We start from the raw sequence: 57,145 nt of genomic DNA, 5'->3' as shown, positions 1-57,145 counted from the left end.
CACCCTCATTATTCTGATGAATAGCAAATAAAGGTGTCTTTTGTGTTTATGTTTATTAGGTTAAATGTGTGTTATAAATGGAGCACAACCTCCCGTATCTCTGAAAAGAGACATAATGGTGCACAGATGCAAAGATAACTGTTGTCTGGCATAGTCCATTCATGAAACAAGATACACTCTTAAAAATAAAAGTTCCAAAAATATTTTTTTGCAGTGTAGAACCATTTTGGGTTCCCCCACAAAAAAGCATTCCGTAAACGGTTCTTAAAAGAATTACCCTTTTTTTTTCCTTAGTAGAATATTTTAATAATCTTTAGAACCTCAACCTTTGTCTACTATAAAGAACCTTTTGTCCAATGAAAAGTTTCTATAGATGTAAAAGATTCTTGGAAACATCAATGCCAAAAAAAAGAAACTTTATATTTAAGGGAGTAGCTTAAAACTCACACAAACTGCAAATTGTACAATTAGAGAAATATAGACAAAATAAGTAACTCTATCTCTAATGGATGCAGTTGATAAATGATTGAAACATTCATCAAGAATGTCAAGAACTAACATGGTAACTGAATGAGTCACAAATTGAATTTATTAAAGATGCTATTCAGTAGCATTATTCAAGACATATAGGCAGAGAGAGGGATGCTTGCCATTAATTATCTGACTCAGTATCAGAGTAAGAGTAATTTATCACTTTTTTTGAAAATCCTTAGAACCCTAGAACCCTAGAAAACTACAACAGTGTGAGATCAGATTTGATAAGAAACCTGTCTCAACGAATGCAGATCTAATGCGGGAAAAAAAAACTTGTTCAGATAAAAGATTAAACTGTCACTCTTAGAAAAGGTTCTATAAGAGTTCTTTCAGGTGCTTCATAGAACATTCTAGGGGACCTTTTTTTTAAATGAATTAAACAGCTTGTAAACATACTTTATCACAAACAAACATAAACCCCATTAAACATCAAAGTATTTTGCCATCATTTAAGACATTTCTCCTTATATAGAACCTTTTTTGGTATAAGGGTTCGTTAAAATTGAGTATATGTGTGTGTGCGCGTGTGTGTGTGTGTGTGTTCATGTATGTCTGTGTCTTATGACAACATGTCAACCCACATCACACTTCACAATGGCACAAAGGTAAAGGAATGCTCAGCTGCCTGGGAAAATGTGTAGAAGCATGAAATTACCTTGATCCAAAGATTCCTGTTGCATGCCGGTTCTGCTGCCAGTAGACCACAGAGAGAGACAGACTGTTTGTCTCTTGTCTGAGACAGGTTAAATGTAATGTAGATCTTACTTTTATTATGGTCTTATTGCATCAGCAGTTGGCAAATTCGGACTGATGTGCTGTATGTTTATGTTTTAAAGGAAGATACCTAAGACAGAAACAATGCAGCAGCAGCTAGAAACAGTGAAATACACAGTTCAGTGAAGACATCTAGCTATTCAATTAACCTAATTCAATAGGCTGCAGTACTGCAGTGTTGGGTATATTACTCTAAAAAAGTTATTAATTACTAGCTACTAATTACATCTTCAACAGTGTAATTACTAATTACGCTCTCTAAAAAGTGTTACTTATTACTAGTTACTTTCTAAATCCCATATCAACCTCGATCAGTTGAACAATACAAGGATAGACATGAAACTTTTAATTCTTTCAAATAAATCATATAAAATTGCATAAATTATTCTTAAACTGACCAAAGTATTTAAAGGGAGAAGGTTACATTAAAACTTTAGACGTTAAATCCACTATTGTTTTATATAGAATCGTTCTATAGTCTTCTATAGTATAGTATTTTATATGCTCTTAATGCAATTATATGAGAAATAACTGTATTAAATTACAGAAAAAAATAAAAGTAATCCCTTTCTTTAAGATTTCAAGGGAAAAGTAATGAAATTACAGTATCTAATTAATCAGTAGCAGGTACTGATTGGTTGTGTATTGGGTTAAGTTATTAATCTTTTACATAAAACTCACCCTTCATTCAGGTGTAGACCAGGCTTCCTACAAGAATATCTCAAACATGACATGACATGTAGCTGTGCAAAGCATGGATTGAATGCATTTTTCTGCAACTGTAAGTATTTTTATTTTTTTATTTTTTTTATTTAACCGATTATTTCAAATGCACAATCAGGTTCGAGACAGGTGACTGTGGTTATGAGTGAGTGAGTCATTGAATAATTCACTCAACAGATTCATTTAAAGACACTGATTAAATCAGACTGTTATTTATACATCGTTCATGGTATGTTTTGTCCGAAACGTTTTAGTTGGACGTTCGTCTAATGTTTTTTTTTAAATGTTACTATTCATACTACATTATAACTTAATGGGAACGTTAGCAAAACGTTCTTAGAACATGTTTTTGTTTGCTGGGTATCTTTTATTTAACATTATTTATTTTTGATTTGCAAAATAAAAATATAACCATAATATTAATACATTTTATTGACATTTGGTCTAAATGTATATTGGTCTAGTGTATGAATAAAATCATTTAGTTTTAGGTGAACAAAGAAAGCAATATACGCCTCTATTGGTTTCTCCTTCTTGATGAGAGAGAGAGAGAGAGAGAGAGAGAGAGAGAGAGAGAGAGAACAACAGGGTGGGGTGTCCATACAGTATAAAGGGAAGCCTGGCTTCAGTCATAAGCAAAGAGTCACATAGGCTGGATTTCTGAAGAATGAGATCACATCCTGAATCTCCAAACAGAGGAAGATCAGTAGAAACTCACACGTGTTATGAGGAAACACTACAATGTGAACTAGATCGCACTTGTGTGTGTGTGTATTTTAACAGTTTGGCTTAAGCCTAGCCCCAGACTAAAATGCATGTTTGAGCTGTCTTAACTGAAAGTAACTTGCACTGATGTATCTTAAAATATCTTAAAATATGTCAGTGCTTTTGTTTTGTCTCAAGATGCACACCAGTAATGTTTTCTTCTAAGGCACATTTATAAAAGGTACTTAAATGTCCTAGGCCTAATCCTAGCTTAATAAGCCTTGTCTATGAAACTGGGCCATTATGTCTTTTAGACAACATAATAAGTGTTCAATCTCCATCCAGACCAAACCAATTTAAAACGAACTAAACTAGAGTGTCTGGTTTGCACTCATGTAAGTTCACTTTCTAAGCAGAGGCCCCACTCGTGTCTGGAACATGAAGGATACAGTACAGCTGGAAAGATTTGATTAGTCACAGACTTCTTTGTGGGTGTGGTCCCATTGTAGCAAGCAAGCTGATTGGTTATAAACACCACTTTGGAATTTAGTCTCACAATAAACAGCACTTGACTCAAGGACAAAAAGGAAATGACCAGGAAGAAACTGACATTCAAACACCAAGACAAAAATCACCAGTTGTTTTCTAAACTGCGCTCAGATCAAAGCAAACCTCTGATTAGTCACAGATATCTCAATGCAAAACAGCAGAGGTTGATACAGAGGGTACATGTTTCTCAGCCCAGCGCTGTGTGTGATGGTGAGGAGGTCCTCCAGCCTTCCTCCACATAAAGGGCCCTCTGTGAGCCCGCTAGAGCTTTAGCTTCTAATTCTCCTGATTGGCTTATTGCTTTATTGAATTCTACTGCAGAATCCTTGAACTTTGCTGACGGCATGCGGCCACAAACCAAGAGGCCTGTCACCACTCCCGGATTCAAGAGAGCATTTTACATGAAGGCATAGCAGAGCGAATTCTGACTTATGTGCTGTTTCATCCAAATAAGGAAGAAGACAGTGTTACTTTTGAACATCTTCACATTGACACTGACTGTATACACTCTTACAAATAAAGGCTTTTTTATTGGCATTAATGGTTATATGAAGAACCTTTAGAATCCATAGAAGCTTTCCATTACACAAAAGGTTCTTTATACGCTAGTGGGAAAAGGTTCTTTAGATCAACTTTTTAGACAATTATTTGAATTATTTTTTGTTATACAAAGAAACAACACAAAATACAGAACAATTAAAACTTTCCCCAATCAAACTTTTTCCTTTAAAAAATGAGAGATAAATTGGGAAATTTGATGTGGGATTGAGAACACTCACAAACACCTTTTGTTTATTTATAATACCTGCCCACATTCCAATTCATATCTCTGTATGGGGTTTGTCATGATGATTACATAATCTCTCATTCTATTTAAACATTCCAGCGTTATCAGCAGGAAATGGCATTACAAGACCAAGATCAAGATGAGAAGTTGATGACCATATCCTCAGCCTGTGATCTTCACAGGGGATTGGTCTTTATTATGTAAATGGATGGAGGATTCATGTTTTTCCATGGTGAAGATTAAAAATGGACACGTATGCACTAGTCCAGCCTCCAAGTTAAAACTGGAAAGTAAGTTTGTTGGGACAAACTTTTATGTTGGCTTGACAAAGCCTTTTCTGAATGTTGTATAAGCTTCCTAGCATATTTTATCATGTTGCTAACAAGTTTTAGTATTATTTTGCTAACATGTTTGTAGCATGTTTTACTACATTGCTAGCATGAATGTTGCAAGCATTTTTATTGTGTTGCTAGCAAGAATTAGAATGCTAACATGTCTTACCAATTGTTAATGTGTTGCTAGCATGTTTTAACACATTGTATGTTTTAACTGTTGCTGTTTTAACATGTTGTTAACATGATTTAGCATGTTTTAGCACATTGCTAGCATGAATTAGCACATTGCTCTCATGATTTTGCATGCTTCTAGCATGTTTTAGGACAAAAGTGTTGACCTCCTCAATGAAAGTCAATGGGATTCTTCGTGTTTTTGATCGTTTGTTTAACGAAAACCTTAAGTCCGATCTATTAGAAAAGGTATAAGCTAGCAACTCGAGTCAGATCAGTCTGAAGGTCTGATCCAAGTTTGGTGGTTGTAGATTTAAAACTCTAGGATACTGACTAAATATTGTCTCATCAGAAGAAGAAAAAGAAGCTTAAATAGTAGGTCCGTATTTTGGCTTTGTATCAAGCCAACATAAGAAATGAAAACAAGAAATCTTGTCCTTTAGTTAACTAAAACCCTGTCTGGAACAAGGTCTCTGAGTGTGTGCAAAAACATCCAAAAGTCTCACTTCAAAAACTCATAAAACCAGAAAAATAATGTTATGTTCAAATTGGGTTCCACAGTGCCCATCCTACTCTCCAAGAATAGAATTCCCATTCCAGCATGGGCAGATCTGATTTTCCCATGATTCAGTGAAAAAATACTGCAGTGTTTTTGGCATAGAGCTATGAGTTATTCTGCATGTGTTATTCCTCCACAACATATTCATATTACAGCACCACTCTCTGATTGCTGAAGAAAATCAGCATTAATGGAGAGCTGATGAGAATGACTGTTTCCTAAGACTCAAATAATTCATTCCCACATAGATCGCTTGAGTTTATCTTCACAGATAGTCTAATAATAACTGATGCCCCTTGGAAAATCTCTTTTGACCTTCTCCGCAGGGTCAAGTCAGAGGAGGTTCTTGACCCTTCCCAGCAGCGACTGATTTTGTGAGGAGCAACAGAGATGTTCTTCCATTGTTAATACTTGAATGTCTGTGAAAACTGGCCTGCACTGACCTACTCATACTGTATATGAGAGGGAGAGAGGGAAGAATAGCAAAGAAGAGAGATTTCCCTGATCTTGAGACGGCTCTTCCCAGGACTGTGGTGACCTCTCCTGGGATCAAATTCTCCAGCCGGTTCCGGACACAAGTTCCATATCTGGAAATATATAATTGCTTCCTCAACAGATATATTCATCGCTTTCTATAGTGATGATGCCACTTTGTAAAGAAATATAGGCTATAGGCTGAACACATAATACGCATGACGTCACCATTTTCACAAATTTGCGTTTTTGTAGTTGAAACGAATAAGATAACGGTGTCGTTTTTTTAAAAACGAGCTCTTTGAAATCTGTTTTCAAAAGTTTGCATTTTCAGGCCCTCAAAACGCCAAATGAGCGGTTAAAACACATAAAAAAGTTTTCAGTTTTTAGTTGAAAACGGTGTAAACGGCCCCTTAGCTTCTGTTGTCTGGATTATCTTGTTCTTTGCCTGGATTTACTTCTGTTATTTTGTTTATATAAACTTTATTAGGTCCCGAGCACCGATGGTGTGAGGACCCTATTGGAATTGCTTCGTTTATATTGCATTTGGATCCCAAGTCCTGTATTTACTAAAACAGCCACGTCACAATTTCCTACTATACAAAATCCTTTTTTGAAAGTTGAAGGTAATGTGTTTCATTATATTTGTTATGAAGAAGAGATGGAATTTTATTTCAGTAGTTTAAAAAATATTTAAACAAATTAAACTGAAAGTTATATGCATTACTTTAAAAAAAACGAACGTGTAAATTTAAATTTAAAGTAATGTGTTACTTTATCGTTACATCAAAAAAGTAATCTAACGTATTGCACGTTACTTGTAACACTCCCAACACTTATTAACAGGTAGATCTGACTTGCTTATTAGAAATCATTTAAATGTATAGGTTGGCAAGTTCTTTGTGCCTCGTTATATCGATTAAGTTTGAACAATGATGATTCAGCATATTTTAAAAAAGAACTGTGTGAATCACGTCAAGAAGTTTAATGTATAAACACATGTTCATTATTTAGCTGACAACCCTGCCACAGATATTTGGGTAAACAACACAATATGCATGTTTGCATTATATTTTAGACGTGTCAGCATATTCAGTCCCATTCAGAATTTGTCAGTCAGACAACTTTTCGTATGATAAGGGTTAATGGTATGCTCATTTAGATTAGAATCTAATTTTGACTGCATATTCCACAATGGAATTGCATTCACCACATCATCAGTTTCACAGCCAGGATGCCCTGCATGGAATTCTGGGATATGGTTAAAGGGCAAGTTAGTAGCAAAGAACAAGAGTGTTTAGAATTTATGAGCAAATTTGCAAAGCTTACACTGCTCTTTCCCATGGTAAGCTGAATGACATCACAGGCCAATACATTGTCCATCTGCTGAACAAACCCACAGATGCAGATAAAGACACTGGCAAATGTTGCTACAGTGAGGTAATGTGGTGTTCTGCGATTGCACATTGATTCAGGACAGTGCTGCAGTCAAATCAACGTGAAACATTAACAGCTCTGTGTTACACACGACTCTTTTGGCACAAGTCAGCAATAGTTAGACTGGATTCATCACAGTGTTGGCATGCAAGACTAATCTTGAGGAAAAAGCACACAGATGCCTTTCAATTAGGCAGTGATGCAGCCAGCCATGGTTATTATAGTTAGAAAACTTAAACTAAACAAACATTACGGTCTACTTTAGACATTCTACTAACTATAAGTAACTTTGTAACTACATGCCAGCAAGCAGTCATAAAAGTATTATTAGAATGCCTGCTTAATATCTGCTAACACTTTATTCTGATGCTCCCCAACAGACATTCTACTAAGCAACTACATGTCAACTTATTCTACTAACCCTAACCTAACAGAAATAAAATAAAAACTAAAATAACACTGGTGACAGCTCTATAAAGACAAATGATCATTGAAATAGTTTAGACCTCAGTGTTCCATCATGCAAATCATTATAGTCTGCAAAAGACGTCCCTTGAAAGGCTCCAGATTGTCATGCCAAATATCTTAAGGGTGTACTATATATTAACTTAAAAAGGCCCATTTTAAAAGCATTGGCTTCTGTTGAGAAATTAGCATTAGGCTGCTGATTAATTGGATCATCATGTCAGGAAGCGCCAGCACGACCTTCAAAACACACACACACACATGCAAACAAAACAGAGCAGCTCTTAACATAATGTGAAAATAGTTCTGATAATGTCAGAACATGGAGATGGTGTAACGTTTGTTGTCTTGGCTGTTGGAGGTGGAATGTGAAGCAGATCAAACGGCTCTGCAGGGGCGCACTGGATCAGATTGCATTTTGGGTTGAGGCCCTTCATTCATTTGTGACATTTACAGTCGTTTTCAGCCCTAGCTCCACAGCATCCCTAAAACTGGGCCCCTCGTCTTTCTGGAAAATCCCTGTGAGCATGTGTCTGGCTCCACTTGTGTGTTCCACGCTGGTGGAGGAAACGGGCCAATTACGGAGGCAAGAACTCAGACGTATATGATGTCATCGCTCACACACACACACACACACACACACACACACACCCTTCTAACTGTGCTGTAACAAATTGTTTTTTTTTATTGGCATGGTTCCATGAAAGAGCTTTAACATCCATAGAACCTTTCCTTTGCACAAAAGTTTCTTTAGAATGGAAAAAGTTATTTAGATTATTAAAATGTGCTTTACATTAAGAAAAACACACAAATGATAAAATGAGAGATGTCAGCTCTCCTTTACTCCAGGTAAAGCCTAATGGTCTCCATCTTTATCACAGCTGTGGTATGAAGCAAGACTGAAAGTTGTACCCATTTTCATAAGGGCAAAATGGTTTGCACAGTGTCTTGCTGACCTCTGGTGTTTAAAACCGGATTTGCAGGGAGTTTGTTGCATAATATCGGGCAGATTTGCTTTTAAAGGGATAGTTCACCCAAAAATGTACTTATATGAGTTTATTTCTTCTGTTGAACACAAAAGAAGATATTTTAAATGTTGGTAACCAGACAGTTGACGGCACCCTTTGACTTCCATAGTAGGAAAAAAAATAAAAAAATACCATGAAAGTCAACGGGTGCCGTCAACTGTCTGGTTACTAATATTCTTTAAAATATCTTCTTTTGTGTTCAACAGAGGAAAGAAACTCATACGGGTTTGGAACAACATGAGGGTGAGTAAATGATGGCAAAATTGTCATTTTGGGTGAACTATGCCTTTAACGTCTGAATTTATATCATATTGTAAATAATTAAAATAGATACAAATACACTTTCATTATTTAGAACAGCATATGATTTTTTATAATTATGTAAATAAAATCAGTTGCTCCTTTCTGACAAATAAATAATAATAAAATAATGTTTTTCAATCATCATATCAATTAACACGAAATTTAAGAAAATCCTCATGTAGATAAATATATTAAAGATAATATATTCACACCATTTTGAGCATATCTGGTTTATCTGATGTCCATATAAAATCCTGGAATTTACAAACTGGTTTGGAGCTGCAACAGCCTGAGTCAATTTTCTCACGTTAAGAGACTTTTATTTTGAAAGGTTATTCAAAAGTAATTTATTTGCTGCTGTTTTCACTCTTTCTACTTTACCGCGTTCATGCAGGACTGATTTAGAGGAAGTATGTATCAGACACATTTAAACAAAGTTTAGATGCAGTTTACCCCTGAAACCTATATATTCTTTCGTGTTTTGTTTATTGTCGCCTGAGTTCTCCAGTGTAGAGTTTGCTAGGGAAGTATTTTACAAGTGCACATTGCCTAAAAGGCGCATAATGTAACTCAACATTACAGCTCGTTAACATAGACTGTGGTGTCACATTCACAATTGTATACTGCTAGTTTTATTTTCCTTCAGACACAAAACAGTGCAGTCTTATTTGAGTCGTTCAGATGCCTTGATATTCATTATGTGCCTTTTGTTATAGTCTGTTTATATTTTCTGTTTTATTACAAGAACTTATGGTGTAGTGGAGGATCTGGTGCAGATATGACCCCATCAAAGGAAGGCATGATCTCCCTCATCGACAAGACCATAAAGCTTAGGAGGGAGGAACAGGCACGGCAGGTTGTCTTGGCATGGGCTGTGCTAAATATGTCTCTGGCTGGGATGATCTATACAGAGATGTGAGTTCATAGTCATACATGTTAAAAATTATTGTCCCTAATCTGATAAGTCTTCTGAACCACATGTAACCAAGTCACCTTGTCTTTTAGGTCTGGAAAGCTTCTTAGCAGATACTACAACATAACTTACTGGCCCATCTGGTATATTGGTAAGTATATAATAATATCTCAAAGGGTGTCAGTGATCTAGTACAAGAGTTTTCAATCCTTTAGATGCCACAGACACCCAAATATGATCATCCTCATTGATAGACCATCATTTAGTATAATCTAACTATGGTTTTCTTGGACAGAACTTGCCATGGCTTCCCTGTTCAGTCTCAATGCGCTTTTTGACTTTTGGAAGTATTTCAAGTACACTATGGCCCCAACCACGATCGCCGTTAGTCCAGAACAGCATCAACTTCTTGGACTCTGGGGCTCAGGTGAGTTTTTTGGCATCTGTAAGAACATGTTTTGGGTAAAAACAATCATGCATAATGCTTATTTCTCATATCAATGCAGAGACAACAGATATAGTTAATTCTTGCATACGTTTATAATGGATTGAATTAAAGTCGAGATGGAACGGAAGTTGCAATAGTCTTTTCTTTCCTATCGTGACACATGTGACCGAGTGAAACGGCTTCTCGAAGAAGAATAAATGTTGGACGGGACTTGATTTTGTTCATCGGTAATTGATTAGATGGTTGTGGTTTGCTATTGGTCGAGTGACAGGTTGTCCCACCCTCACGCCAGTAAACACATCATCAAAAAAGAGATGTCGCTGCATAAGGGAGGGGGAGGTTATTTTGATTACAGACTATTAGAGCACATGGAAATTACAAAAAATGGGATAAATCACAGATACAAATGACAATAACAGTGCTTTAAGTTTTGCAAGTACAGTTGGTCTATTTAACAGTATTATTCAAGTAAGAAATACAATGTTCAAATGCATAATGAAAATTATTTTAATAGGGATTCAAGCCTCTCCACCTCAGAAACAAGAGAAAAAAGAAGCTCCTGTGTCAGTCCAGTCGTCACCCCTGCAGGGACAGAATGTACTCAGTTTTAGTCCTGCACGACCCTCAAGCACCAGCCCCAAGTTTTCCCCCAGCTGTGTCTCTGGGTTCAGTCCACCTCTGAGCAGCCCTTCTTCAGCAGGAGGACCCTTTTCACCCTCCATGGCATTTGGCAAGGTTGAGTACTCTGAAATGCTTCTTTAAAATTGTGTTGTCAATGTTTTATTCTGTTCACGTACCCACTGCATTTCCCTTTTTACTTTTTATGTCTGTAGGTGCTGAACTATAGTCCGAGTTCTTCTCCGTACCCAAGCAACCTCGGGCCGGCAGAAGGCACCAGTCTCCGTGCTCGTTACCGCACATCCCCATCCGTCTTTAATTCACCCGGAGGTAAGGAGGACTACATTGATGACCTAAAGACTTTGGAGAAGTTTTTGCGTACAGAGGAGGAGAAAAGCCACCGCAGTCAATTGGGTAAGAGGCCTGGATGCACATAAAGGTGTTGAATCAAACTTTGGCTGTGCTAAGACTTCGGCATTGCAATCTTTTCTTATTTAGGAAGTCCAGAGTCAACATCTCCAAGACACAGTCCATCATTCTGGAACTACAGTCGTTCAGTGGGGGATTACGCACAGAGCCTGAGGAAGTTTCAATACCAGCCGGCCTGCCGTTCACAGGCACCATCTGCCAATAAAGACGACACAGAGCTGGGCTCCAAACAAGCTGCTGAAGAGGTGAGGTGAAAGGAACAGCACAATTTCAGAGCATCTTTGTTTAATGCTTTTGTTTATATTCATTTCAAAAACAATTTCTTTAGTGTTTTAAAGTAAAGAGATTTATTACAGGTCTGGGCAAGAATCACAACAAGTCGTGTGGTGACGGATAATATTGACAGCTGGACTGCTAAGCTGAGAAATGTGAGTCCATCCATCCTAAATTGTCCAAAAATGTTCCTCCATCCATCCTTAATGGTCCAAAATTTTTCCTCCATCCATCCTAAATTGTCCAAAAATTTTCCTCCATCCATCCTAAATTGTCCAAAAATTTTCCTCCATCCATCCTAAATTGTCCAAAATTTCCTTTCATCTATCTGTCCATCCAAAGATTTCCATCCATCCATCCTAAATTGTCTAAAATTTCCATCCGTCCATCCTAAATTGTCCAAAATTTTCATCAATCCGTCCATCGTAAATTTTTCAAATTTCCATTCATCTGTCCATCATAAATTTAGCAAACTTTCCATCCATCTGTCCATCATAAATTGTCCAAAATATCTACCCATCCTAAATTGTCCAAAATTTCCATCAATCAGTCCATCTTAAATTGTCCAAATTTTCATCCAGCCGTTCATCATAAATTGTCCAAAATATCCATCCATCCTAAATTGTCCAAAATTTCCATCAATCTATCATAAGTTGTCCAAATTTTTTATCCATCCATTCATCATAAATTGTCTAAAATTTCCATCCATCCATCCTGAATTGTCAAAAAATTCCATCAATCCGCCATCATAAATTGTCCAAATTTCCATCCATCCGTCTATTATAAATCATCCAAAATTTTCATCCATCATCAATTGTCCAAAATTTTCATCCATAAATTGTCAATCTTTTTCTCTATCGACTTATTATTGCAGTGGATAAATGACACCATTCTAGTTCATCTGGTCAGAGAGATGGACTCTGTCAACAGTCAGCTCAGGAGGATAGGCTGCCCTGAGCTACAGATCGGAGGTAATCATCTTTTCTTCCAAAGATATTGAATTGTAAAGGTTTGAGTTTACTTCATTATGTCTCACTTCTGTTTTCCTTGTTTCGTGAAGAGGCCAGTATCAGCAGTCTCAAACAAGCTGCTGTGGTCAAAGCCTCTGCAATTCCCACCCTCAATGCCATCGTACAGTATCTGGACGTCACACCAAACCAGGAGTATCTTGTGGAGAGAATCAAGGGTGAGCAGAATACACAATTCACTGATATTATCAACTGCGCTTAAACATTATAAATATTTCGACTTGGCGTAGTCCAATATTATGAACCGGGATGATGCCCCTGTGTGTTCATTTGTATCACTGCTCTTGTCTTGCAGAACTAGCCCACAGTGGCTGCATGAGCTCTTTCCGCTGGAACGGAGGAGGAGATCTGAAAAACCGCAAATGGGACACGGACCTTCCGACAGACTCTGCTGTGTGTTCTTGCAAACATTTGCAGCATTTCATTGTTGCATTACCAATGTATTACAGTTTAGAGGAGTTTCAATTTATTTTCACTCTACACTTACACAAACACTTCTGTGCTCATCAGATCCTGATGCATGTGCTGTGTACATACCTGGACTCACGGCTCCCGCCACATCCTAAGTATCCTGACGGAAAAACCTTTACGTCCCAGCATTTTATACAGACACCAGATAAACCAGGTATGCTCAGACAATGTGTTGCATTGAGTTTTATACAGCATTTTTAAAGAGTTAAAGTTTTATTATACTTGCTTTAGTGTGTAATGTTGCTGTTTGAACATGAAAAGGTCTGCAAGTTCAAGGTCAAGCACAATGTCCCTCCAAAGGGAGTTCTTCTCTATATCAGTGTGCACTGAACTCCCTGAAACGCCTCTGTTGTAGTTTTGAGTTTTATTCCAGGAACAAACAGTCACAATATATTAAATATTATATTATATATTAAATCATTCCTGCCCAAGGCATACACAAAAAAAGGTGTGAGGCCAGGTTAAGTTAGTTGGGAGTTGAAACTCGCAGTTATGTGAGAGGTGGGACATTTCTCAAACATACTCAATCACAACACATTGGTCCAGCCGACCAATCAGAGCACATTGCACTTTTCAGAAGGAGGGGCTTCACAGAGACAGAAACTAAACAGAGCTGTACTGACAGACTGGGAAGAGGTGTTGCAACAATGTCAAATATGACATTTTATGTGTGAATTTCTAACAGACGTGTCCAATGAGAACCTGTTCTGCATCCATCAAAGTAGCACAAACCCTCCTCATTTTCAGCTTGTCTACCAGGGACACGTCTACAGCTTGCCCAAGGTGAGTTGATACTCTCCAACCATATTTACAGTGAATGAACTCTTCTGTTCTTGTGACTTATGCTTTCTTCCCCCCTTCTCTCACAGGGCAGAAATAACTTGTTCCATACTATCCTCATGTTCCTCTACATTATCAAAACCAAGGAGTCTGGCATGCTGGGGTGAGTTTAGATCCATCATGTTATTTGTGATCTGCTTGGTTTTAAGGAATTTTATGGCTAAAATAGCTGTTTTTACTTTGATGCTCTCAAATGTTGTTACATTGAAGTGCGAAATGGATGAAACCTTTTCCACACTTTTTTTGCAACAGGAGAGTGAATCTCGGTCTTTCAGGAGTGAATGTACTCTGGATCTTTGGGGACTGAGATGGTCATGTTTGCCGCTTGGAGGAAAACACTGCACAAGCCTTGAGATGTGATAGACTTTTTTACCTTTACATTCTTGTGATGTTGAATGTTTTTGAGATGCATTGTACTTGCAAACTTGATGCAAATACAGATTAAGCACAGAAAGTCGTTTTAGCTGAAGAAAATGTTTTTTAACTTCAACGCTGAGATATTTATGGCTTGAAACAGAGTCAAAATACACCATTGTTCCACTGGATTTTGTATAAATATTTTTTTGTATTTTGTTCATCATACAAGAAAAACAATGTAGTTATACATGAATGTAAATTCTTCCAGGCTAGTCAGAGTGGTTGGCCACTGCAGGAGTTATATAATTTTTAAGAATCAGTTACTGGTAGTTTTTCTTCACCCTTTCTTTTCTGTATGATTGAACACCTGTTACAACCATACATCCATGAACAAGCATAAGACAAATTTACTTTTGGTGTAATGATGTTCATTAACTTGCTCTCAATGAAGGGCTTTCCTTATTTCTCCTCACTATAACTTTTACAATGTACAGAAGAGCTTGGAGGATAGGAGATCCTGATCTTTAGTGCCAAATTACATAAACAAGAAGTGTTTATGTTGTTTGTATTTTGTATCGTGTCTGAAGTGAAACTTGAAATGAAATGAGCTTCCACCTTTGTCTTTGGTTTTCAATTTAATAAATGCCCAGCATTGTTCTTATATTTATCACTCCGTAGCCTTGAACTCTATTCCTTCGGTTAACCACTGGATGGTAGTGCTGCACTCCAATGGGTGATTATAAATGATAGGAACACAAGTATGTGCTATTTTTATAGTATTTGCAGCTTCACCAGTTCTATAACTGGAGTTTCCTAGAATACCAATGTGAAATTGCTTTATAATGTTCATGCATAAAGTGTGAGAGAATATAAAAAGTATTTTAAGAAGCCTCCCAACAGTGGTCGAACTGTTACAAACCTAGTACCATGCTATTCTTTGAAATTAGTATCATATGGTAATCACCATGGGTGCTTAATAATTACCATGTAAATACCATGGTATTACCATGTTACTTCAACAGTACTTTTGTATGTGCAAAGTAATGTTTGCCACAGTTTTGTATAAATCTTATAGATAGTATAATAATAAAAATCTATAATAAAATAAAATGTTCATGGTAAAAAGGTATCATAAGTTTTAAAAGTATAATAATTATAGTTATTTTATTATAAGATGATTATATAATGTCGTTTTTGAAAGACGTCTGTTACGAAGTTTTAAAAAGTCTATCTCCTGGAAAAGTTATTACTATTCGTTCACTAGTATTATTAACCATGCGTAAGATGATGCGTAGTAGACGCTATGGTAACATGAACTGCATGTCCCATGGTGCTTAGCGCCGACGTCATTCCCACCGTGCGTATCCGTTCGTGTGTCGCTTCACTCTGTATTGGAAAAAGCAGCACCGTGCGGTTCGCAGCGATGTCAGTCCAGGCTGTGGCAGCGAAAATGGCCGAGGTCGAATTAAAAGACGTGACCGGTAAAGACTCTCTCCCCGCAATATCTCCACTGACACCCAAGGCAGAGGAGAAGAAGAGTGAAAATAACTCTACTTCGTCACCAGCGGCAGCGGCCGCGGCGGGGGAGTCGAGCCCGATGACCGCCGCTCCGAACCCCGTGAAGATGCCGCAGGCGTCCGCGATGAAGCGGCCGGACCAGCAACAGAACGGCGGCGAGGCGTTTATAAACTGCGATGGAACCGTGGCCGAGGCACCGCGAATGAAAAAGGTAAGTTAACGTGAACGGTGATGGAGCTCGTTTTGTACCGTTCATCCGCTGCCGTGTGTCATTGTGCGGCGATAATTCTGGCCTATCAGACCTATACTAACACCGTAACAGCTGTAAATTCACGTCAATTTACCTCCCAGCTGTCAGAGGATGATCGATGACAGATCTACTGAGTACTTTCCCTTGGTTTTTGATCTGATCACGTTGATTTTGAGCGCGTGAGTGATTGTTTCTAGTGATTGAAAGAGACCCGCAGTGCGCGTGTCGTGGCGCTGCATGCGTTTTATCCAGGGCAAAACATTCAGTTCCCAAACATAGTGTATTCAACACTTTTATAACTTAAATAAAAATTAGGTCAATTCGCAAACATTGCGTAATGCTTATGTAGCCATTTAATTTTCCATTGCTCTTAAATTGTATTGTTTGATTGTACACGATTGAAGCCATATTTAATGTAATGATGATTGTTATGAGTGATTATGAAGTGTTACCCAAGTTTCTTTATTTAAGTATACTGTAGTCCCATTTGTGCCATGATCATTTTCTTTGGATAAAAACACTGTGAGAAACCTACAGATTGATCTTGTATTTGTAGGTTGTGATTAGTTATGAATTGATTTTGCTGTTGGTTATAATGATCAACTTTCTTTCGTTTCAGTTGCTTTGACATTTTTCTCTTATGCTACATTAGCCAGTGCTTTTCCATGTCGGTGTTTGGCATGTAAACATTAATATCTAGTTTTGCTTTTCACTTTCAAAGAGGAGAAAGGTATTGTTTGAGTGCATCCAAGTCAGTTTTGTGGCATTTGTTGAAGTTAAGAATACTGGAGAAAGGCCATTCAAATGGTTGATGTTTGATTTTTCTGTTATGATTAGGTTGCTTTGTCCATGTGTCCTCATTGACGATGTGTCATCATGCCCTGCCATTTGACTTTCTGAAATAAAAAATGCAATTTCTGTTCCCTGTTTAAAAGCAATGTCATGTTATGTGAAGGATACAGACTTTCTCTCTTCAAACATGATGTACTTTTGCTTCTCTGTAATTGCATTTTGTTTTAGAAAAAAGTGTGGTATAACTTCAGAAATGTCAGTCTTCTATTTTGTGTCAGTGGGAATAACACCCTGCCAAGACTGTGACACCTCTGTCTATCCTAAGCTTTGTGTTGCCAAGGATTGTTATTTGGGGAATTTGCCGGTTCTCTTAGATTTGACTCTTATCTGCCTTGGCGTTCCTTGGAAGGACTTAAAGCAGACTGTTCTCTCAATGAATCTCTTATCAATAAAAGAATATCTTTATTATCTTAGCTTAGCTGACAAACAGAAGATGGTGTACAGTTCAAGGATACAAGATTTTGATGATAAAATTATTAGCCAAGGATTTGATGCAGAACGAGACGAGTCATAACATGACATAGTAATGGCAAAATCGGGATGTGGTCTTATATATTCATTCTCAACCCCAAGTACTAATACACTGCCCGGCCAAAATAAATCCCAAAACCTTTCAATGAATTTAAGGTGTAGACTCCGTTCTTTCACAATTTGAGCCTGATGAATCTCGACATTGTCATCCTGAAATACGGTCATGATGTGTCTTCCTTCATGGTTGTTTAAGAAATGAAAAGCTACACACTCCAGAAGAAACAAAAATAATCACTGCAATAATGATCCAGTTATAGACTCTTAAGTATTCGCCTATTTAAATCCAAACAGCGACTTTTTGCTATTGGCCAGGCAGTGTATATATAACGTGCCCACTATGTCTGCTGAATATCAACTGAGTTCTTAGAAGTGTAACTTTTCTGTGGACAGTGACAGATGATGAACCATAGTGGATTTAGATGATCTGAAGAGAGACTCTTATGCCACTCATTTATCCTAAAGGCGCTGGCGTGATGCTTTCAGTGTACTGATTTTATCTGCCCTGTTTCTAAGAAAAAAAACGTCTAGTCAGTTTAACCACCCATAAAGCTTGCTACATGCACCACTGTAGCCTGTGTAAAGTGGCGAGAGGAGGGGGAGGGCAGTGACGTGTCTCTCTAATCCATGCCTGTCTGTCTCCACATCATGTAGGTGCAAATGGCCTGTAGTTTGACTCAGGATTGTTGTGATCTCAGTATAAATTCACACGACTGGATTTGAGGGTGTAGCGGGGAAACGGGGTGCTAATAGCTGGTGTTATTCTGGCATCAGGCGTGAGCTTTGTGCATTCCTTGGCTTGCAATGTGACGTTATGTCACTAAGCTATAGTTCCCAGGATGCTTAGACCTAACAAGCTGCAGATATGGGGGAAGCCCTGTATGTGACTTTAACGTGTGGTACAAACTGGGGGAATGTTCCAGTAAGTTATATATAGGTGATTTATTTATAGTAGAGGATTAGTTACAGTTAATAATATGCAATAGTGTAGCCTAAATAAGGTTTGTGATGAGATTCAGACTGATGAGATCAGGAAAAGTTGTTTTTAGAGCAATATAAATGTGGACTATTTCCCAGAAAGTAGGTCTCATGTGTATCATATATAGCCTAGCGGTCAAGATGGGGCTTGTGGAGACCAGCTGCTGTTACTTTCTTCAGCTAAGCAGTGTTACTATTGTTAACCAAAACTATTCAAATAGTTTTTGTTCATTGAAATAAAGCTAAAATAAAATATAAGGGGTTATTCTTTATTTTTAGGTATCCTTGTAACATTTAAGTTCTGAGTAATATTTATTTACAACATGTACACTATAGCGTTTCGTGTCACAACAGACTGGGTCGTGTGACTAATCAGAGCAGAGTAGGCTCGTGGAAAGAAGGGGTTTAAAGAATCTTCAAATGAAGATTTCACTTTGAGAAATGAGGTGATGTGCAGTGTATATTATGAGAAAATTAAAGTGTTTTTTGACCTTGTATGCATGCAAACCAACTGCATTGGTGATATCTTGCTGATATTTGTGAAATAAACAGATGAAGGTCAGACATGCAGACACCACTCGAACAAAATTATTATTATTTTTAAACTATAATAGGGCTGGGCGATATGGCCAAAAATGCATATCGCGGTATTTTTTGGTTAAATGGCTATATATATATATATATATATATATATATATATATAAAATACATGCATACATTATATATATATATATATATATATATATATATATATATATATATATATATATATATATATATATATATATATATATAAAAGGTAGAAAGTACCAAGATATATATATCTTGGTACTTTCTACATTTTTCTATTTGGATAAAGAAAATCTGTATTTATTTAAAAAAAAAAATATATATATATATATTTCACATCCTGCCCAATGACTGATATTGAAGGATATGGGAACAAATATAGAGAATGTAATATATTGCAGTATATGCAATATATTATTTCCAAAAAGGTGGTTAAAATCACATTACATTCTAACATTGTAACATTACAATCTAAAAACAAAAATAATGCTTTTGTTTTTAAATTGACTAAAGGCTTTAACTAAAAATTAAAACAAAAGCAAAAACTAATGATATTAGCCTGCATTTGATTACTCCATTATAATGGTCACTTTCATAAAAATACACTCGTAGTTTTAAAATTCCACATATAGCACATTTATTGTCACCAACAACAACATTTTCAGCAATATGTATATTTTAGTCAGAATTATTGCGACACTATTCTATTGTGCTCCATCTGTTTGGCGCTCATTCACGGAAGCTTAAATTTTAGCAGAGATACAATTGCAGAAGGCTCGTCCTCTCCTGACAGTGAAATGGACATATTTTTTTTTACTTTCTAACATTTACAGATGGATAATATACCTGTGAAATGTAAGTTAAGCATCAAGGAAAGCACCACATCTCAAACGCATTCAACAGCGCCAGTATGTATCTGTCAGTCAGCAACAGTATCTGTCAGAGCATCTGACAGGGCAAGCTGCTTTAAACTTGTTAACTATATCTTACCAGTTATTTTGAAGCCCTTAATATAACATGTTTAGGACAAATTGTACTATGTACTTTCACTGCAGCAGCTGCAGAATATATATATATACATTTCAAAAAAATATATTGATATATCGTACAAACTCGATATACCGCCCAGCCCTAAACTGTAATCATGTTTACTCCTCCACTTTTCTTTCAGAAGGGTTTGGAACATTTTGCTTTGAAATCAGGGTCAAGGAGACCTGCAGCAGATACTGTGATTTGGTCCGTGTCTCTGTTCCAGTTTGCTCTGTACCAAGTTCCTCATCGCTCACATGGCGTGTGCTGAGATTTCAGCGAGCAGTTGACAGGAAAATATTTCTCACTATGGTGTGAAGTTTGGAGACTGATTAATGGTGGAATGGAACCAGGGAGACTGACCTATACGTTGAACCTGCTTGTGTTTATCTGCACTTGTAACTTAGATTCATGTGGGAATGATAGCATGCCTCCAGGAAGGCCTGTGTCACCATATTCTGTTATGCTATTTATTGTCTTAAGAGCTTAAGAAAAAGCACAACACGAGTGATTAAACAGAACTAGACGCGCTCTTAGGTAAGTGGCGTTTACATTGTGGTCATTGAGGCTGAAGCTTTGAACGAGGGAGGGATACATTGAACTGCATGTTTTGTACTGAAAACTGATAACAGTGCACTCACTGAATCATCTTCTCTTGCTCTCAAACACTCATCCATGGCTTGGTGTCCTTGGTGGCAACCCTAATGGTGCACTTCAACTGGGACCAGCTAACACTTTAAAGGGCACAGCTGAGAGTTCTTTCCCTCAGGCTGCCCTAACCACACTGCAGCAGGATTCGTTCACCTGAAATCACCCAGAGTCTTCTCAAGTGCCTTAATGACACTGTGTATTGCGGAGGCAACGGTGAGAGCGAGCCAGCCAAACAAACACAACTGTGCCAGCTCTCTGCTGTTTCTGTCAGGAGGATGTGTGACAGACTTCTCTCTCCCGCTCTTACCTTCTGTCTCTCCTGTTCTTTTTTGTGCATATGCTTGATGCTTGCCTTATTCCTGAGGAGCACATGTGTTCCAGAGTTGAAAAATTTAGGAGCACAAATAACAATGAAAATAGATCAAATAATGTGTTTTGCGCACATGACGATATTGATGCTAAAACGATATATTGTGCAGTCCTAGTCTACTTTAAACTGTGTGTGTGCTAGGGTTGGGCGATGTCTACCAATTTGGCATCAGGCGATGTGTACAGTGAAACATCGCGATGGACGATGACATCGTCCGGGGGGGTGGGGGTAACGTAACATTCTCATTTTCCACTAGATATCTTCCTCTACATCTCATCAGCAATTTTGATTTTGGCACACTCTGCAGCAGCTGACCCCTAAGGAGCGAATGTACAGTGACGTGACATAACTGCCAGATTCAAACTGTGCTTTTGCGCTATGGCTGCTGGCGCTGAGCCAAAGACGGACACGCTCAGCGCTTGTCATATATCACAACTATTTAGTGTTTTTAATCACATAATGTTTATTTTAGGTTTCACCGTGAAATCAAAATTGACTTCCTATTTTTTGTAGAATATTGCCATACTTATTATAGGCCTAAATGAGTTATCCATGCACATTATTATTTTTTTTAAATTCATGTGCCTCATCATTTTTCTTTTAAAATAACTTCCCTCTTGCAGCAACATCTCTTCTCTGATGAAGTGTTTACTGGCGTGAGGGCGGGGCAACCTGTCACTCGCATGAGATCCACCAGTGGCAAACCACAACCATCCAATCAATTTCCCATGCACAAAATCAAGTCCCGCCCCACATTTTTTCTTGTTCAAGAATCCGTTTTACTCAAATATAGCCTACATCACAATATTACAATGTAAACACCATATATTAAACATTGTCATAATTCATCAACAGTTGATCATAAGCAATCTATTGGCGTGAATGTGCAGTATTCATTGATTGTGAACTTTTTTTTTTCCATCCCCAAATTTTAGACCTCTTAAAATGAAAATTCAGACATTTGTTATACCATTTAAGATATTTAAAACTTTTAATGACCTTAAATTTCATACAAATTAAGCACATTTGCAGGACCCGCTGGGACTTTAAATTCAGGTGCTCCTACAGACATTTTACAGTTTGCACACATTTTTATTCACAAATGCGAGTGAAACACTGTCAAGCCCTGCATAAAAACATTTTGTTTTACTTCCTCAGATTGTGCATTTGGAGATATGCTGCCATATGTCGCTTCCATTTCCCAGCAAACCTGCGTAAGAGTGAACAGTTTCTGGCTTAAGCCGATGGAGTACAATCTGTGATGTTTGTTGATGTCACGAGTAAGCCAATAGCAGGGCTAGAAAAGTCAAAATGGGCATCATGGAAGCAAATCTGTTAGAGACAGCCAGCTGTTGTCTGATTGTACGGCTGGCCGTATGAAGCAGGAACACCAGGTCCAAGCTGCGTGCATAGCAGTTGGTTATTTATTCTTGCTCTTTGCTCAACAGTATACGGTAAGCTTTATTTTAGAGAGATTCATTGTGAAATAAAATCCTGTAAAAACGTTTTAATCCCACTGGTTTATACATTTGCTCACTGAATGAATTCAGATTTGTGACATTGTTGAACGAAGGAGTGAATTTGCATCAATTGTGCAAGTGAAACATTAAGCCACCAGTCAGGCGTTAGCCAGGAATGGGAATGAATGAACAAAAGCTTCTCCTTTGACAAAATTGGCCTTCCGTTCACAAGTGACGAGGCGACTCAATTGATTTATACTGCTGAAAGTTAAGTAGATGATTTCTGATGGTGTCCGTATTGGCCTGCTGTGCAAAGAGCCTCAGGTTTTTCAATTAGTTGACCATGGAATGGACACACATGCAGGATCCACGGCTAAGGAATGCACCCTAGACCCTTGCACCAGCCCCTCACAAAGAACCTTCATTGTGTTCAAAAACTGCTGCATCACAAAAGACTCTCACAAAAGGGTAAGAAAGGCCACCCTCATCTCTCTTCCTTTTTCTTTCTACCAGCTTAAAAAATAATACAAACCTCAGACCACAGCTGTTGAAATGCATGGCTTGATTTTGACTGTTACCTTGATTTTTAGTGGTCTGGTTTGCCTTACAACATTGTGTTGCGTTTTTGAGAAGATAACTTGTCAAGTTAACCATCAACACCTGTGCTGTTCTGACGTCAGTTTTTGAGTTTAAACATTGAGTTTATTCGTCCATTCATACACTAGAGCAGGGGTTCTCAACTCTGGCCCTCAAGGTCCACTTTCCTGCAGAGTTTAGCTTCAACCCTAATCAAACACACCCGAACAAGCTAATCAAGGTCTTCAGGATTACTAGGAAGAGTAGGAACTAGAAACTCTGCTGAAAAATGGACTTCAAGGGCCAGAGTTGAGAACCCCTGCTCTAGAGAATGCAAAAGTTCTTCGGACCCATGCAAGTTTTACATTTTTGTGCATTCTTGAAATTGGCCAAGAGGTCAATCAGTGACGTTTACATCCTCTGTTGGTCAAATGTCGTGCGCCGTGCAGGTCAGAGTTTATTTGAATGTTGATATGCAGCTGAAAACTTCTTTCAATAAACTTGAGTCTTCCACATTTGTGTGTATAAATTGAAGTTAATGGATTGCAAAGCCTTTGACAACTTTAGCACAGACAAATGGTTCCCTTTCTTAATATTTTACAAGTGAGCCAGAAATGAGACAAACCTAAAAATGACCTTTATTGTGGAATAGCGTAGTGTTCTTAATTACATATTTGGTTGAGTGAAGTATCTATTTGCATCAGTCTGTCCACACAAACCTACAATTTCAGCATACCCTAGACTTTCTTTGTAGTGGGTAAGTATTCCTAAATTGCAGTCCATCGTTTTTCTTTCGGACCACAGCCATCTCTGCAGATCAAAGCAGTGAAAGGCCAGTTAATGCCTCTGATCTTGTACTGGGTTGAACATTCTTTGTTGCTATGGCTTGCTACTCCTCTCTAAGGAGGTTGCACATTTGTTACCGTACATCTCTGAACAGAAAGTTCTGGACGTTGTGGTCAGTCTGATTGCACGGTGTTTTGAGCAGAGAGTGTCATTATTAGAAGAGTGTGTGGCTTCATTGACATCAATCAGCCAATGACCCAGAGCTGACATTACCTCTGAGCTGAATTTGTGGGTCGATTGAGTAGTTCATTGTTGATTTGCTTTCAATGAACGTCAAAGCACACGATGCCATCCTTTCCCATGCCCCCTCCCTATTCGCTAGGAAATGTGTCAGAGGTGCAGTGCATCATGGGAAAAACTGCAATGAGATTTCCAGACTCAGCATACAGGTAACAAGCTTAATGCTAAACCATGACATTTGGTTCTCTTCATGCCAATAACTGCATCAGGCCCATTTGTTCTGCATGCTAAATGCTAGCAGTTGCAGTTAGCCAAGACCCATAATTGTTGCATGTACTACTCATATGCCAGAGTCGATAAATCAGTGCAGCAGGACATCGCTTTCCGAGTATTTCTGCTCGAGGGTTTTGTTGCGCTTTCACACTCGTCTTGGACCCCAGTAGCTCCATTGGCCAACATAACTGTATGAGGTTCTTCCTCTTCTGCATCACTGCAGATTAGATGCTTTCTTCCTCTTCTAAGAGGATGAGATTAGATAATACCGTGGATAGATCTGAATGAAATTCAGGCTTTTGTAAACATTTATGCCGAATCTAAGCAAGCCTGTTGCTATATTTGGCTTGTCTTGCTGTCTTATGAATTATGAATCAGTAACTGGTTTGAGTAATTCATTTTGAGTAATTTCCTCATTTTCTTCTCTCGCTCTCTATGCTGAACTGCTGTTTGTTCCTAACGTGGAGCAGCAGGAATGATTGAGCTCCAGACACATTGATGATCCTAAAAAGGCCGCCGCCATCTGCTCTCAAGCCAAAATTAGCGAGGCGGAGGCCCTGATACACTGAGAGCTTTAGCTGAATATATTTAATAGAGGCTGTAGCATTGGCTACTAGTCACCATTAGGCTGCAGTTATTACTTGTTTCATCCTAAAATTACTAGTGGATGTGATTTTAAAATGGCCCCTAAATGTATCCTGATCATAAGTTTAGCCTTCGTACGTTCCCTTTTTTCTTGTACAGTTTTATCTCCATTATCATGTGTCATGCCTATTATTCCATTTCCTCATGGAAAAATTTGCTCTGTGCAATTTGGTCCTAGCTATAACATTGTCTCTTTTGATAAAAGCAATTGCCATATAAGGGTTTCTTGTATCTTATATTGCAGTGTTGACGGCATAGATTCCATAAATCATTTTAGTTTCTTATAATATTGCTAAATAATGCATGGCAAGTAAGTCTTGAAACAGTGTTTTTCCTGCAACTGCTGTAGTTAATGATGCACTCGTTTAAAGATAAGTTTAACAGGATAAGTGGAATATCTAACAAGCTCAGAATGGATTTGTGCATCTGTGTACGTGTTCACCAAACTCAAACTGTTTTCCTTTATTGGTCAGAGTGAAGTCAGATGGGTGGTGCTGTTTGCTAGGGGACCTTTATTTATTGAATTCATGGTTGTTGGTGAACAGTACAGACAGGCAGATGTTATCTCATCAGTAAATTGCTTGTTTCTTTGTCTTGCTCTTTATCAATGCATAACAGATGACAATAAGATAATGGTGTGTATGGTTAAATATCATGTTATACATTATCAGACCACTGCTGCAACATTATTAAATTCAGTGATAAAAGATAAATTTGTGCCATTGAAAACCCATTACTCAGCTTGTAGCAAGCAGGTCTACAATGGCTGGAGAAAGGTAGCATTCCCATTAATTTCAGTGGCAGCCGCTTGGCTAGTGGATGACCCTCCTGGAAATATTTGATTTGAAATCTGCCATTCTTGCTCTTGGGATCAGAAAACTTTTATACTATAGTATAGAGAATTAAGTTGCTTTTGAACTATTTTATCAGAATACATGACAGACTTTTTTATTATTATTATAAATTACCAGCTGAATCTAGACATCCAGTTTCCAGATGTTTTGAAGGACTCTTATAGAGCCTTGGAGATTACATGTTTTCATTGCAGTAAATAACAGCTGCTCAACTTTTAGATTTTTTTTAGGATTTAGATTTCTTCTACAGCTAAACATGATTTAAGGCTGGCTAATAAACTGGATGCAACAATTACTTTGTAAATTAAACTTAATTTTACATCTGCCCCTTTCCTTGCCTCTAGAGCCTTTTTTTGTCATTTCAGAATATTATGCAGGATGATTTTCTATTTTCTTCTTTTGCCTCATCTTTTCAAAATAAGCACACTGTGAAAGAACATGTTGACAGTCTGCGTTTAACCCAAATACGAAGAGAACGGAGAGAACATCGCACTCACTCTCTCTGTTTGTGCTTGAGTCAGAACACCACCATCTGGCACATAAATAGAAGCCTTTTATCCAAGGACCTCTAGACAATCATTGCCGCTCGTCACTGCTCGTGAAACAGGGAAATTTCCAGAGTGGGCTTGCGGGAACAGGTTCATACTGGTGGGAGAACACTCAGAGAGAGCGACTGCTTCAATTAAAGTCCAAAGGATCATCTATGTCGGCTGTGCCTGAATACGAGCCCTTCAAGTGGACAACCTGTGCTTTTGATATGATCTCCTTTCATGATCTACTTTGGTGTTCCTGTAGACAGTCTAATTTACACATCAGGTTGTAATACCATAGCATATACATTAGGGAATGTTCATAAATTGTTTTATAAAAAAAAAAAAAAAAAAAAAAATAATATATATATATATATATATATATATATATATATATATATATATATATATATATATATATATATATATATATATATATATATATATACACACACATATACACACACATATACATATACATTTGGGTAATTATTAAATGTGCTGGAGACTTTCGAAATGCTTTATTCGTAGTTCATTATATTTATTTTATGAAAGTTCATTACGTTTATTTCATGGCTTAAATTACACTTAATCAGAGACGCACATGTTTGGTTTGTCAAAAATGTTTGGCCTACATTCAGCTGTCGAAAATCCGTTTTTTCTTTTTTTACCAGGAAAGGAGTGGTTTTGATGCACAAAGTTGTTTTTATTTTCTCTTATATGTGTGCCTACACCATTCCCAGTTCCTATATATATATATATATATATATATATATATATATATATATATATATATATATATATATATATATATATATATATATATATATATATATATATATATTTTAAAGGAGTTGAGAGAATGTTCTGTTTAAAAAAAATCTGTTTTTGGTCCACACGTTATAGGGTTTTTATTACCCTAGCATGTCTGTGAGGGTGTGTTCACTGCAGCCACATTTTTGGGTTCATAATTACAACCACAACTTTCACTCTTGGTCTTTTAAGAACCTACTATATAGTAGAGGGCATGAGAACAACACATCATGTAGGCTGGGATTGACATTTCTGCATTTCCTATTTTTCCTCCTCTAGTACAGTTGAATCTCCATATCCAGAGGCACTTGTCTCAGAAATCTTTTTTTAATAGCAGGACGTGGTATCGAATGGCTCCTCCAGAAAGCATCTGAATTTGGCCATGGGGTATCTGACCACCCCCTAACCTTTTGCAGCTGAGCTCCTTGCGTAGGTGGATTGCTTTTATGCATTCACAGAACAAGAGTATAGAGACATTTATTAGACCCCTCTTCATTGTTTTGATGTGATGAAACTAGGGGTGGGAATCTCTAGGCACCTCACGATTCGATTCGATTACGATTCAGAGGGTAACGATTATCGATTATTAATGATTTTTTCTTTTTTTTTTTACTTACTTGGTACTTTTAAAGCAAAGTATTTATGATAACCCATAACAAACTTACTTCCATCTTCCTATATTAATTTTATTAATAAAACAAATGGAAGTGATTTGAACATTGCTGAGAACCAACAGGAAAATAAATGTGTGCCTGTACTAGCAGCATACTTGTAGTAAATTAATACAAACTTCAGCATATTCTGAATATGCATTTAATAATAGACTTCTAACCAACATCCTCTTGTTCTTTCCAATGAGCAATATAATCCTTCAGACAAAAAAAAACATTTTGCTATAGCAAGTTTTCGTTCAAAAATATAGAATTATGTACCAGCAGCTCTCATACAATGCTTGTGGACTTACGCATATTCTGAATAATTAGTAACATACAAAGCCGCTCTTATACACAGCTAAATAATAAAGAGTTATGACTTGAAATGTTTGCTGTATACCACAATCAAAAACAGCTTATACAAAAAAAGTGAATGAACATCTGCAGAGAGCACAGTCAAAATTTAACTTTTTGACTGGCACTGCACATATTGCAGGGCAGTATAACGTACGTATAACAGATCGGTTTACAGTATATTGATGTGAAAACTAAATACTGAAAGCAGCTTTCATACAAAAAATACTAAATAGGTAACAATGAAATTGCCAATTTTCCATACGTTAGCTTTTAACGAAGAGGATGCCGTTCGAATTGCGTCATGCGTCTCTGTTATGTGCGCGCCACAGACTGCACGCGCACTGCACGTCCGCTTTAGAGTTCCGCCTTTTACGTTCCGTCAATATTACGTTATTAGAAAAAAAAAAAAAATATATATATATATATTTTTTTTTTTTTTAGAGAATCGATTTTTTGACATTTGTGAATCGATTCAGAATCGTCCACGTCCGCATCGCGATGCATCTAAGAATCGATTTTTTCCCCCACCCCTAGATGAAACCATGTTTTGTTTATTAGCTATTAACTTTACAGGAGGTAGAGAGCAAGAAACAACTTTATGAATAGAAGTAACTCTGTGGAGTTCCATTGCAATCCTTTAGAATGACTTTTGTTTACCAATACTGGCAAAGTTCGAACAGACCCTCTCACTAAGGCTAACCTCTGTTCTTCAGAGCGGAAAAATCCACATAAAGTTTAGATGGTTTACACTGCTTGAGTGCTTTTCAACACTTCATTGTAAGAAAAGGTCAAACTCCTTGCCAAGCCCAGTGATATATTGCCCTTGTAAGAATACAATCCTATTATTTTGTGGCTGAAGGATACGAAGAAAAAAGGAAGGGCTGAATTTCAAGAAATGGTAATCAAATCTGTCAGGTACATTACGTGTTGGACGCCGAACACTTGAGTGCACATGTCCCACAATGTGGTTCGTCATCCGAGCAGGAAGCAAATTACCTGTCAGTCTTCTTTGCCACATGATTGCTAGTGTTTGATCAACTCTTTGAAAAGTGTTCTCGAATTATGGATGGTCTCTGTGTACCTTCTGTAAAAACAAACAGAAAACACCTTGTTTTTCAGGTTTTACATTGTTGCAGCACCTCTCTTCCCAGTCTGTGTTTCTCAAAATAGTGCTTAAATAGATTGTAGAACCATTTGCACCAATGGTCTCTACAATCAACTTTGCTCACAGTGCTTTTGAGAAATGCTGCCCTGTTTAGTTCCTGTCTCTATGAAGCCCCTCCTTCTGAAAAGCTTAATGTGCTATGATTGGTCAGCTGGACCAGTGTGTTGTGATTGGTCAAGTCCTTTGAGCGTGTTTGGGAAATGTACCGCCCCTTACCATAACCGTGAGTTTCAACACACTACTAAGGGGCCGTTAACACAGAACGCATTTTTCCATTCTAATTCACTACTTTTCCACTGTTTTTCAATTTAAACACATGCTAGATGGACGTATTTAACTGTTGCGCTTGCATCTCACGTCTTTTGCAGTGTCTAGCGCATGACACGGCATTCTATAAACACTGCAGTCAAGTTAAAAGTTCAACTTTAAAAAAAAACACAATTCTAGACATGCTCTTTTTTCGTTCCATTGACCGGCATCTCGAGTTTTTAACAGCAAAAACAAGCTCTATGTGAACCGGCCCTAACTTAACCAGGCCCCAAGACATTTGTATGTGTCTTGGGCGGGAATTATTTAAATAAAGAATAATGTGACATGTTCGTTCCTGGACAGTGCACTTCAGAAACAGTGTGCAATGATATAGAGAATAACTCTCTTTGGAGTGACTTTGTGCTTTGTAACTTTTACAGACCTTTTTCATGCTCAAACAGTAACATTACACACTAAAGAAAGTTGAACATGTAAACAATGCATAATAGGTCCTCTTTACATTAAAACATTTAGTTGGAAGAACATTCCCAAGTGGCCGTACTTATCAATTTAGACTTTTGCCTGAAGCTAATTTGTCTGATTTACTATTTGAGTCATGTGAATGGTCGTCGCAAAAGCTCTTCTCAGGTTAAGTGCCCTGAGATGATCCTCGGTGTCTGTTGCATCAGGCTCTCTCATTTCTGGTGGCGTCATTAGTCAGAGCGGGCTGCCGTGTTGTATCACATTACCCACGATATCCTTCATACTCCAATCCCTGTCTGTTATGACTGTGAAGTGTAGTTGCTATGGGAGTCACTTAAATGGCTTGTAAAGTTTGTGGCTTAGGAGTGAACGTGAGGATGAAGACTGTATGAAGTGAGAAAGCAGTCGCAGATCAGTGTTTGTCACAGCAAAGGTATTAAACTTTAAACAATTGAAGCATATGCAAAGAACGAGTGGCTTAAGTTCTTAAGATCTTAATTTTTATGATGCAGTAGTGCATGACAGCAACAAATGTTAGTTAACAACACATTTATTGACATGTTTGTACTAAAATAAATTAATAAAATTACTTTTTGAAACTTTTTTTTTTTTTTTTTTAAATAGCCAAAAATCACTTGTGCAGTGTGATATATTTCCTGCAGTTGTGTACTTACAATATCCCAAAAGTTCCCAAGGATTTTTAATTTCAGAGAAATTCCAATTTTAAATAATGGCTCGTCCCTGTCGCCCTGTCCCACTTGTCGCCTGTCAATATCCGCGTTATCCCTGGTTTCCGCTCGTACTGCCATAATAACCATGGCGACAGACAGACATGGACAACTGCTTTCCGTCTAGAGGCAGGCTCACGCTGTTGTTGTTTAGTTCAAACATTATGGACCATGGCAAGCAGACTTTGGGACAAAAGGAGAAATAAAACGAGGATCAATATCAGTGTGGCGTTTTTGAGATGCCGAGAGCTCAACGTCCGCAACTAACTCCGACTTGACGGAGACGCTGCTCTTGCATGCACTTTATTAGACAGGTGAGCAAATGTACATAAAACTAATCAATGTTATATAGCTCAACATGATGAAATGTTAGATTATGATCTGTATGTTATTCTAATGTTGATCTAGTTTACAGCTAGTCTCATACAGCCAACAAACTAACACATAGAATAACATTTAACTTTCAACTCACTCAAATGCTGTTTAGTGGGATAGTGTAGACCAAGTGAAACAGCGCTGTGTTACCTCACAAGTTTCATTCGTCTAATAAACTGACCTGTGTGAGTATTTATTCAGCACTTGTGGGTAGTTCGGTAGAATGAAATGTCCTCATTCCTTTATATCTGTGGGACTCACGCGTGGCGCTGATATCTGTCTCTCATTAGCAATCGCACCCTGCTTCATACCTCAGTCATGTTAAAAACATCAATGTAGTCACTCATCCATAAACATTATTAGATCCTTCGGCATGACAACAAGTTCTGCTTATGTGTCATCAACCTATGCCTTTGTTATTGTAAGAGGTTAGCGACCCCTAGCGGTGAAAAAAATTACATATTGTAGCTTTAACCAAACAGAAATGCAATTTTTGCTACTCATCTAAAGAGATGCTGGAGTAGGCCTATATAGCGCTTGTAAAGCGCTTTGGGTGTACAGTAGTACATATAAAGCGCTATATAAATGCCTCATTCATTCATTCATTCATTCATTCATTCATATAATGTTGCCAAAATAAATGTTGCTGATATAAAATTATATATAAAAAACAAAAAACATACTTTTTATTATTACATTTATGCATTTGGCAGACTTTAAAATGCATTCAGCCAGGTACACATCTTTCAGTTCATGCATGTTATGTTATTATGTTTTAAAATGTATATTGTTACATTTTCCAGTTCATGCATGTTAAAGGGGTCATATAATGGTACATGCACTTTTACAAGCTGATTGTACTGAAATGTGTGTTGGCAGTGCCTGTACACAACCATCATAAAATGATAAAAATCCATCCAGTCGTTTTTTTTAAATCTCCTTATACGTTTCCTCCTGTCTCAAATCAAGCTGTTCGATATTGTGACGTCACAAAATCGACGCCCCTCCCATGATGGGTGATTGACAGCAGCGTTTCAAACACAGACCCGCCCTCGCTCGTGAGCAAGCTGTCTGTCATCATAGTGCATTGATATGCTGGAGCAGAATGGCGTTGTCTAAGCGATTGTGGTGTTCTGTTCTTGGGTGTAATAAGGAACACAGCAGTCATTTTGATGTTCCTAAATCCGAACTGCTGAAGACACAGTGGCTGAGTTTTGTTTTTGAAGGGAATATGCCAAAGCATTGACGCGGGGATTCCCCACGATCAACATCCATGCTTTCATGTTTGCGCGAATCATTTCACACCAGACAGCTTTACAAACGAGGGTCAGTAAAGCTGGTTTTGAAAAAAATAATCGGTACTTACGTGTTCCTGATGAACCTCCAGAAGAAGTAAGTGTAACGTTTTATTAACCTTTATTAATATATTAATCTTTGCAAATCGCTTGCACGCTGGGCGGGGTGAGCAAAGCTCATTATCATTTAAAGACACATGCACTGAAACGGCGTGCTGAAAACAGAGCTGTTTTTGACCAGGTAAAATGAGTGTTTTCTTACAATACTAATGAGAATTTTTAATTAAAGTATATTACAAACTTTTAATTTAGACCCTAAATAATCATATTAGCTTACAAAAATGGCATTATATGACCCCTTTAAATTATGTTAACTATTATGTTATTATTAGCTATTATGTTCTGTTTTGTTATGAGTTCTATTCTTCAGGCTTCAGCACTCGACAAAACAAATGACAAAAAAATTACTTGTGAATTTCTGTACGCACATCTTTCCACAGAGAACAAAGTTAATGATTCTCCAGAGATGTTCCGGACCACAGGCTGACGTTGCTGTCGCCCTGTAATTAATGAAAAGCTCAGGGGGTGGGAAAAAAGACGATTTTTCCCCCTCCAGAGAGCTATAACTCATTGCTCTCTTCTGCTGGAAAAGCTTTCAATCAATTTTCGATTTTTGACACTCAAGTGACACCATTATTGTGTGCTCAGGAGCAAAGTATGTCTGATTGGCTACAAGTATGTGTTACATTTTTCTGCCGTTTGGCCTAGTCAGAGAGCACTACAGTTTTGGATGGTTCATGTGTTATGGTTTTGTATGGTTCGTCGGTTGTCTTTATTCTTTATTATAAAATTATTCTCCACTCAACAGGATTACTGGTTTCTTCTGTCCTGTTGGAATGCGTTCTGCACAGAACAAGTCCATCGGTTCTGACATCCCTGGTGATAAACGTCCTTGTTCCGTACTGTGATTATGTAAGAATGTGTGTGCATGTGCAACCTTTCGTCCTGGAGTGAATTCTAGACTATCATATCTCATGAAATTTCCATTACAAGTGTCCTTGTTTATTGTCTCTGAACTCGGCATGACTATAGGGTTTTTGAACCGTTGTTTGCAGCTCTACCCTGCAGAGAGTTCTGTGTTCAAAGTCTAGGAGATCTACTACACTAATGTAGGCCTAAACTCAAGTCTTATTCTCCTCTCAATAGTTGTGCCTGTAACAATACCGTCTATGTTACTAAGTGAATGAAAGCATTGCAAAATTATTCTTTTCAGTGCCAAGTACCACCATTATGCCAATGCAATTACCAACTTGTACCACAGCAGTCTAAATAAACAATTCCCCTGGCACACCAGCCATGACTTTCATCATTGAGACTGGAATCTAAAAGAGTCACTGCAGGGTCATGGATGAGCCGGCTTCTATTTTGGCTCCTTTTCTGCGTCCACACTTATTCAAGGACTGGAACCGAAAATTTAAGCCGTGACTGCATATCGCATTGCATTCATTATTCAGTTTTTATTTGCTTCAAAGTTAGCACACATCTATAATGTATAGAGCAGTAAGATAAAGCGGATGTTGGGGAGACGATTAGACCGTTAGTGTTTGGTATCTGCTACATGCTGTAGATTTTTTACTTTGTGAAGCATAGTAAATTTTAATTTGTATAGTGCCACAGAGTCAGTCGATTTGGGGTCAGTAAGTATATATGTATTTATTTATTTATTTATTTGAAAGAATTTAATAGTTTTATTAATCAAGGGTGCATTAAATAAATTGATCAAACATGACAGTAGTCATTTATAATGTCATTTATTTAAAATAATTCCATTACAATTAAATGCTGTTCTTTTGAACTTTGTATTCATCAAGTACATATTTTTTCATGGTTTTCACAAAAAATAATAAGCAGCACAACTGTCAGCATTGATAAGAAGAAATTATTCTTGAGCAGCAAATCAGCATATTTGAATGATTTCTGAAGGATCATGTGACACTGAAGACTGGAGTAATGATGCTGAAAATTCAGCTTTGCATCACAGGAATCAGGTACATTTTAAAATTATATTAAAAAAAGAAAACAGTTCTTTTAAATTGTACACAATAATTCACAATGTTTTTACTGTAATATAAGAGAGCATTTTAAAGTCCTACTGGCCACACACATGTATTCAGTAGTGTACCAAACTTTCAACAGTAATGAAATAGTCTAGAATGTAATGTTAGCATTAAAAAATTAATTAGGCTCTGTTTACACCTGGTATTAAGGTGCATCTTATTCCCCGCGTTTTGTCGGCTGAAGACCTAAGTATGGTTTGAAGACGAAAAGCATACCAAGCACAATGTTCTCATCATTCCTGATTTCTAACACACAAACACAGCGTTCAGCGTGGTCTTACGGCTGTCGGAGCAGAAAGGAAAGCTGATGCTCTCCTTATATTTTTCTGTCATCTCCGGTCGCATTCAAATGTAAATTGTGCAAGCTTACATTTACCCGTCCATAGACCTTCCCCTCAAAGAAATCAGGACAGAAGTGTCGGAAAAAGAGATGGATTAAAACACCAGGTATAAATGGGAATGTGTCTCCCTCATGGGCCTTAGTCTAAAGTCTTTTTAGTAATGTTTACTTTTTCTTCTGATGGATGCTTAATGTTATCTCGGCAGGCAACTTACTGGGGTTTAGAACAAAGCCACAGCCTAATGATTATCTTCGAGTAAGGAATTCAGCATTTTAATAAATGAGCGATGAAGCCATCAGCACCCTGCAGCACGTCTTTGTTTGCGTTCATTGCGGAAGCTCTCACCGTGAAAAACCATGCTAGAGCTGGACTGTGAACACTTGGACATCCATTCACAGGAAACATGACCGTTTCACCCCACCCTGATCTTTAATCATCAGCTCTCAGCACCGTCACTGAAATGTATCGTTAACGTGATGCGAATGTCTCTCTTTTTCCTCTAGTTCTTTCTCTTTCTTACGTAAGTGATCTTTTTTTCATGGAAGTGCTGCTCATGTGGCCTGAATCTCTCCTCTGGTAACATACAACCTTTGTGTCATTCTCAGAAATTGAGCTTTTTGCCTCCTGTTTATTACATAAACCCATTCATATTACCTCTGAAAGATTAAAATACCTCTTTTTTTTGGCAAAATATTCAGCATCATTTTAAAAGAGGACATGATGGCACAAATGCTTTGTTAGTCTCTTAACAAACAACCTTTTTCTATGTCATAAATTTTGCTTTTGCTTTTCTTAGATATTCATGAAACCCTTACCCAAGGACTTTTTATTTATTTTTATTTGTTCTCTAAATAAACTAGCTGCCCTTACAGTGAACTTAGACCACAGACAGTGTCATATTAGGAACAAGCCTAATGCAAAAGCACAGATCCTTCTCTGCACCCAGTAAGTTTATTTGTACACTTGCAACGTCTTAAGCAGAACTGTGTCTGCTAAGACGGCAGTATAATGCAATGCAAGTTGTGACATGAGGCGCTGCATAAACATAAACCAATGCATCTTCTATGGACACCTTTTCTTTCAGGTCAACTACATTACTAATCTTTTTAGGTTAGTTAACATTGACATGTTTATAGCAAGCCGCTTGAATTTGGTTTAATGCCACAAATACTTAAGTTTGTACAACAGGACTGCACATTTGCAACACATTGACCAAGCATTTGCATCTGTATTTGCTTACCTGTAGTATGTTTCTGGACTTAAAATAATGTACAGTATGGACATTTACATTTATGCATTTGGTATGCTCTTTCATCCAAAGTGACTTAAAGCAACTCTCCTCTGTTCTGTGTGTTTTTTATTTTAAGTGGGTGAGTCCCCAAAGGTTCGAGAATTAGCGGCTCCATGTCTACCTTTCTGGCTCATTGTGACAACTAACCTATGCCACTCCCACACCATACGCACGTAAAACTGCGAGTCACATGCGCAATTTCTCGCGAAAGCCATCCCACTAGGTCTAAAATATAAACACTTATAATAGGCTTAGCATATTAAATCAGGGTAAGATAAAAATGTGTTTTGGAAGTAGGATTGATGTATTGATTCATTTAAATTTTGTTAATTTTGAACATCATAAATTACATTGTGTAGTGTACTATTAAATTGCATTCAAGGTACACATTTGATCACCTCTTTCTTTCCCTGGGAATCAAACCCATGACCTTGCTGGTGTCAAACACTACTGTTTAAGCTTGATTAAGGCTTTAAGTGTATTTAGTCCATTTTGTTGTGCAACTTTTTTCATTGCCTGGGTGCACCAACCCACAAAAGACTGATAATTGTTCTCAAATATTTGACTTTCTAAACTCCCTAGATAAAGCAATGTGTGATCCAGGTCTGTGGGAAAGGTATGAAGTCATACTGGGAAGATGTTTTCAAACCACACTTCTAATACTTCAGTTCACAAAGGAAGAGTGAGGCAAGTGTCATGGTGAGGACATTTTCTTGAGACTGAAATATGCAAGCGTCTGTTGTCCAGCTGAACTAATTGGTTTTTATTTCTATAAAAAAGCAAAATGACAGTCTGGGCGTTGCTGTGGTGGGCAATAATGTATTTGGTGTATGGTCGAACACACACACACCAGATTACAGAACGACCTTCAGCTCATCTAAGCCTTCTATTGCCTCCGTTTTCATGAATGGATCATCATAAAACATCTATCAGCAATTTGTCTGCTTTACAATGTTGAAGTGTAAACTCTTGGCATATTTTACTTGTTAGAGACCGAGAGTTGATAATCAACGAGCTAAACTTTCGACCTAATGTTAGCCATAAAGTTGAAGTTAAAGAACTCAAGAACATGCCAGAGTAATTGTTCCTCCAGTACATCCAATCTGTTTCTTCCTGGTCATATATTTTGTGACCAGGAAAACACAAAGAGCCCTTTGTCAAGGCCAGTAGTGCTGGTGTGTGAGTATATGTCCTTGGCATTTTTCATTATCTTAAGCATTAGACGCATTAATCACCTCCTAAACCACCACCCCTAAAAGTCTCCACAAACACACACACACACACATGCACATTTTGCCTCTAAACAAATAACAATTAAAAGAGAGATGCACAAAACCCCCCAAAGGGAAACAGTCTCGCATTGTGCTGCACAGGCCATGGAATCAGTTTAGACTGGCCACGCGTAAAGCTGGTATAAAAGTCCACTTCCTCTGTGCCAGTCCCTTCCTTTTAGCACTCAGTTTCTTCCTGTCGCTCTTCGCTTCCCTCACTGTCATGCTGAAGAAAAAGAAGGATGGTGAGATCTTTAAGCCCTCAGTTAGAAAGGTAAGAGGGGAGAAAGTGAGGCTGGTCTTCAGGCTTTCCTGGGGGCTTAACCTTCTGGAATGAAAATAGTCCCGAGCCATCTGTGTGCTCAGCGGGGATTAGCTGGGGGGGCAGTGTTTGTCTTCTTTTGAAAGTGACGGGGGGTCCAAACCAATCTCTTCTCAGCATCGTTGAACCTTGTTAGACTTTCCAGTGCAAATGCAAGTTCAGGCCACTTTCACACCTGGCTCGTTTGTTGCAGAACATGGTGCATTTTCTCTCTTAGTGGGGTTTGTTTAGGCCAGGGGTGTCCAATCCTGCTACTGGAGGGCCACTTTCCTGCTGAGTTTAGCTCCAACACACCTGCCTGGAAGTTTCTAATGATCCCGAAGACCTTGATTAGCTGATTCGGTGTGTTTAATTGGGGCTAGAATTACATTTTGGTGGAAGATGTGTAGGTTTAGAGACCCCTGGTTTAGGCATATATGAACACTGCAATCAAGCTCCCATCTGTACCAAAATTGAATTGCTGTCTTTTGTAGAATGTTCCAAGTCAGATATGATGCTCATCAAGTTTTGGAACCGAGGTGTGGCTTAGGATGCGTGTATCCTGGAAATGTGGTTTTGCCACATATTTCTCACTGAATCCGAGCATCCTGAGCTTTTTCTTATCAGATTAGCATCATGTTTTTCCTATGAGTAAGTGATTTGTGAGAGTCCTTCCAGTACAGTCCTTTGGCCCTTTGTGCCAAGCGATAAGAGATAAACAGGTGCCAAATTGAACTTCTGAAGAGGCTGTGGGTGTTTGTTTCTCTGTAGGGCTATTGTTGCTGAACCCCTGCGAGTGACAATTGCGTTGAAGTGCTTTCGGGCACAACGATGTGTTTGTGTGAATCAAGGTTTGTGAGTCACACTTGTCTGCATAACTGTGTTTTAATCATGGTCTAAAAGTCATCCACCCATCCTGAAAACAGCACTTCCTATAGCTTCAACCCAAAGCCTGAAGATTAATCACTGCGATCACTCGGTGCATGGTTGATTGAACACCGATATGGCACAGGGTTATGTAATAGTCGTGCTTTTAAAAATCTCTTGATGGAGCGGGGGGATTTGAGGCTTGCTGTTGAGTCAGATAATAAAGTCAACATGAGATGACTGCACCACGCCGTAATCCTCTCACGGTTCATGCAGCGCTTTCCTCTCTGCAGGCAACAGCTGCCGGGCCATTAATAGTAGTGCAGTTTATCTACACGTCTACGGTGAGCTCTCAATGGTTTCCGCTGCCTTTCCAGACTTTCATTGAGAGTAGCTTAGTGGTGGCAGACTACACTGATGAAGGATGCTGGTGCAGTTGTTGAGGTTATGATAATGAAATTATCACTGCCTAACTGTGGGGTAAAAGGAAGTACCTACCTGGCAGGTCAAATTGTGTTAAAGATTAGGACTGGATCTTGATTTATATGATTTACTTCTCACTTTGCGCGGAAAGGCTAATTCCCTGTATTCCGCTTAAAGGTGGTATCAGCGATTTCAGGCCCAAACATAAATGTTCACATTCATCTAATCTTACATAACGATCCGCTAGCTGCCCGCCCCATAAGCATGCCGTCAAAAAAACGCGTCTCTGTAGGCAGCCTAGGCTCTGAGATCTGCACACAAAAACAGTTGTTTTCACCCGGTTTAGCCAAACACTCAAAACCAAAATAAATAGTGTTCCAACCAATCACCGACGGCATGCTTATGGGGCGGGCAGCTAGCGGATCGTTAGGTAAGATTAGATGAATGTGAACATTTATGTTTGGGCCTGAAATCGCTGATACCACCTTTAATATGTGAATTGTAGCATTGTGTTCAGACTGGCCATTGTTTACATAATAATTTGACACTTCCTGTGGTAATAGGCACACTGTTAAGCATTATCCAGAGTATTACAGCTCAGAAAACAGTTCAAAGATCAATCGGGGGGTGAAATCCAACCTCAGCAAGTATGCACTAGTTAAAGTTGTTCTTGTTGTTAAAGTATATTTTAATATTTTTTTGTTTAAAAAAAAACGGTAGAGTCTCTGTATTTTTTTATTTTTTTTTATTTTTTAGCAAGCATGCATTAAATAGTTCAAAAGTGACAGTAAGGACAAAAATATTAAGCAGCACAACTGTTTTGGACAACATTGATAATAATCAGAAATGTTTCTTGAGCAGCAAATCAACATATTAGAATGATTTCTGAAGGATCAAGTGAGGTAATGATGTTGAAAATTCAAAAACTCAATTATGTATAAGTCTATATAAGAAAATTCAATATATACATAGCGGTTTTTTGTATGTATCTATTTTTTTTTTTTAACAATTCAAAAGCTTTTTGATATCTCACCCTGAACTTGTCTCTCTCTCTTGTACTGACCTCCACCCTTTTTTGTTTTGACAGATCCAGTTCGCAGACCAGAAGCAGGAGTTCAACAAACGTCCCACCAAGATCGGCCGCAGGTCTTTGTCTCGCTCCATCTCACAGTCTTCTACAGACAGTTACAGCTCAGGTATGACATTGTACAAGCACCAAAACGCACTATAGACTCAGGCTACTGTACGTAAAATGAGTTTTTACCACACGTTCGGGGTCGAATGTAGTGAGTCATGTGAACAAAGGCATTCCTGTGTGGCTTCTCAAGCAGGGCTCTTTAGAAGGATTACATTGATAATGCAGAGTAGGGTTTAGGAGGGGACGTAAAATCTACATTCCTTTACATAAATGCTCCCTCCTTCAGCCGCCTCGTACACGGACAGCTCCGATGACGAGACATCTCCCCGTGACAAGCAGCAGAAGAACTCCAAGGGCAATGGAGACTTCTGCATAAAGAACATCAAACAGGCCGACTTCGGACGCAGGGAGATCGAGATCGCAGAGCAAGGTGAGAGGGGCCCTGTGTGCATTAATATTTACATGTGCCGACAAGCTATAACTGTTTTTACGAGCATGACGGCTGATTGTGCAATGCCGTTGTCCGCAGGCCAGTCAGCATATTAAGCTGTTGGTATTTGCTTATGTGTGAAGTCAATGTGTGTGTTTGTGTGAGATGAAGCGAAGCGTGTTTTGATGTTCTTCCTGTGATGGTGAGAGGGCATATGTTCACAGCAGCGCGCTTCCTTCAGCCCCTGTAACCACGTGGCCAAATACTCCATTGTACACTCACACACAGCCTGTCTTCGAGGTTTAAAACTCTTTCTATATAATCAAGGATGTTAGCATGTTTATTTTAATATTATAGGCATGTGTTAATGACTTTTGTGGGTATTTTTGTACTGTAGAGATGCCTGCTCTCATGGCTTTGAGGAAGAGAGCTCAGGGAGAGAAGCCATTGGCTGGAGCAAAAATTGTGGGTTGTACCCACATCACTGCACAGACTGCTGTGAGTGTCTGTACACACACACACACACACACACACACGATTATACACCAAATGCTTGAAGACCTCATTTTGACTTAATTTGTTCTTAAATTAAACAAATTATATTTAATTACACTATAATTCCAACACCCTAATCCTAACTCTACCACCTTTTGGGACATTATTTTCCCAATTTAGGAACCTTTTTATTGTCTATATGAGTTAATTTTAAGAGGTGTTACTGTATTTGTGATGATGTTTTCAAAATTAATGCTGTTTTTTTTGTTTTTTTTTAGCAAACTGACATTTGTATGTCATAGGGCCCGTTTTATTTAATTTTTTCAAATTCTGTTTTATTTACCCCAATTTTTTTCCTTTTTTTCTTTTCTGGATATGTAACTTAATAAATTTGTTATCAAAAAACGGTGGTAATTATAATAGTTTTAACATAATTAAATTATATTATATTAGTAATATATTTCTGTCCAAATTTCTTTAAATGGGTCATGACATGAGAAATCATTTTGCCACCTTATTTCCCACTGTCTCTGTACAAACTTCAGAAGGATCCCAGTGTCGGAAACAAGTGGATGTTTTATTTTATTGGCCTCCCGGATTGTGTCGGAGAATTATGTTTGTTTAGAGCATTTTGGGTTTGTAAACTAGGCACAGTCAGTGCAATAGAGAGTTTGCAAAGAAACTTTTGATAAAAGATGAAGCAGTCGCAAGTAAATTATTTCATAATGCTTTGTCTGTAAATGGTGGTTCTATGGATGTTTTCAAAACATTTACTTGCGAGTGGGCATTGATACGGTTTCCTATGCAATGACATTAGCCAATCATAACAGTGGACGTTTACCGACAAGCCTTAAAGGAGCCGTGCCTTTTCAGACAGAGGGTCATAATGAGGGTTACAAATTATCGTTTTTCCACAAATGTATTTGTTTTGTTTGTTTTTTGTGGAAAAAACTTTATTAGCATTATAAGTTAACCTCAAGAAACATTAAAATAATAATAAAAAAAAATCCATGTCATGACTACTTTAAGTTAAACTAAAATTTTATTATGTCGGGTTATAGTGAAGACCTTTGCGTTTCTGTGTATCTGACATTCCACGTTATACTGTAAAAAAAAAAATTGTGACTGGATTCCATCCGCGTTTTCCACATCACAGAAATCCTGAGGCTCTAATTTCAATAATGCATTGTCGTGTGTGTGTGTGTGTGTTTGCAGGTGCTGATGGAGACCCTCTCTGCTCTGGGTGCTCAGTGCAGGTGGGCCGCCTGTAACATCTACTCCACTCAAAATGAGGTAGCAGCCGCTCTGGCTGAGGGAGGTAAATCTTTTTCCTTTTTTTATTCCCTTTCCATTATTCTGTTATATACTTTTCTGTCCTGATTAACTCCTGTGTGTCGTGTCTGGCAGGTTTCTCAGTGTTTGCCTGGAAGGGCGAATCAGAAGATGACTTCTGGTGGTGTATCGATCGCTGTGTTAACGTGGAGGGTTGGCAGCCCAACATGGTAAGTGGTAACTGGACTATATACACCTACAACTGGACTATGAAACATTATGACTGTTCTCAACAGCTTATGCCTTGTAGATTTTAGATGATGGAGGGGATTTGACCCACTGGATTTATAAGAAATATCCCAACATGTTCAAAAAGATCAAAGGCATCGTAGAGGAGAGCGTGACTGGAGTTCACAGGTGATTACATTTGTGAAAATACTTTGATTTGTTAAATACATTAAAATAGTGTTACATTTTTGACATTTGGTGTGGACTAAGTCAAACTTCTGATTTAAAATGTAATATATAATGAACAATGTGGGGACCTCTTGTTTTTCGCATATCAAATAGTGATGTCTCCATCTAGTGGCAAGTAGTGGAACTGGCAGATGTAATGTTGATTGAAGTGTAATATTTTAGAGAGGCAAGATATTAACTATTAATTGATTCCAAAAGACTCTTAAGCACACTAAAGCTGCATTTATTTAATTAATAAAGAAACTGTAGTATTGCTATAGTTTTCTATTTTAATATATTTGAAAATTCAATTTATTCCTGTGATTTAATGTATGCTGATTTGCTGCTCAATTATTATTATTATTATTATTATTATTATTATTATTATTATTATTATTATTATTATTAGTGATCAATTATTAATAATAGTTCTTATTATTATCAGTGGTAAATGCTTTATATCTGTGTGGAATCGTAATACTTTTTTCCTGATTTTCTGAACCTAAATACATTTAAATAAAATTAAAAAAACTGTTATTGTACATCATAATAATATTTCTTAATATTACTGAAAATATTAATATTAAATATGAAAATATTCAAAATCATAATTTATTCCAGACTTTCGACTGGTAGTGTTATATATTGATTATATAATTATTATATATTACCATCATTGATCCTTAAGAATTTCTTTGTGTTGTTTTCTTGCTAAGCTGTTCTCATATTAATTTGTTTTTCCCAGGCTATACCAGCTGTCAAAAGCGGGCAAGTTGTGTGTTCCTGCGATGAATGTTAACGATTCAGTGACCAAGCAGAAATTTGACAACCTGTACTGCTGCCGGGAGTCTATATTGGATGGGTATGTCTCTTGTTAAGGGTTAGGAAAAGTCACCAAGTCTAACTCAGAATAGTTTTCCCAGTCAATATGGTTAAAGAGGTTTCGCATTTTCAACTAACTTTAGTGTGTAATGTTGAGCCTGAAAAGGTCTGCACAGTTCCAAAGCATAAAGTCCCTCCAAAGGGAGTTCTTCTCTATACCAGTGCGCACTGTTTCTGAACTCTGTGAAACTTCTACATTGTAGTCTTGAGTTTTCTTCCAGAAACGAACACATCACAGTATTCCGCTTTTAAATAATTCCCCCCTAAGGCATACACAAAATAAAGGGGTGGGGTCTGTTGAGTTAGTTAGTAGTGTGTTAAAACTTGTGGTTATGGCGTGATATTTCCCAGGCACGCTTGACCAGTCACAACACACTGGTCCAGCCGACCAATCAAAACACATTGCACACATTGCACTTATTATGCCCTTTTGCAGACTAAATGTGCAGAGTATCAGTTCTGCAGGTTCTGAATGATGTGGTTTATAGTGCTGTATGGTTTTACTGAGCATGTCTGTGTTTTGTGTTCAAGTCTAAAGAGGACCACAGATGTGATGTTTGGAGGGAAGCAGGTGGTGATTTGTGGATATGGAGAGGTGAGATAAATAAACAGCAATTGTTTCCAGCTAATAACCGTTTCCTATGAGAAGCTCTGGAGAGCTGCATTCTGAACTTCAGGATTTTCTTGGCATTATACGAAAATAATTTAAATCTGTTTATTCCAATGACTGGTATCTGACATGTCCAGCCCTGCAAAATCTACAAAATTTGCCGATTTGCCCAATTATTTAAGCCCCAACTATTTTAAAACCATTCTGCAGTTCTGCCTGCTTATTCAGTTCCTTCTGTCAATCATTTTTGGTGGCCACACCTCCACTGCACTGCTGCATTACTGCATTATTAAACAGATACCAGATATGGCCACTAGAGGACAATACCTCTAAATGTGTTTCTTTTGATTTCTAATAGGAAAGTCAACCTGATTGCTTAATTCAAATGTTTTTCCAGGTGCAACAAAAGATGCTGATCATGTCCTGTTTGTGTCAATCACATTGGGTCCATGTGTGCTTTATAAATATTTTCTTTGAACCTTTTTGTTCTGAATAATTACTTTGTTGGTCTTTGTGTGTGTGTAAGGTGGGAAAAGGCTGCTGTGCTGCTCTCAAAGCAATGGGCTCCATCGTCTACGTCACTGAGATTGACCCCATCTGTGCTCTACAGGCCTGGTGAGTTACTTTCACTGAATCATGTCCTTTACTAGATGCCATTGAATTACACTTAATGTCATACTAATGTGTTAATGTGTAAATGCTTGTGAACCAGCAACCAGAATGGCTCTCCAGGACTGTGTGTTCAGCATTATTGCGCACCTGTTTCATATTATCGTAGTACAGTACTTTCCTAAACATTGTAAACGTTTCTTTAATCACTGTTGCCACACCGGTCAGTTTTCTGTGTTGAATGACAGCAAAGTTCTTATTCAGCATTCAGTCTCATGGTTAGTCTTTATTGTTTTACTCTTTAGAAAGACTGCATTCTCTAATTTATATTTGTCATCACACAGCATGGACGGCTTCAGGCTGGTAAAACTCACCGAAGTCATCCGACAAGTCGACATCGTCATCACCTGCACAGGTATTTTTAGATCCGATTTTGATTGTTGTAATCTTTAAATGTTTACATGGTGATTATAATTCTGTTTGACAGATTTTTTAAGGAAACAAATTATGAAAAGTTACCCAAAAATGAAAAGTATGGTCTACTTTTTGCATCATTGCATTCTTTGTAATTGCATGTAAAAATGGACATACTTTACAGATACACTCCTTTCGTGTCCCAAAATAGATTTTTTTTATTTTACATTATAGACCGGATTCAAGCCTCACCTGTAAGATGTGCTGTAGTATGAACAGGACAATTCAAGAGTCAAACCTGAATCACAGTTTAATCTGTAGGCAGCGTGTTGCACTTGTGGATGAAATTACTTTTAATAATTGCATTTTGACTTGGTTCAACTTGATTCTTGGTCCATTTAGTTGTTCTATGGAGGAAAGACAGGTGAAGAACGAGAGACTCCCAGGATTGTGTGGTGCTTTGAGTCATTTCAGATCAATATCATTCCCAAAGCTCCCTTCATCAACTAAAGTTTCTCATTTACATTCATCTTATTCTTATTGTGTGTGATGTCCATAGGCAATAAAAATGTGGTAGTAAGAGAGTACATGGACCGCATGAAGAACGGCTGTATCGTCTGCAACATGGGCCACTCCAATACTGAGATTGACGTGGTGAGAAAACTGCTCTAACTCAGAGATTTCACATGTTTATTTGATAATGTCTGAGAGTGCACATGGTTACTGAGTAAGTGTTTTTGTATTGTGCACCTTATTCTTTAACACATTTCCTTCAACTTTTCAGGCCAGTCTGCGGACCCCTGAATTGACCTGGGAGCGGGTGAGATCGCAGGTGGACCATGTCATCTGGCCAGATGGAAAGAGAATAGTGTTGCTGGCGGAGGTTTGAGATTGAAATTTTTTATTTAAAGTCCCCCTATTATGTTTTTTCAGGGTTTTGCCTTTCATGTAGTGTGTTATAAAGCAGAGTAGGCTCTCGGAAAGGGGGGGTTTAAAGAGACTGAATACTTTACCAAACTGTTTCAGACACTGAGAAAAGAGATGCTGCTTCAATGAGAAAATTCAGAAAATGAAAGTGGTTTTTGAACTTGGATGCATGTAATTGTATTGTATGAGACTGTGGGATGTGTACATAGGAGACTTTAGGAACCTTTAACATAAAGGAGCACTTTAAGTACATCTTCATAATGTCTTAAAATCGCTACTACTTTCATTGTAGTAAATGTCTCTACATATAAATGCATTTACGCATTTAGTGTTGCTAAATATCTGGGATGTATGCCTGTGTAGGCAAGTTTATTTATTGTATCAGTGGTAATTCAGAGTGCTTTACACAGGCATTATAAAGAAGAAAAAAGATAAGATTAAAATGTTACTGAAAACAAAGTAGTTTGTTAGCATTTTAATGTCTTAAATGGTCCATATATATGTGTATATTTCCAGGGTCGCCTCCTAAACCTGAGCTGCTCCACTGTTCCTACCTTTGTGCTGTCCATCACGGCTACTACCCAGGTGAGAAGAGAGAAAACGAGTGAAAATTTACACAAATGACTTCATTAAATACATAATGTGCTTTTGTGTCCGTGAAAAAAAAAGAATTTGACTCTGATTTCAATCAGAGAATGGGTTTCTCAGTCTGTGTGCAGTGTGAGAGTATGAACCCCAGGCACTTAAAATGTGTGTGTGTCACAGCCTTGCTGTTGTCATGGTGACTGATTTCTTGCTCCTTTTCTCCCAGGCTCTGGCTCTGATAGAGCTGTACAATGCTCCTGAAGGCCGCTACAAACAGGACGTCTACCTGCTGCCTAAGAAAATGGGTATGAAATATAGACATGTGCATGGAAAAAATGCCATTTCTAAACCCTTCTAAATGGTTATGCATGACCTGAAACAAACTATTTGAGAGTTCTGCGCTGCTTATCTTCCATTTAAGACGAGTGTCGCATGCAGTAAACCCAGTAATTGAGTGAAATCCTCAAATGTTGTGTTAATATTATGGCTGTCTAGGCTTGTAATCGCTGTAATTGGTTTGGTCTGTGCCGTGCACGGATGTTTTCAGTCTGTTGAAAGATTCAGTGTTTTCTGCGGCACACGGTGTAGAGAGTTAAGCGATTGTAGGATCCTGCATAGACCCCGAGGAGCAGGAGACAGCTGAAAATAGGTCATGCTGTCACAAACGGCTGCTACTTATCACTGCAGACTGCACTTCTCTGTCATTTCCCATCCTTTCTATTGCTCTTCATTCAACCCTGCAGCTCATCCTCACAGAAACACAAATATATGAGATTGAATTCCAAACTGCTTCTTTAACCTTTGTGTTGTGTTCAAAACCCTATAACACTTGTTGTGTTCCCGGTCAAAAATGACCTGAACACAACATGAGGGTTAAGAGGAGGTGGAAAGATATTATATTCAGTTAAATTCGCTTTTCTGAGATTTCCCTGATTTTCTGAGACTACATTAATCCGGATACATTTGAAAACTTTTCATTTCAAAATTCTCTGTCCACACTAGCATTTTCCAAGCGCTACTTGTCCACACCAAGCGTGCATGTCCTGAAAAGTGAAGCCACTTTTTTTTTACAGTCTATGGTCCACACAAGCATTTTTCCAAACGCTACTTGTCCAAACAGAAATGTCGGAATACACTAAAATCATCTTACTTTGCATGTGTGAAACGTAATAAAAGCACACTGAGATGATACAGAGACCAAGCATATTAAAGTTCTCGCGCTCTGGCACAACTATTTTATTAGCTAAATATCTCACCGCTTGCATGCGTCCAGGTCGCACTCAACCACCACTCTATGTATTGTCTAAATACAACTGCCCTCATGTTTTGCCGCAGGACAGCAATTGCGAGTACATTTTCTATCATCTTTGCAGGAATGTAATATGAAGAATGTACGAAGAAGCATTTATCTTTAGCAACACTGTGAAAGTGAATGGCACATAACAGACATAGCAGTATAAACATAGATGTCTGTCAATACAGAATGTGTCACATGACTAAACATGCGTCATCATTTTGAAATACCTCCGTTTTCACTGTCCACACTACAGTGCGGAAATGGCTTTATCAAATGTTTCCACGTCTTCAAAAAGATTAGTTTTCGCAAGACTAAAATGCTGTATTGGCCAGATTAGTGTAGATGTAGACTCAATCTTTGCATTGGAAGTAAAAAACTGTTTAAATAGCATTTTGTTTTCTGAATGTGATTTTTTTTTTTTTATAATTTTTTTTATGAATAACATAATAGCGAGCATGAAATGCAAGTTATATTGATATGTGTTTTCTTGTTGCACAATTTTAAATACTAAACTGCTGTTTTTGCAGATGAGTATGTGGCCAGCCTTCATCTCCCTACATTTGATGCACACTTGACTGAACTGTCTGACGAACAGGCCAAATACCTTGGCCTGAACAAGAACGGACCCTTTAAGCCAAACTACTACAGGTCAGCGGCTGCTTGTTAAAATAGTTTGATTTAAAGTGCCCCTATTATGCTTTTTCAAATATTACCTTTCGTGCAGATTTAAAGATCAAAGTGCATGACAAATGAAGTTATTGTCTCCTAAAAGAAAGAACCAATTCTGAACTGCATATTTCTCATTGGCTGTCGGTGAACAAAGTCTACTACGTCTACGAAAGCAAAACCACTTTGCATGCACTTCAAAAGGATGAGATTGATACAGTAAAACTGATGCCATCATTACTGTGTATCAAGTGCTGAGGAAGATCTGGAGCTGAAATTAACATATAGGATGGGAGATTTGTTTCCAAGACCTGCTGTAAGCAGTAGACCAATCAAAACAGACTGGGCCATCTGACCAATCAGAACAGAGTAGGCTCTCGGAAAGGAGGGGTTTAGAGAGACCCAATCCTTTATCGAGTGGTTTCAAACACTGAGAAAAGAGCTGAAGCTGTAATGTATATTATGAGAGTGTGTTTCGACCTTGGATGCATGTAAACCTATTGTAGGAGACTCCAAAACAAAATTAGGAACCTTTAAAATAGCATAATAGGGGCACTTTAAAAACTCCTCAACCTGTCTGTTATTAACCATTTGTAATGTTTTATTTTTAGGTACTAGATCCATTTACAGATGGGAAACGAAGACTAAAGAAATTACCAAGACTCCATAAATTCATAAAGACGAAGGCGAGACAGAGCTGTGTGTCACAGCCTGCCTTTGAAGGGGAGGGAGAAGCCCTGATCTGATTGGTTGAGGGTGAAGGGCGTGGCTAATTAGCGCTACGGCAGTATTTATTTATTTTACGCTAGAATAACATGGCTAACCTTTTATGAGCTGCTACTGCCAGTGGTGCAACCTAGCGACGTTTTCATGGAAATTTCACCATTTCATCTTTTCTTCGCTTCATGTGTTAGTTGTACGTAATCCATTTAGAGATCTTTTATTGTTTAACTATAAGTTCCGGTAAAGAAAAAAAAAAAAGAGAAAAAAAAAAATTTGTTCAATCATACCTGATGATTTAGGCATGGACATGCCACTTGCATGTGCCCTGTTCTCTTGTTTTCTACATGATGATTTTTTTCTTTATATAAAATAAGGGGTGGGACAGAATACAGTCAGGCGCAGGGTTTGAAATCGTTTATTTTAGTTGATCACACTATTCTTTTGTTGTTGTTTATTTTTTAAAACTTGTATTACCGTAATTTTTACAGCAGATTTTAACATTTTGCGTTCTCTTGGTTCTAAATAAAATCTGTTGAAATTTAACTGGATTGTGAACGATTCGGGGGCGGGGCTTATCCCCACCGTTCATATAGACTGGAAGCTCATTGGCTGACGCATTAGCATTTCAAATTTCGCTCCCAAAAGCAACACACTCTTTCCACACAGTTTTTAAAAATGTCAGTATTGATGTTTGAGATGGAAATGCTCAAACTGCGCATTCACAAATCTATCCATATTATTGCTGAAACTCATCAGGCTGTGTAATCACAGGGGTGTATATTAGGATATTTATACTTTTTTTTTTTTTTTGAACTTTTCCTTCTTCCATCATCTTTTGTTCCTATGAACTCATCCTCTGTCTATCATTATAAAAATAAGCAATTAAATGTTATAAGATACTCTAGTGTAATATGAAATTTAATGAAACCCTTGTTTTATATACTGTGAAGTAGAGCCTATATCAATGAGATACCAAATGTACAGTAAATCCGGTACTGAGTTTCTTTCCAGGTCCTCAATGGGAGAGAGAGATGTATGTGTGTTAAATGAAGCCAAGACCAACCGTGTACTCATTTCAGAGGATTGAAGGAAAGCTTTGCTGTTTGCAGGCCTGTAGAGCAAAAGCTGCCTTTGTGACTGGGATATTCAAATCTAATAAAATTGGGACCTATATTTTACTATACTTCTGAAAATCTTTATGGCAGATATTTATCTCTTTTTTGCCATCTGTGTTTGTCATAAAGGGAATCAAAATGACTTTTTACCTGTTTCCTGTTTAATGTGGCGTCACTTTCTTTTACTCTGTCACATGTGTAGGTGTCAATTAGCTGGTACTTTTGTCCTACTTATGTTCCTTGTTATATGATAAAACACTATGTTACTGTTCCTGGGGCATTTCTAAAATTAGGCTGCTTATATCATACTGCAAAAAATGATTTTCTTACTCGGGCTTTTTGATAATGATAATGGGATTTTCAACAAATATTGAAACATTCTGAAATCAAGATATATTTACTTGAGAAGCAAAGTGACTTAAGATATTAAGGGCCAGATTTACTAACAGCTTGTGCCAGCGCAAACCCTCTTTTGGCGTTAAAATTTACTGTCAGGATTTACTAAAAACATGCAGCGAAAGGGTTATTTTTGCGGCTGACCTTATTGCATATGCATTTGTTTCAGACGCAAAATTTTTGGGCGGGAAGTACAGGTATTTAAATGAATCATGCAAGGTGACATCGATAGGTGGCAGCAGAGTGAAATGTGGACTTTTTCCTGTTTTAAATTTGGACTATTTGGTCGAACTTCTGATCTAAAACAGACATTCATTTATTTTATTTTAATTTCAGAATTATTGTGTGTGTGTGTTCATGCGCAGGTATGTTTAGAAATAAAATGCAGTCCCAGTGGGAAGGAAAAATGTGTTAGAAGAAAAGAGGCTTAATGTATTTTATGGAAATAATTTGAGACAAATCTAATTAATTGATGCAATAAATAAATAAAAAGTGTATCATATCTCACATTTTTTATTTAAAAAAAAATCTTTAAAATAAAATGAATGTGTACTTTAAAAGTCTTAACACATCCAATTTTCGTACTAAACACTAAAAATTGTTTTTTATGTAGCCTACTTCCCTCTTCTGGGTCAAAACGGATGGTTATTGCATGGTATGTAAACATGGTAATTTGTTTTAATCAATTTTTCAGGAAAACAAATGTTTCATTTTGCTTCTCAATAAAATGTATTTTGATTTATGAATGATTAGATATTTTACTGGTAAGACAAAAATACTGAATAAGATAATTTTTGCAGTGCAACTTTACAAAACCCTAAAGGCATATAACAGTGTTACGTTTTCTCCCAAACTTTTGCTTTCTCTACAAACACAAGACGGGTTAAATGATTGTTCATATGTTGTTAGTATGTGCTGCTCTTCGGTAGGCTAGTTTGTGTTCAGAGCGTCGTAAATGTAAATGTATCGACACACCCCATCTTTTCAATAACCATCCTATCACGTTCTTTATCTGGTTAACACACAAACTATGTACTAAAGCAAATCAAGTAGTGTACGTCTTGTTAAAATGTGTTCAACCCATTGTCTTAAATATTTTTTTTTTTTTTTTTTTTTTTGAGGTTACATGTTTGTGTGTGTGTGTGCATTACAATGTTTAAGAGGCTCGTGTGCACAAACCGGGGTCTTTGCTGCAGTGTGGCAGTAGACGGTGGTTCCAGGCCTGGGCTTTGCCAAGGATTTTTCGGGATGGTTTTAAAATCACGTGGAGCGCATGGGATCAACACCAGCACCTCTTATGGAGAACGAGCGTTGACATAAAGACGTTCAAACATCTGTATATTTATTGTTAAATCTTCACTACAAACAAGAAAGTATTTAATGAGTTGTCAACAATGTTTAAATATGGCAAGTGATGGTAGATGAGCAATAATCTGTAATCCTGAGGATCAAAAATAAAAATCTAAAAAGTAAACTATTATTATTATTATTATTTATTATTTTGCAGGTAGCTTATACCGACTGCGGTATTTTTTTTTTTCACGTTACACTGCTTAGCAAAATCCTAATCTTACTCAGTATTCTTGTCTTGGTTAACAGTATAAATAATAATATTATTATTATAATATTAGCAAATAATTATCAAAAATCAAGTTATTTTTTACATAAAATAATCAAAATATCTGCCAATAGGGTAAGAAATATAATCTTGGTTTCCCTTTGAATTGAGTTGGCTATTTATACATGTTTTAAGCATAAACTCGCTTCATTTTATCCATTAATCAGAAAATAAGACTTTATATTTAGTCATTTTGCTTCTCAAGTCTAAATGTATCTTGATTTAAGAATGTTAAGATATTTGTATACTGGAAGACAACAATATTAAGAAAATCTTTTTTTTTTTTTTTTTTACTTGGTGTCATATCCATGTTTGACTTGATTGTTCATAGATATTTAATACCAGAACTGATTCACAAAGAGCACAAACAAGTCCCTATTTTGTGGGGGTGTTTAAAAAAGTTACACAAATGCTGACAGCAGTAAAGTATGACCCATTAAGGAAATACTTTGGCACATATATTTTAGTCTTTGATCTAATTCCTGACATGTTATTATTGAAAAACCTTTTTTGATATGCTTATGATTAATTTCAAATGGATTATTTGATTATTGCACACCTCTGAATTCCTTTCCAATGTAAGCTAGACTCATCCGTTAACCCTCTACTGCATAGCGTTGCCCCCAGGCAACGGAAAGTTTTCTTAAGCCCTATGTTCAGTACATTTTTCTTTAAATGATTGCAACCAATTAGAATGTTTGAAAAAGTATCAAAGAACAGTCCAATACGGTTTGGGAGTCACTATCAAGCACCATTTGAAGGCGGGACATCCTTTTCTGACACATGGTCACTGGAGCACATGGTGTGAGATGAAAGCAAGATTATTTGCTTTAGTAATCTTATTTAAAATGACATGAACTGTACATAAAAAATATATGTGTGTGTATGAAGGTGTAGAGAAGCCTTTTGGCAGGTTTTGTGAAGTTTTTTTTATTTTGCATGTTCACAAATTCAGTTTTTCTTTTTGTTGCCTCAGGGCAACGTTGTGCGATAAGGGGTACTTTTCAAGGATGTCTTGGACAATACCTCACAATGGCAAATAATGTGTTACAAGTAGGGAAGATGTAGGGTTCCTGGGTGCACAGGAACACCCAAAGTCACCAAAGTGACACCAATGTGCAGCATCCACCTGGATGATGCGAAGGCAGCCATATTGCGCCAGAACGCCCACAACACACCAGCTTATTGGTGGAGAGGAGACAGAGTGATAGATGGCTCGCAGTCTCTGCTCTAATTCATCCCAAAGGTGTTCTATCAGGTTGAGGTCAGGACTGGTGCGCAGTCATGTTAGAACAGAAAGGGGCCATCTACAAACTGTTCCCACAAAGTTGGGAGCATGAAATTGTCCAAATTGTCTTGGTATGCTAAAGCATTAGGAGTTCCTTTCACTGGACCTAAGGGGCAAAGCCCAACCCCTGAAAAACAACCCCACACCCTAATCCCCCCTCCACCAAACAACCCCACACCATAATCCCCCCTCCACCAAACAACCCCACACCATAATCCCCCCTCTACAAAACTTTACACTTGGCACAATGCAGTCAGGCAAGTACCGTTTTCCTGGCAACCACCAAACCCAGACTCGTCCAATTTGATTGCCAGTCAGAGAAGCGTGATTGGTCACTCCAGAGTCCAGTGGCGGCGTGCTTTACACCACTACATCCCACGCTTTGCATTGCACTTCGTGATGTAAGGCTTGGAAGCAGCTGCTCAGCCATGGAAACCCATTCCATGAAGCTCTCTACAAAGTTTGGAGGTCTGTAGCTATTGACTCTACAGAAAGTTGGCAACTTCTGTGCGCCTCAGCATGTACTGACCCCACTCTGTGGCCTAGTTGCTGTTGTTCCCAATTGCTTCCACTATAATACCACTAACGTGGGGGGGTTGAGGGAGGGAAATTTTTCAATAAATCAATAAAATGTTCCCAAATGAGCCAAGAAATGATGTGGAATAATTTTTATCATGTGCCATCAAAATGCATGCAATAGAGGGTTAATTTCTGTGAAGAGGAGGTTGCTTGTTTGTAGACATAAATAAGCGTTCCACTTCTACTTTCTTTAATTTCCTGAAAGTGTTCAAGATGGATGGGGAGTACTGCTCTGTGCCAGGCCTAAAGAAGGACTATCATTTAGGGGATTTTAAATGCTGTGGGCATCCCAGTGAAAAGTGGGAACGCTGTTATGATGCCTATAGGCCTATCTCAAATTTTGACTTAGCTGATACCTAAAAATAAGGTATTTTAAAGCTGTTGTTATTCTTGGTGAGCTTAGTCACTTTGTATATTTCTGGACATTGAGCTCATGGATCGGAGTTATAATTGGACAGTGTAAACAGTGGGTGTTTATTCTGGACACATGATGGTTTGGGGGGTAGGCCTACTATGAATGCAAAAACGAGAACAGCTGCTGTTGCCACTCACACCTTCAGGCTACATGAACAAACACAATGTTGGCTATTAAACGTGCAAATTTAAGACATACAAATACGTTTTGATGGAATAAATCAACGATTTAGGTGGTTTCAGTGATGTTAAATGATATTTTTGACTTGATCAAAACCAGTTAATTTATTAGGCTACCCTTTTATTTATTTTTTACATTTTTTTCAGTGCACATTCAAAGGCTGCTGCTGTTGGTTATCTTCATTCTGGCCTGTTGTATGACAGAGGGGGTGTTTACAGGACACCATGAAAATAAAATGGAGCTAAAAACGGAAACGGAAACGGTTTTGACCGCTCATTTACACGACAACGGCGTTTTGGGGGCCTGAAAATGCAAACTTTTGAAAATGAATTATAAAGTGCAATTTTTTTTTAAATGATAGCTATACCATTATCGTCTCTGTGTAGCCTAAACTACAAAAATATGATGTCATGCACATTAAGTGTTCTATAGGTGAGCGTTTCTTTACAAAGTGACATCGCCAACTACTGGCCTGGCAGCAGAATATAGCATATCCGTGTGAATGGGGATCGTTTTGACAATGTTGTCATCTGAATGCAAAAAAAAAAAAAAAAAACCCTCAATGGAAAAACGTTTTCGTTTTTAGTATAGCCTAGCCTACATCTTTGTTGTGTAGGCTATAAACCCTAAAAAGTATGGAGAAACAAGTTGCAGCGTGCAAGATATATTTCCATATTTATATCTCAAACCTTCTGAGCCTACGACACCATTTTCAACAAAAACGGGGCCTAAAAACGCAAAAATTTGAAAGCGCGAAAACTACAAAAACGTGAATTTGTGAAAATGGTGACGTGACGTCATGCACATGTAGCGTTTCTTTACAAAGGGACATCGTCAACTATGCATAATACAGCGTTTTTAGTGGTTTTCACTCTCAGAAAAAAAGGTACAAAAGCTGTCACTGGGACAGTGCCCTTCAAAAGGGTTCTAATATGTACCATTTAGGTACTAATATGTACACTTTTGTTACCAATATGTACCTTTGAGGGACTAAAATGCACCTTTTGGTACCAATATGTACCTTTGAGGGACTAAAATGCACCTTTTGGTATCAATATGTACCTTTGAGGGACTAAAATGCACTTTTTAGGTACAAAGGTGTACCTTTTGAAAAGGTAGCGCCACAGCGACAGCTTTTGTACCTTTTTTTCTGAGAGTGTTGCGATCGGGGATCATTTTGACAATGATGTGAATAACGCAAAGGAATTTTCTTTTTGCCGTTTTTAATAGGTAGGCTAGTTGTCGTGTAAACATACCCTCAGAATGGTGCATCGTCTGAATTGGATAAAGCTGTGTGACTTTCAGTGACCTCACTGCCAGTCTTAACCTTTTCTGTTGAAATCTGTCCAATTTCTGGTGGGCGTCTTTCATACTTTCAAATTAAATTGTTTATTGAAGACAATTGACTTGTTGTAGCCTATGTGTTGACACCACCATGCCGAACGTGTCCCCTTCCATTCAACGATCAATAATTCTCTGTCAAAAACGTCACAATGTGGCTCTTTCTAGCTGTAGAGAAAAAAAACTCAGTGTTCTTTCTGTTCCTCAATCTGAATAATAGCACTTTGTTTGGCCGCATCACAACAGCACTCTCTAAAGGCCACATGTCTTTCTTAGATTGACTGGTGGTTTTATTTATGTCTTTATGTATTTTACATTAACTAATAAGCGACACAAGCATATGCACTGTGGTGTTAAAAACACACACACACACTCCACACTCCCAGATATTAACATTAATAATTGCAGGGTTTACCTCAATTTAAAGGCAACATAAACATTTATTAAAATTAGTAGGCCTACATTCTAAGAGAATTATGGTCAGTTTTTTCAGTGGAAAAGCATTCATTGTGATGTGCTCTCTATTTGGTTTTTATTAATCACCAGAATATACACAAAATTCTTAAAAACATATACAACTCACATATGAAAACACATAGGCTAAGTAAACAAAAACATATGGATATATGTAGGAGAAAACAATTTATGT

The 57,145-nt window shown here is 37.7% G+C and overlaps 2 protein-coding genes across 2 annotated transcripts; both read left to right on the top strand.

Annotated features, from left to right (window-relative positions):
- The first annotated feature begins 9,209 nt into the window (after positions 1 to 9,209).
- Positions 9,210 to 14,891, top strand: tmem209 (transmembrane protein 209). The gene is made up of 15 exons (XM_084112599.1): positions 9,210 to 9,254; positions 9,590 to 9,759; positions 9,850 to 9,908; positions 10,053 to 10,184; positions 10,720 to 10,940; positions 11,039 to 11,237; positions 11,322 to 11,497; positions 11,609 to 11,680; positions 12,400 to 12,496; positions 12,586 to 12,711; positions 12,849 to 12,946; positions 13,064 to 13,178; positions 13,710 to 13,807; positions 13,894 to 13,967; positions 14,117 to 14,891. Exons 2-15 carry the CDS (start codon positions 9,623 to 9,625, stop codon positions 14,169 to 14,171), a joined length of 1,659 nt encoding a protein of 552 aa, XP_083968725.1. The 5' UTR covers positions 9,210 to 9,254; positions 9,590 to 9,622; the 3' UTR covers positions 14,172 to 14,891.
- A 687-nt stretch (positions 14,892 to 15,578) lies between these two features.
- Positions 15,579 to 52,555, top strand: ahcyl2b (adenosylhomocysteinase like 2b). Its single transcript, XM_084112596.1, has 17 exons — positions 15,579 to 15,950; positions 40,148 to 40,256; positions 40,485 to 40,628; positions 41,026 to 41,126; positions 42,339 to 42,441; positions 42,531 to 42,625; positions 42,706 to 42,812; positions 43,597 to 43,713; positions 44,265 to 44,328; positions 44,870 to 44,958; positions 45,297 to 45,367; positions 45,926 to 46,020; positions 46,151 to 46,249; positions 46,810 to 46,878; positions 47,105 to 47,183; positions 48,703 to 48,823; positions 49,453 to 52,555. Exons 1-17 carry the CDS (start codon positions 15,645 to 15,647, stop codon positions 49,457 to 49,459), a joined length of 1,776 nt encoding a protein of 591 aa, XP_083968722.1. The 5' UTR covers positions 15,579 to 15,644; the 3' UTR covers positions 49,460 to 52,555.
- Positions 52,556 to 57,145: the final 4,590 nt, after the last annotated feature.

Source organism: Abramis brama (assembly GCF_963993115.1).
Source record: "Abramis brama genome assembly, chromosome: 4".
Taxonomy (NCBI): Eukaryota; Metazoa; Chordata; class Actinopteri; order Cypriniformes; family Leuciscidae; genus Abramis; species Abramis brama.
Note: the sequence above shows the minus strand (reverse complement) of the source record. Positions and strands in the feature narration are given on the sequence as shown.

Bases quoted from the DNA above. Each gene is read 5' to 3' on its own strand.
- ahcyl2b (XM_084112596.1), top strand. From the start codon at position 15,645: ATGTCAGTCCAGGCTGTGGCAGCGAAAATGGCCGAGGTCGAATTAAAA. The intron at 15,951-40,147 runs GTAAGTTAACGT...TTGTTTTGACAG, and splicing joins AGGCACCGCGAATGAAAAAG to ATCCAGTTCGCAGACCAGAA. The intron at 44,959-45,296 runs GTGAGTTACTTT...GTCATCACACAG, and splicing joins ATCTGTGCTCTACAGGCCTG to CATGGACGGCTTCAGGCTGG.
- tmem209 (XM_084112599.1), top strand. From the start codon at position 9,623: ATGACCCCATCAAAGGAAGGCATGATCTCCCTCATCGACAAGACCATA. The intron at 9,909-10,052 runs GTAAGTATATAA...TTTCTTGGACAG, and splicing joins CTGGCCCATCTGGTATATTG to AACTTGCCATGGCTTCCCTG. The intron at 11,498-11,608 runs GTGAGGTGAAAG...GATTTATTACAG, and splicing joins CCAAACAAGCTGCTGAAGAG to GTCTGGGCAAGAATCACAAC.